We start from the raw sequence: 60,691 nt of genomic DNA on the forward strand, positions 1-60,691 counted from the left end.
AATTTTTTCTCTTAGTGTTTAATCTATAGTTCTATTTAGTGAGTGAATATGATATGTTAATGTTTTATCAGCTACCTTTCTCTCCCTTCAATAGTTGTATTTGGCTGTTTTCTCTTTGATGCTTCTTTTGTCAGTTCATTCCTTGAATTATAATCAAAACAATATTATCAAGTTAGTTGTTAGTCATTATTACCGTACCACGATCAGGGATGTCATGGTGTTGTGAAATGAGTACCTGTGTCTCTCTTGTTGTATTTTCACATGGTGTAGCTCTGTACTCTTATCACTGGGGACATTCTGAAGAAAGGTACAGGGTTAAGTTATTTTGCATAGCATTGTGGTAATTGAGAAAAAAGAATGAAAGTGTTGCATGGTTACCTTTTTCCTTGACGTATCAGGTATTGCATTCATGGTTGTTGATATTTCAATAAATGACCTACAATATTTTGTACATAAAGATGAAGTATGACTGCATAATAGTAGTGTAATAAACAAAGCACGTTAGTACCTTTCGTTGCTTTTCTCTGGATCGTTTTGTTGTATATGAACATCATTGGAATCTAGCTTCAGATACTTGTTACTTCTCTTTCGATCCATAATGAGTTTCCTTTTCATTCGAGGATTTTGAGGCCCATGGTCATGTAGATCATCTTTGTAATTCCTGAAATGTATTTTGATTGATCAGTTTTATGTCAGAAAAATGGTGTAGATGATTCCTCTGTTTAGAACATTAGACCTGACAATGTCTTCATTATTTTTTTTCCTGAAAAATCAAGTAATAATTTTGTAAATATTCAAGAGATATATTGCTAGTCGAGTCAGTCATTAAAAATGATGGTGGAGGTATTGTATCCAAATTACTACCTTGGTTTTTTTGTGTTGTAGTATTTTTCTCCTCTTTGATCTTTTGTCTGTAGCACTTTCTGTTTGTTCCATCTTTGCCTGAGAAATAATGTATCGTGAGAAAAATTATACGGAAACATATGGGAAAAAACATATTGAATCTCAATGGTTTACCTTTCCTAATCAACCTTGTTGTATAAATCCTTTTTTCTTCCGAACTTGAGATGATGAAACAGATCTAAATCTGGAAGCTATATTAGTTTGCACTAAACTAATGGGATAAGTCTTTTATTTCCCTTTGATTTTTAGTTCTGGTTAGAGATGAAAACGTGTTTACCTGGGTTGATTGGGTAGGCCTGCAGCAGGTTGAAGTGGCTACGTGATTTGGTTTTGAGTCCTATAAAATGTGGAGTTGTTTAGTTAGTTTGTAGATAAAATATCTACATGATTTGGTTTTGAGTCCTATAAAATGTGGAGTTGTTTAGTTAGTTTGTAGATAAAATATCTTGGGACGTGTGCTAACAGCTTGGATTTGGTTCTGATCCTTTTTAAAATATATAGTTGTTAGGATATTCTCGTTAGTTTATCTGTCTTAACTGAAACAATAAATTGAATTTTTTGTAAGATGAAATTGTTATTTTATTTTTTGGTTCATGTAAGAATTTTTAATCATCATCTGAACTATCTATGTGTATAGCAGCCATCTTTTATATTGATTAAAGTGCACGTCCTGTGGTTGTGTCATATAGGTGTACCAACTATGAAATTATATTTTTGGGAAACTAATCGATTTAAGTGGTGCATAGTCTATTCAATATGGGCTTAGCATCGATCTAGCATGCCGACTCGATTCCTTCTTTATCTCTCTTTTTCTAATAATTGCTCCTTCTCTTTCTCTCCTCTTCCTCACGCCAGCAACAACTGCCCAGCTCCAATTTTCCTCCATGAGCCAACTACAGAAGGACATCTCTATCTCGTGCACCTCGTCCAACCAATCCACAGGGAACAAAGCAGCAGCAACATCTTCTCAAAGTTCGTTACTCCCTGTTCTGCAAGCAGCTACAACACCACCAGTCCCTCGCTTCTCCAAAAACCCAAACATCCGCACTCCCTCAATCCAATCCGCAACAGTACCATCAGCTAATCCATCAAATCTAACTTTGATTCCTCGCTTGAACAGCTCACCTCTCTCCTTTTTTTCTCAACTGAGTACAGCAACACAGCAGTTTGAGATCCCTATTCTTTGACACAAAATCGTCAAACACGATTACCTTATAGTGGGCATGCCGTGCCAGTCAAATGTTCACATGGCAGCCTCTGCGCTATTTAGTTTTGTCCACTCTGCGAACGAATTTTTCCCAGTGCACATGTGGTAAACACAAACTGGGTTGTTTTCTCTTTTAAATTACTGATCCCTAATAGTATATATTTTTGCTATTACAAAACTCTCCTATGATCAAATAGTACCTTTATTAATAGACTACAAATAATATTGTTAACTAATCCTATCTATTCTATTTTCTACTTCTTCCAAGGTGCTTGGGTGCTTTAGTAGCTTTTGAAACTTCGTTCGGACATCTTCGATCAAACATCTGATTGCAAATAGATTTAAGTAATATTATGAGGTTAGTTAACTTGTTTGAATTTAAAGATGAAAATTGTAATTGTATTATACATAAATAATTCTATACCTATTGTTTGTATTTTGCAGGTATTCTCCTAATCCTTGTTGACCTGTATGGAGATGTTTGCTTATTGTTCTTGTTGTCTTCGCTTACTTCTTTTACACCAGTTTCATGCTTGCTCTGCAAATTTTCAAATTATCGTTATTAATGCTAAAGATTAGTAAAGGTCAGACCACAGATGCGAATTGAATTACCTCTTCATCTGATACTTTCATCTTCATCTCCTTTGAGTCGCCTTCTTGATTTCTCCTTTTAAATTTCTGGATACTTTGTGTCTTACTGTCTCCATCAAACTCATTTGGTTCCTTCTCCTGCAAAAACTTTAAAAATAGTATTATATATCCGGTAACACTATGAACTATGATCTGATTTCTTCTTAGAGTATTTGTTCATCAACAGATGCGAATTGAATTACCTCTTCATCTGATATTTTCATCTTCATCTCCTTTGAATTGCCTTCTTGTTTTCTCCTTTTAAATTTCTGGGTTCTTTGTGTGTTACTGTCTCCATCAAACTCATTTGGTTCCTGCTCCTACAAAAATTTTAAAATAGTATTATATATCAGGTAACACTATGTAGTATAATCCGATTTCTTCTTAGAGTTTCTGTTCATTTGTGCAGTAAAATTCCTATTATCATAATGTCATCATGTTTTTGCATAATTTGCAAATATTGTTACACATACAGAAAAGGTTTTTTTTGAGGTAAACGTATAATAAATTTTTATGTCCATACCTCCTCATGGTTATGCCGTTCATTTTCTTCATCTGAATCTTCTATTTTACATATTCTCTTCCTTGCATTCGGTCTCTTAGCTTCCATGCATTCTTCATCTGAGTCTAGTACTGTAATTACATTTCTTTTTTTGTATTTCTTCCTTTGGAGGGTCTTCTTGTACTCACTGGCAGTAAAATTATCTTCGTTGTGACCCTTTAGCTCCCAGTCATTGGTGTGTCCTTCCTACCAAAATAAAAACCTTATCCAGTATTGAAGACCTAATTAACAAAATAGGAAAGATGAACCAATACCTGTGTAGTTGGAATTTTTTTCTTCATAACTTTTTTGCCTTTTCTTCCTTCTCGGTTAACTTTCTTTGGATTTGTTTTTATTCCTTTGCTTGAACCTTGGATATCACTAATAACCATCTTTGAGTTGTTGCCATCTTCTTCCTAAGATTGCATAAATTATTTAAGTGCTAAGGAAGTATTTACCCAAATACAAAAATGACATTTCTGTTTGTTGAAATACCGTTGTAGTAGAAGTGTTTGTCTGCATTACAACTTTTTTGCTTTTCCTTTTCAGCCGAACACCTTTCTTCAGATGTTTTTTTGACCTTTTGGATGAACTAAGGTTTTCATCTCCAATGACATCTGAATTGCTGATATATTCATCCTAAAAAAGAACTTGTCAAGTGTTAAAAAAATATTTAATAAAAATATAAGAGAATACTTTTGTTTATGAAGTACCTTTTTTTCTAAGTTTTGTACGGATATTTTTCTATGCTTGCGTTTTTTCTTGTCACTTCTTCTGGCATCTTCTTTTTCCTAAAAATTGTGAATTATCACATAGAAGAGTATATTAATATAGCCTAAGAATTGAACATATATCATTTTTTAATTTAATTGCAGTAGAGCACTTTCTAATGCATACTGATCAGATTAGATATTGCACTATCCGCTATTCCTTTAAAGCTTAGTCAGCCTGCAATTTTGCATGAATAATATTTTTTTGCATGTACTGTAAATAGAATGAACAATGAGAGGGAAGTGAGTATACTTTTCTAGCCAATCTTTCTCCAGTCCTTATGGCTTTTTGTACGAATGTTACTTTCTTGGTAAAAGAGTCATCAGTGTCTACCTCTTCATTCTCGGTAGTTATGGTGTAGCATTTGTCTGAGTTGTCTTCTACTTCCTACAAATAATCAAAAAGAAAATAAATGTAGGTTAGAATTTGTTTCATTGATATAGTAAAATTATTAAATATTAAGGATTCTAAAGAAAAAAGTGCAATAAAAACTTAATAATAAAGTGTTACCTTTTTTACACTTTCCATTCCAATTCTTGAACTACTCTTTTCTTTTAGAAAAAATATCTTTGAAACAGTATAATCTGGTCTAAAACTTGTCAAGTTGTACTCGGTCAATCTGAATTGAAAAATTAATGTTTGACCACATATTTTTTGAATTGATTCTGGTACCTCCTTACTATCATGATCAGCTGAGCTGATCATCGAATCTGCTGATTCATTAATTATCATTTCTGCTTCCTTGTCAAAAAGTACACAAGATGCACTTGTAGTCGGATCACTTATTTGAAGCTTAATTTTGAATCTGCAAACATTATTCTCCTATGAGAAATAAAAGTATTATAATGAGATTGTAAACTACTAAATAATTTACCGTGCTTTAGGTTCGGCTCTCTTGTCACATTTATTGCAATAATAGTGATCAAACTTCTTTTCAAGTTGCTTCTTACAATCGCCTCTACTACATGAGATGTAGTACCAACCATATGTTGCATTAATTTCATTTATTGTTGCTTCAACAGTAAATACCTTATCCTGAAAGTAGGAACAATACCATCATTATGTATGTAAGTCTTTAAATAGTATAGTGTGTAATGAACATACTAATCCATACGTGATTTGATGCTTCAAATAATATCAAATTTAATTCTTCTAAAGTTCTTCTGTTGTACTGCATTTGGTCTTGCAATGTCCCTTTTAGATGGTCCTCAATATGAATCTCTTTGACAATATTATCAATTGAACTAACATTTTTTATCATACAAAAGAATGTATCATGTTAGAGTGCATGCAACATAGATTAAAATAGAAAAATAATAACTAATTTTTCTCACCTGTCATGTGCATCCTTAGTTTCAGGAATAGGTAGATCTACATAAACTTTTGTTGCATTGGTTGACGATAGAGAATACCCTGAGAAAATATCAATTATTTATTTTCCTAGGAGGTTAGTTTGTTGAATAATTAATATTGGATAACTCATATTGAATAAAGACTTACTTCCAAATTTCCTCACAGTTGTAGATGTTATTGCGATGACATGGGATTTTGTCTCATCATCAACTTCCTCAACTTTGTCTCCCCAAAATCTAACTTTAACTTCATGATCACTACAAATTTAAAAGTGCATAATAATAAATATTTTAAATATCTAATCATGAAATTAATTATTTGTAGGGCACTATAGAAGATATTTTCTAGTTCAACAGAAGTTCTATAACATGCATGTAAACGTTGAAAGTTTCGTAGTTGTTTACTACAAAAGAAAAGAGAATTACTCCATCAGAAGCACAATATCACGGATTTTGGTAAATCCAAAGTTTGTCCTTGTTTCTTCTATCGGTCCAATGTGTGCTGCGACACCTATAACATCTATGAAACATAAATATGAATTATTATTAGATGGCTGTCGAATGAGTGGAAGTGTAAAAATTGAAAAGCCAGTAATGGTTTACCTGATAGGTACATGTCCACATTTATTCTTGCTGAAAGCATATCCGTGCTCATAAAATTGAAACTATACTTTGGAATGTCTTCAGTATCTTTGACCGTTTTTAGTGTAGTTGTGGGCAAGAAGTTGACTATTCTGTCATTTACCACTGGCCGATACTTCTGGGCTGCTGGTGTGATTCTGACATTTGCAATTGTGTACACATTGCCTTCTTCAATCAATGGTTTGAACTTATCCATATAGGCCTTATTGATAACACCGTGCATCATGGTTCCCTAATTTTGCATCATCAATAATAATTTGTAAACAAAAAAATATACCAAAAATTGCAATCAAAGTGAACATCTATCATACCTCTTGATCAATAAGGATCATGTCAAGACTTAATTGTTCGCCACTACTGAGTAAGGTTGCATTCCACAATCTGGTTACCCTTGCCTTGATGTTCCACAATTCCTTTCCCGGTCTAATTTCAGATAAAGTTTTGCTCACCATTGCAACTTGTTGAACTGCATAAGCAAAAGATGGTGATGGATTCAATTAGACTATTTTTCTATATAAAAGACATTATCTACAAACATGGAATTCAGTTACCTGCTGTACTACTACAACTGGATCTATGTATTGTTGGTTATTACCGAGTGCCAGATACTAACAGCTTAATTTGCGGGTTGGTGGCAAACTGCAATCTCTGGAATGTCGTTGTAAATATCTGCATGTGTTCGACAGTAGCAACTCAAGATTGTTATTATTCCATAAAAAATATAAATGATTGTCGTGATTGGCCATACTTAAATCTATTATTTTAATTTCGATACAAAGATGCGATAGGAATAACAGTTTGAGAACAATGGTGAGAAGCAAGTCATCTATACCACGTATGCAGGAGGCCATACAATAACAAATTATTTAATAGTACTAATATATTCCATGAAAAGTTAATCTAATTATAGAAGGGGAACCAAACAATCTGCAAGCTTGCATGCGACCGTGCGCAATGTTACTCCTCAATGAAAATAAACTCATATCTGCCTTTGAGAACAACTGTGAGAAGCAAGTCATCTATACCACGCGTGCAACAGGCCAGACAATAAACAAATGATTTAATAGTAGTAATATATGCTATGAAAAATTAATCTAATTGAAGAAGGGAAATCAAACAATCTGCAAGCTTGCATGCGACCGCGCGCACGATGAAAACAAACCCATCTCGCCTATAACTCTATTCTCATTATATTGATTATTTTCCTCTCCTATGACCACGGAGAAAGACATACAGAGAGATAAAGAGATTACAGTACTGGTAGATTGGTTAGGGCATTCATCTATGGAGATTATTCTATAGTAGGATGATTTAGAGAGATATTGGTACCTTTGGTTGATGGTCGTCTTCCTATGAGAAAAGACAAAAGACAAACTGAACCCCGTTGGAGCTCAGCGTTCTCGCAAGCTTGGTGCCTGTTGGATGGATCGGGAGAGAGAATCGCCTGCTTCTGAGCGCCGGACTCTGAATTTCCTGTATATATAATGGCCATGCAAACTAAGCTCCGGACTCTGAATCACCATTAAGGTCTAAAAATATTCTGACATTCACGTGGACATTTTAATCATGTGCGGCTAAGAGATAGATTCATTGATGTACGTAAAAGATATATTCTTGCTAACAGCTAGATTCATTGATGTATATCTCACGTTCACCTCATATTTCACGTCCGACAATTAAGTCAAATTACATGGAGATAAAGATTAGGGGGTTGCTTTAGTTTATTTTATATAATGGCATAGGTGGGTAATTTATATATAGATTTAGAGGGTTACTTTAGGTTGTTTTCATAATGGCATTGGTGGGTAATTTTTTTGAAAACATAATAGATCCAATGGCTATGGTGATTTAAATCTATATATCGATGGTCGGATGTTTTGCTTTTTTGTGAGAATTTCTAGGATTTCTCTTTTTTTTTAGAGTGTCCACCTAGGAATCCTAGGTGGCTTCACCTGGAGGCTTCAAAAGGAGCCTCCAATTAGTAATAGTAAGATTGCTTCAGCTGATGATCACAGTAAAGATTCCAAACTGTATCTTTACTTCCTCTGTTTTTTTTAAATTGTAAGTTATTCTAATTTTTTTCAAAGTTAAAGCATTTTAAGTTTGACTAAATTTATACGATTAAATACTAACATTTATGGTAACAGATAACAAATAAGTACTATTAAATTTTTCATTAATTATATTTTCATAGTATATCTATTCGGTGCAATAAATCTTTGTAATCCTCTCTATGATCAAATATAAAATGATTTCACTAAAAAAAAATTGAAATGATCTACGATCATTAGTCAAGTGCTCGTACAAACAATTGGCGGCAAAGCGTATCACTCCTTAGTCCTGACTTTTCTCTCGCAGCAGCCTGCTTTAATTGCTTGCACAGCAAGGCGCACGTCGTCCGCTGCAGCTGCTGGGCTGCTGCCGCGCGTGTAGCTTCACGACCAAGGCCATGCGACGGAGGTCAAACCCTGCGAATTGACACGACGGAGGATTATTCTGATCTCTCCTGATCGTCGTACTGATGCATGCAATGATGCGATGTCTAGAAGGTCAAACGTAGCTACGGGTGATTGGGAATTTGGAATTGAATAGTGCCGTGGCTCCTAGAAGGTCCGCGCAAGGACGTACGTAGGAGTACGCGCGGCCTGAAGGCGACGCCGTACTGCGGGGCGGCTGACCTGAATTTATTTTTGATATAATCTGGCCGGTTATTAGTTTGTACCAGCTGACCCTGACCAAAATTTTTAATCCCAAAACACTCGGTCTCTCGTCGTTAGCGGCTTAGCGCTAGTTGTGGCACAATGCGTCAGCGAGTCAAGCCAAAGCCACTGGGCTCTCCTTTTTTCCCCCCTCTCTTATGGAAGACCTTCTGGATTGGCACAGATTTGATGTCATTGCTTTCGTCATCATCTCCTGCCGGACAGTTCAGTACAGCGCTCTGCGCCGCAACTTCGATTACTCGTCGTTGCCACCCTTGCCACACGCACGAAGTCCTTAATAATCAGCAAAGGAGAGAATGGCTACCAATCTACCAATAAAGTCCTTATGTGAAGATTGGCGCAACGCAGCCAGCGATCAGTGCCCGCTCATTCAGAAACCAGAACCCGAACGGCTACTTGTCCGCAAGCCCCTGGTCCACGCATGACCTGTCGATTTCATCACGAGAAAACCAGGCAAGATCACAAGAGGGCTGGCCGCATGGTATATGCCAAAGCTGGCCATGGACATCGATCTCCGCATCTCACTCTGCTACTGGCCTAGTGGCCTGCTCGGCTGCTCCTGCGAAATGCACTCGATCTCGGATTTTAGACGGATTTGGGTTGCGCATGTAATGCCTGCTGACTGCTGTGTCAGTGGAGGCTGAGCTAGCTAGCACGCTCTTGCCTGTTCCTTCCCTGAACCCCTTCTCATCAGTCACTGGTCAGTCTGGTTCTTCGTCGCGCGCCTTTAATTTGCTGACCAGTGACTGATGCCTAAGATACGGCCACGCTAATCCTAATCACGCCACATTTCCTTGAGAGATGTTTGGTTTACTGCCAGTTACCACACCTTCTTAATTAGCTTCCGACTCCATGTGCATCAGATATGTTTTCATGACCTACTTCTTCACACTAGTGAATTGTGACGCTCATTATGTAGTATTTTTTTTAATGTTGGGACGCCACAACCTTACTAAAAATATGACGATGTTAGACATCAGCTAGATTGGCCTAGCTTTTAGCTTACACTCTTACTTTAGAATGATGTCATAGATAAGTAGCGGCATTACAAAGATTCATCGTCATCGATCGACTTTACTTCCTGTATGCATCAGGTTAACTGGGATCATTTGATTATTCATGGGAGCGTGTAAACTTCACACCACAGACTTTGTAACGGAAAGAGATAGACGATCTTTGGACTTTGGATTAGGATGGTAGGTGAAGAAGGTGAGGGACCATAGTGTCGGCTTTCGTCTAACTTTAGGCAATGGGAGGTCTTTTGGGTCTTGAAAACTTGGTTCGATGTGACTCCGATGACGAAGACCCACTTTGACAAGAAGGGCAAAGTTAAAGGTAGCTCGGATCGCCGTCGCGGCCCTGTTTACGTGATCAAATCTTTCCTCCAAGATTTAAAGAGCAAAGTCTCCAGCATGCCTTTTGATCGACACTCGCGTTGTCGCATCGGCATCGACAGTTTGCGAGCCACAGCACTCATGATGTCGTCCACTTAGGATTTAGGAAAGTAACAACTAAGGTGTTTTGGCTTCGTTCCAACACTCGCAAAATTAACAGCAGAGGTTAATAAGACGCATGCATTTCACCCTCCTCTGAGCTAAGTAAGGTGAGGAGTCTTGGGCATCGTGTCTCTCGCACATTGCGTGTGTAGTAGCTAGGAGTCTAGCAGTGTCAATTGTCATCAAAGTCTTGAAAAAGAACCTAGCTGCCAGCGAAAGCGCGCAATAGAAAATGTTCCAAGCTTTGCACCAAAAGGGGTCATGAACCGGCCACACGTTCCACGGCCTTCACGCTACACACGCAGCCTAGCTCTCGCGCTCCGGCATCGGTAGGCGGTAGCTGGTGTTGACGTCTTTGCAGGCTTTCAGCTGCTATGTTCTTGAGCCTCGATTGCCCCTAGAGATCGCGTTGCGCCCTGAAATTCTCAAGCGTTACTGACGAGAACTACGCAGAAGCAAAAGAACTAATTAGTACAGAAGAATAGAAGCTGATATGAAAATTGAACATCCCTATTACAGTATCCAGTACGAATACCTTAGAAGGTGCCGTCGACGCCGAGATAAAAAAAAAATTCAGAGTTCGAATGGCTTTGTCTGCCCCGGACCTGGAACGGAAGAAAGCACACTGCGCAAAGGTTGCACACTGGCCTGGCCTCCACATTTGGCTTTGAACTTGCCTCCAGGACAGGTCCTGGGGAAGGGACAAACAGAAGTAGATGGGACACGCGAAACGTAATGCGCGCTGCTCTGCCGGAGCACTCGCGCCTGAATGAGTCATGCTTGCAGCCTGGAATATTCACGGTGGTGCGCCCATGCCCGTATCAGTGCTGGCAAGCTTTGGTGCGGTGATGCACTTTGGAGTTTGGATCAAGTATGTAATCCCGGCTTTGCTTATTGGTGCTCGCACATTTCCGTCGCATTTTCGTTTGGATTTGTTCGTTTTCGTAATCATCACATGCTTTTTTCTGTTCGGGAAATAAAAAGTTCATTTCTAAGGGCTGCCAAAATCTAGTGCTAGCTGGGCCCAAAACACTCCAGTGGGCCGTGGATGATGATGATGCATTGATGATCTCGTACGACCGAGCCAACGGGCCACAAATGGCCATGAATTTGCCTCTGATAATCTCCAGGAAATGCGAATCCGATCGTATTCGTCTCTTCCTCACTCTAATTAAGAGTCTAATCTACTGATCCATGGGCCCATCTCTCCAGACTCCACAGGAGTGGATCTGTCACCGACCACAGGGCTCTGGTGAGCTGGGCATTGATCGAGCTAGTGGCAGCGGATGGTGAAGTGCATGATCGGAAAATAAAAAGCAAGGAGTATTAGCACAGACAACTTGGCGGCCAAGACGCCAGGTACATTTGTGGTACGTACAAGAAGCTGACTTCCGTCGTTCGTTCCTTTGCAAACCACGTCGCACGCTCCCATGCGTGTTGCTTGGCAGCCAAGGCTGCGTCTGCGTGGAGGCCAAACCGTGTGATTCTAATTAGTTTTTGTTTCGTGATTGTCATACCTGATTGAATGTTAATTGTGATACTGCTACTGCGGCATCGTATCTGGAAGCAAGATCCGGCATGATGCTCGCTAACCATTTTTTAATCTAGTCAGATAGGGAATAGTTGACTCTCTAATTATGTGCTGGTGTGATAAAACATTTTTAAATTTGTGCCTCTTTACTTGACCAAGGAAGCCCACGGACCACGGCCGGCCTTGAATTTGATCTCGATCTCGAGGCAACGCGCGATCCCCCGTCGATTATTTAGCTGCAGGCTCCGCCGCCCGCTCGCCAAAGCCGAAAACAAGCACGAGCCTCGCCGTCGCCCGTCGCGTCGACCACATCGATCCACCCGTCCATGGAGACGGAAGCCGTGGCGCTACCGGAGGACGCCCTCGCCGGCGTCTTCCGCCGCTTGCCGCCGCTCCTCCCGCACCAGCTCCCGCGCTCGGTCCGCGGCATCTTCATCAACTACATCGACCACGGCCGCCCGCACCTCTTCGCCCGCCCTTCCAGTTCCACGGCGTCGCCTCCGGCGACGAGCCCGGAGATCGACGGCCTGCTCAGCTTCATGCCGAACGACCCCGGGACGGACTGGTGGTCGGTCATGGACCACTGCGACGGCCTCCTCCTCTGCAGCGTGGAGCGGGAGCGCCGGCTCTGCGTCTGCAACCCGGCGACGCAGCGTTGGGCGCTGCTTCCTCCGCCACGCGCGGAGGCTATCACTATCAGCCGCTACGCCGGCGCGTGCCTCGCGTTTGATCCGGCGGTCTCGCCTCACCACGAGGTGGTCTTGCTCCCCGACGTGCCGAGGAAGCCGATGCGTCCGGATAGCTGGAAGGTGCAGAAGAAGCGGCCGCGGCGCCGACAGCAAGAGATACACGAGCCGTTCTGCCTGGACTCGTTGTTCGCGTCGCTGGATGGCACGACGTTAGTTGCTGAGGATACGACGCATGGAGAGGAATTTCAAAGGGGATCTCCGCCGCCGCAAGTGTCACCTGATCTATCCATGGATGAGGAGGACAGGGAGCCTGATGACCCATGTCGGTTGATGGAATGGCCGCCGTCGCCATTCCGGCTGGATGTGTTCTCATCAAGAACAGGGCAGTGGGAGGACAGGTCCTTTGTCCGGGAAGGCGAGTCGGTTGGGACGGTCGAGGACATGCGGTTGGATGTATCGAAACGGATGGGGTCGACAACACGCCGGCGTTGTGCTGTGTTCCGGCAGAGAGTGCTCTACGTGCATTACCATCGTGCTTTCATTATGAGGTACGTCTATGCAGAATCCAACGCCACACAAGTACCTTACTCTGTTACTTATACTACCTCCTAATTTTGATTCCTCTGTTACTTATACTACCTCCTAATTTTGATTCTTTTTCATGTGCAAGTAAACTAATTATAGCTTATACATTCGAAATGTGTTTTTTACAGATTAGCATTGTCAGATGGTAAGTACCGACTAATAAAAACACCAACAGATGCTGACAATGTGAAGCCATATCTAGGGAGATTAGCAAAGGAGGTGTGCTTCGGAATTGTTCGTGAGGGTCACTTGCGGGTTTGGGTCCTCATCGAATCAGGTGAGAAGGCAGAGTGGGTCTTGAGGTATCAAGATGATCTTCGCCACTGTGCCCACCATTCAAGATCACTCTATAGAAGTGGCACACTGATGGCTGGACCTTGGACAGTCATAGAAGAAAATAATGTCAATGTGCGCGGCAGTGATGACAAGGCTGAAACTCTGACAAAAGAAAATTTGGAGTGGGACTCTGACAACGATGATATCTTGTCAGTTGACGTCAGAAGTGAGGAATCCTACTGGGGCATCTCCTTTGACATTCTTGGATTCCATCCGTACAAGAAAGTTGTCTATTTGACTGAGCCCTTCGGAGTATTGGCCTATCATTTGAATACATCAAACGTTCAATACCTGGGCAACTCACGTCCAAAATGCTATTACCGCAATTATTCGAATGGTATTTATGAATCATTTGTGTACACTCCATGTGTGATCAGGGAGCTTCAAGAAGACAATATATCCTGGTAGTTCAGTTGTCAGTACCGGGGGTCACTACAACGAAGGCAGTTGAACTCTACCGTACCGTGTGATGGTGTCTGTCGTCATTTTCATGTACCCCACCGTTACGTGATTAATTTTCGATTGATCACGAAAATAAAGCATTTGTTTGCCCATTCTAATCCCTGCCTCAGAATTTTCTTTAAAAAATTTGTCTCCTATAGCTATGACAGTATCCAATTATTTAGTGGAAAATTAATCTTTTTAGGGGGGCCTGACCTAGTTTATCCTGGTCAATTAGTTTGATCGAGCCCACGCAACAGGCGGCAGGTGGCCACGAGTTTGCACTCTGATCCTGGGAATGCGCATCTGATCGATCACTCAGGTTGTGTTTGGTTGCCTGGCTAAGTCCCTGACCAGGCTAATCTAATGTAGCTTGTGATTGTTTGGTTGCCTGTCCAGAGTACATAGCCAGGCCAGCGCAATGCAAAAAAGCATCTAAACCAGGCTACACTAGTACGCCCGAATAGCTGAGCCAGGCTAGATCTTAATCAGACTAGATCTAAGCCATGTAACCAAAACACGTACTCATTCACTCGTACGCGCACCCGCACGCGCCGCCGCCCGCTTGTCAAAACCTAAGCTAATAAAGCGCTTGCCTCGCCGCCGCATTGCTAGCTTCCATTCCATCCATGGAGACGGAACTGATGGCGATACCGGACGACGCACTCGCCGACGCCCTCCGCCGCCTGCCGGCGGAGAGCCTCGCCGCGGCACGGTGCGTGTGCAAGGCGTGGCGCGGCGCTGTCGACGACCGCGGGCTGCTGCTCCCGCATCTCCTCCCGCACTCGGTCCGCGGCATCTTCATCAACTACATCGAGCACAAGCGCCCGCACCTCTTCGCCCACCCCTCCCCGACGTCACCACCGGCGAGGCCCAAAATCGACGCCATGCTCAGCTTCCTTCCCAACGACACCAAGGACGCGTGGTCGGTGATGGACCACTGCGACGGTCTCCTCCTCTGCGACATCAATCGGGGGCGCCAGCTCTGCGTCTGCAACCCCGCGACGCAGCGGTGGACGCTGCTTCCCCCGCGCGGCGCGGAGGGCCTTCTCGGCTGCGCCGGCGAGCACCTCGTGTTTGATGCGGCCGTGTCGCCGCACTACGAGGTGGTCTTGATCCCCGCCCTGCCGCAGGAGCCGGTGCGCAAGAAGCAACGGCGTGAGCTGCCGTGGCACCAAGAGGTACGCGTGCCAGCGTCATTCGAGGTGGAATGGACAGTGCCGCCGCTGCCGCCGCGGCCACCTTCTGTGCGGACACCGGATGAGGACAAGGAGGCCGACGACGACCCGTATCGCTTGATGGAGTGGCCACCGACGCCATGGCAGGTGAGCGTGTTCTCGTCGAGGACGGGGCAGTGGGAGGATAGATCCTTTGTCCGGGAAGGCGAGCCGGCTGGAACGGTAAAAGACACGCGGTAGGAACTACGGAGGTGTGGTCGATGCGGCGGCGCTGCGCGGTGTACCGGCAGGGAGCACTTTATGTGCACTGTCAAGGTTCCTTCATTATGAGGTAAGAATGACTTCTATGAAGACCATGATGTTTTTTTTTTGGCGAGTAAAGTCCATGATCTTAAACACCTCCAATTTGATCCTTTTGTTTTCTTTTACACACATGGCAGCTTAGCTAGTTTACTGTCAGCAAAATACATGATGGTTTTATTATGTTATATGCTTCGTGCATCACCTTTACTAGTCTAATTTTGATGTTTCAGAATAATATTTTATTGTACATATTATTTTTGGTAAAGTGTTCGGAGTTCGATGTGGTACTGAATAAAAATTATGCAGATGAACATGCAATTGATATGGATGGTATACATAAAAAATAACGTGCTAATTCCTTATTCGTTTTACATAAATTAAGGCCTTGTCTCTTGTTATGTTTCAGTCACCATGCACCATCCACTCAAGTGCTAGAGTTTTAGTGATTGTTTTGTGTTCATGTTTCATGATCAAATTTAGATTGTTTAAATTATTTAAGTACTGCCATTGGTGAATGGACATATTAATAGTTCTTCAAAAATAAATGCTCACTTGCAGCAACAACAAACATTGCGAATGTAAAACCATGCCTAGGGAGATCAGGTAAGGATGTGTGCTTCGGAATAGTTGACGGCGCCCAACTACGTGTTTGGATTCTCCGAGAATCATGTGAAAAGATGGTGTGGAACTTGAGGTATCAAGGTAATCTTAGCTTCTATATCCACTATTTAGGATCACTCTATGACAATAATAATAGCCCTATTCGCGGACCTTGGATCGTAGAAGAAGATAATGTTAGTGTCCATGGCAATTATGGGGACAAATGACAAACCTATACAAATTGAGGGTTTTGAATGGGACTCAGACGACGACGATGTTGTTTCGGTTGATAGTATTGGAGAGGAAGAGGAAGTCTTTTGGGGAGACTTTTCACACATTCTTGGCTTCCATCCATACAAGGAAGTTGCCTTCTTGGCTGAACCATTGGGAGCAGTGGCCTATCATATGAACACATCAAAAGCTCAGTATCTAGGAAACTCACGCCCAGATTGTTACTTCCACAACAGTTCAAATGGTATATATGAGTCATTTGTGTATACTCCTTGTACAATTGGGGAGCTTCAAGAAGGCAACGTTGTCAGAAGCTCTCCCAGAAGATTGTTATCGGGTATCTATGGAGAAGGCAGTTGAACAATAGCAAATTATGATGATGTGCTCATGTTTGAGCTTGGCTCGTTCTCTAGTTATTTTTCAAGCATTTGTCACTTCGTTTTGTTATGAGTCATATGCCCGTACTTTAAAACAATATAATTTTCCTTTTATTCGTGCGTTTGGGCTATCCTTGTAATTGTAATAAAAACAAAATTAGTGCACAATTTAATTTACTTTTAGAACTGGGTCTGCCCGTAGCATGACTTGTCATAATTTTTTTCCCTGGATCCAGAACGATTATCTAGTCATCAAAAAGCAATGACTTTTACCCTGAATGAGACCACCGTGTTAGCATCGCTTAACCTCTTACTAGTTAATAAGTTGAAGCTGATTTTACTGATAGGCAGGAGTTCAACACCTTCGCTTCGTGTGGATGCACGCAGCACCAAGTGGGAAAGAGCTGTCACCAAGTGTGCAAGCTTCGAGTTTGACTGATGGAGCCTACTTTGCTGCTGGCATCAGCGGAAGCACCGCCATGACTTGAGGTGGTATTCCGAGCAGAATGGCCGTCCCCGGAGCGGCTGCTCGCCCGCCTCCGCGAGGACGCCGCGCTTTGGCGACTGGCACTACCGGCCCGATCCGTCAAGCCGATGCCGCCGTAACCACGTCTTGGTGCTCTGTTCTCTGCCTCTCTCCAACATGTAATCAAACCAGCGAAGAACTGCATGAACCAACAGCACACCAACCTTCATGACAGAGCTTTGGGCCCCGTCAATCTAATGGTTTCTGGGGATCTCTGGGCATCTGTGCCTCCGGCAAACTGGGGTTATCAGATATGGTCATCTAGGATGCTTATGTAGTTATGTTCAGAGAGCTGGTTACTTTCCTCTTCAGAACAAGTCTGAAAAGATTGTCAGGTGACAGTGTGTGCCAGCAAATACTTTGTGAATGACACGGTGGTATTGCACTGGGATGCAAAGGGAATAGTTCAAAGAAATTCAAAACTTGGAGCAGCTACACAACAGATACATTGATGAATCGAAATGATTTCTGGTATGTAGTTACTATATTTCTTCAATGGCCTAGAGTGGAATAACTAGTTGCTTGAGCCATGAGAATATGGTATGATTACACTCGGAATAATACAGGTCCTGCATCATGCTTTGTTCATTTTATTAGCACGATTTCCCCATCATCCATTGAAAGCCAAATCATGGCCACGAGCTTTCGCAATGGAGCTGTTAGTTAAGGCTCCCAATGAACGGATTTGGAGGATCAAAACTGGTAAAGTTGGCAAGGAACTAACTGTGCAGTAGCAAAGGCAAGTAGAATTTACTATACAGACCAGGAGAAATTTCTACGTCTATGAACAAACCATAGTCACATAAATTGCCAATGAGCAGTCCAGACACACTGATGCCACTGAAGGCCTTTATAAATTTGTGCAACAGGAATACAGGATTAACACTCAACAGCCTGCAATTCAATAGTAGTTTCAAAGCCTATCGGTTCAGTCTTCACTTAAATTAGCTTGCAGTATGCAAATTTTGAACACCTGAGATATGAATTCCATGTGTCATTTGGTACCAGCAGTCCAGCAGTTCCGACAAGACTACCAGCAGTGGGGTCAATCTTCACATAGGAGAATAGAACCAAGGAAGAAAACTAAAGGTCCCTGCAATTTAAATCCATAACATATATGCCATACATCTGCCATGTGTGCGGTGATCAAGAGCGCGGGAAGAAGCAGCCAAGCAGGAGGTAATGCAGTTCAGCTAGCAAGCTTGAAGGCATCGATAAATAGGCCATATGTGAAACCCATCTTGAAATTGTTGAGGAGTGCAATGGGAAAAGTAACTTTAGGCCGGCTGTAATAGAACTTAGTCACATACTCCGCCAGCAGGACGCAAACAACTGCGGCTATAACATCATTCACACCCAATGCACCAAAAGACAGAGAGATTGTCTGTGCGACATAAAAGCCACCCAGCAGAGAGATGCCACCAAAAAGGGTTCTTCTTGATCGGCTTCTGAAATAGTTCCTTGACAGTTCTGGGATGATTCGGATGATGTCAACAAGCCTTCGACGCCCATCATTTCCTTGCACAGCACGGATTCTGAGATATTTATAAGAGGATCTCCGTGGGAAGTTCCTATAGCTCTGCGATAAAAACCTTGGCTCTGCATATAGCCCATAGCTAGGAAGACCAATGGAAATAGAATTTGAAACACCTGTCATTGAGATGTTTGCACTGCATAGACACAAAGTTTTTTCATCAAATAAACAGCCAAAATAGATGATGCTATGCATATATAGCAACGCTTTCCAGAACACAGATACAAGTGGGAAAGGAAATCATTCAGGCTAAAAAAAGATGGCATGCACAAGTAATATAGATGGATCAGAATGACTGGCTGATTACAGGTGCTATTTTTGGTTGTGCATTGCTCCAATGATATAGATATACAGTGTGCTTAATGATACTACTACCACATACCACTCTATCAAGCTATTTCCAATAGCTGATAATGCTAGCCCTGACGAGGTGCATTATAGAAATTCTTAAATCCTAGTTTACAGTCATTACACACATCAAGAATAATGGGAGTAACCACTCAAAAAAAGAATAATGGGAGTAACAGATTATTAGTCAACAGAAGAATGTAGTAGTTCACATCACATAATTATACTCACAATGTAAACTAGCTCTTAGGTTCCACGTGTATTGCTTCCACAATAAACTAAACCTAAACTGCAATCTGGACTGTGAACAGCATACAATATTCTGAGGAGAAAAAACAAGGCACTATCTTTCCATACGGATACGGTGAGTTAGCATGCAAGATCAACTCCAACAGCGACCGTCACAATTCACGAATATGGAAGAAAAAAACAGTAATACACTAACAAATTCACCAGTAAAGTGTCTAAGGTAAAATACAGAGCAAGCTTAAAAAATTAACAAAAACTGAATCCTGAAGGTCACATCTCCAGCATCTGACCATATCACTAAGAAATAACAAAATAGAAAATACGGCAACATTTTTATTTGAATAACACAGACTTTGGCTCCTATGTACCACGAAATTCTCCACTTCCATCTCAAACAATAGCATTTCTGTCGCTTTGGGACTAACACTCTAACAGGTTAAAGTTGGACAAAACTCCCTCATCAAATACCCATATTGTCTTCAAATAATTAAGTGCTTCAGAGTATTATTACATAAGGAAAGCATATTACTTTCGAGAAGCCTCTTAGTTTCATCCACATAAATAAAATGATTCTCAGAAAGGAAGAACCAGTGGCAGACTTCAATTGGGCCCTAGGGGTCAGATCTGGAAAAATGTCCACGGGTTGCACACTCCATGGCTGGCGCCAGGAAAAATTTTCTGGCACAACGCAATCACTGTACCAATTGTAACAGATCATATGTTTCACAAGTTGGAAATTAGGCTAATTGGCTTTGTTCAAACCAAAACATCAAGACCTAACATGGTAAGATTACATAATTCTTAAAGAAATTTACAGCGAAACAAGACATTCTCATACTTTCGAAGTGCTTGATTACGCTTCCACATACAAATACTTCATCTTTCTGTAGTCCAATACTCTAATTCGAAAAAATCTGCTAGCGGAATCGAGGGGAAACAATGCTAATCAGCTAATCACCAGATTTAAATACACGCCAAGGAGAGGAAGAGGGGAGGACAAAACCTCGCCGCCGTCTATTGCAGATTTTTGTTCTCGCTCTCCCGCCCTCCCCTCGCTGCCCTTCGCCGGCTCTGGCCGCTGGGCGCTGCCCGGCTGCGGCGTCTCCTCGGCTCCCGGCTGGGGATAAGCGGCAGTGCACGGACGGGAGTCCCAGGCGTCGAGCACTAGCGATAGCGAGCCACACTAGCATACTCACGCTGCATCGTGTGATGTGTACCACTGGGCCACAGCCCACGGGGGAATAGAAGGGGGGCTGGTTCGTGTATATGGGCAGCGCACGGTGGGGACGGCCGGCAGCGCTCCCACGGCTCCGAATGGCAGCAGCACCGGTGGAGACGCTGAGCGCGGATGCGAAGGGCAGCAGCGAAGATGCAGCGTGGTGAGGGCGGAGCGGGGTGTCTGCAGGGCACTAGCAGCAGCAGCAGAGTAGCGGCGTGGAGCAGCAGCAGGGGCGCAGCAGTTGCAGTTGCTGCGGATGCGGCGCAGCTACGGGAGAGGTGGGCGGCGAGGGAGCAGCGCGGTGGTGTTGGAGCCACAGAGAGGCGGAGGAGGGAGCAGTCAGCGTCTCAGCGATATTGTGCGGCGGAGGAAGAGATGAGGATTGGATTCGGTAGATAAAGGAGAGGAAAAATGATAGAAAATAAAAGGAGGGAGAAAATAGAAAAAAAAGGCGGAGGAAGGAGCAGTCAGCGATATTGTGAGGCGGAGGAAGAGATGAGGATTGGATTCGGTAGATAAAGGAGAGGAAAAATGATAGAAAATAAAAGGAGGGAGAAAATAGAAAAAAAGTGGAGAGAGAAAAATGGAAAAAATAAAATAAAAAAAAGAATGAAAGGGGACAAATTTAATTATTGCTTAATCTATAATTATTTTAACCATTTTTTTTATTTTGCATGAAATCACACTGTAAATGGATGAAATTGCACTATAAGCACATCAGATAGTTACGAGTATAATGGACATTTTACATCTTTCACCCATTCAATTAAAAGCAGAAGAATCCGTCTTACCCACCGCTTTTCCGAACAGCTTTAGTTGTACCAAAGAAACTACTTCTGAGAAGCCACATCCTAAGTTGTTTTCGGCATCTCCAGTGCTGCTTCTGAGGGCCAGTTTGGCAGGGCTCCAGCTCCAGTTTCTCCTGCGGCTCCAGCTGAAATCCTACCAAATATTTTGATAAAAAACGACTCCACTCCTAAAACACTAGAGGAGCCGAAACCATTTTATATGAAAAAACCGGAATTAAAAAAGTATCTCCTCCTGTCCAAGAGGAGCTGAACCCTGCCAAACTGATCATAAGAAGCTGCTTCTGTGCCGCATGGACGCACACGCAGTGCACGAGGTCGTATTCTCGTGTGCTGGTGGCATCGTGCGCGGCATGCACACTCGGCAACCATGAATTGTTTTCGGTGGAAAAGCAGCCCTACCAAATATGCCTTCTTTTACTCCTCGCCGCATGCCCACAGCCCGGCGATGGCGGCAGCGCACAACCACACAAGCAGAGGCGAGCGAGGGCGTAACCAAACCGTGCCTCACGTAGGCGAGCGCTGGGCGTCGAAACGTTATCAAAACAAAAACGTGCGCGTCGGTATCCGGCGTCAGCTGTCTCCGAAGCGAGGTGAAAAGGGCACGGTCATAAGACATTTAAGACCGATAACGAAACCTGTTGTACGTACGTGGGAAGAGTACTCTTCTAACTTTGATTCGTGTACAAGTTGGTCTCTTGGTACACACATGCATGTATCAGCTACTGCACATGTAAATAATCGATCAGAGGAAATAACCGCATAAACGGGAGAAAACTTCAGAGGCCAAATGCTTCTTTATTTCAGCATTATAGTAACTGTTTTGAGCTTATAACAGCATCTAATAGGAAGGCTACTCAGTTACATAATACACGCTTGTATGGTAGGAGATCCACACCTCTCGTACAGTATTTAAGGATGACCGTTGATCTCTGCATTTATTTTTGACGCTGGATCGTCAGCAGGCTCACACGAAATTCACGTACAGTGAAGTCATGACGTCCTTGAGGATGTGTGGGAGGGTGTAAGCATCTTCGCGCTTGTATACGAAATCCATTGTGCGTGCAATATTGACCACCTTTTCCAAAACTGCCGTGGGATGTTTCTGCTCGAGGCATTCTTGGACCATGTCCATCCATGCTTCTTCGACTATTTCTCTGATCTTCTTGTTTGCCTGAGACACCGTGAACCCATACTCTTTCATGCAGGTTTGAACCGTGGATGCCACGTGATCCGAAGCTTGCTCTCGCTTCAATGGGGAAAAAGGGGGTAATGAGAAAGGTACTTTCGTGAAACTATGACGATTCTTATTTTTCCTTTTAATAGTAACAAAAAAGCACACTTCCGTTGTTTTACCTGTATTAATTTTCAAAAAGTGGAAAAATTGCCAGACGTTTTGAAGTACATGAAGATATAGTATGCACTAAATATTTATATATGATTATTGAAATAAAATGTCTATAATATTAAAGTGTATATGTTGAGTGAATTCGTACCTCATGTGACACGATGTCATTCATAACGCGCCCGATGATACAGAGACCTCTAACAATTTTTGGATAAGTTCTTGTCCACCTAATTGCCTCACTCGTAGCCACATCACCCATTGAAATGAGTGCAAAAGATGCTATTTGCATACATCCACTGCTAGGCACAGAAAGCTGTAGGTGCTCTTCGACCTTGGTTGGCACATAGTGTTCGTCCCTCCATTTCACCTCGGCACGGTAGTTTTTGGCAAGGTCAATTACCTAAGTATGCAGATGGTACACAATGTTAAAACCTAATATGTGTTGAAGATTGGATATTTGGCGGCATGCACCTGTACCATTCTTGTATACGTTTTTTACCAGTTCTTTGACCAATTCAGCGTGCTTGTTGTTCTGAAATTTTAAGTCTTCCTCGATTCCATTTGTACTGCTAAGTGTATTGAGGTAGAACTCCCTCAGGTGTTCTGGGAGCTGGTCAGTGGCCTGTTCATCCCACCTGTCAATAAATTCATGCACATATTGTAAATTTCGTATGAGAGCGTACGCACGTAAATCCCAATTTATTTTCTCAAGATGATGTGAGCTAGGCCAACCTTTCCAGTGCTGCAGTGAAGACGTTGCTTTCCTCCGTGGTGCTGTAATTGTCATAGAAGTCGTCAAACAAGGACGCTAGCATAACCAGCTTCGTCAGCATTATCCTGGAGTACGAGTAATAAGGCTCGTAAAAAACTCCCGTCATCCAAAAATGCACCTCTGCCAGTCTGTCCCGGGCGAACCCTAAATCTGTCACCGACTGGAAGTTCTTCCACCACCTACGGCGCAAATCATGTATCATCAATAAGTAAATGCAATTAGCACATTAATTGCACGACATAAGTATCATCAAGTTGTTTTAACTTTTAACGTAGTTACATTGTAAGAGCCTTCAGCTCCTCGCAGTAGATAGTCTGCAAGATGTTGTAGTCCAGCTTGGCAAACTCCAGCATGGTCTCATCTCGCGCAGCCTTCTTCTCGTAAACCGAGATGAAACGCCGTGCCTCGACCCTCTCGACCCTCCTGAAACTCGGCGTCTCCAGCGTGTACCTCACCTCTTCCGCCACCTCCGGCTCCAAGCTCTTCATCAGAGACTCCAGCCTGCTCCTGGCGAAAGCGATGGCGCTGTCAAGCACCTCCTCGCGGCGGACCCTGAGGTGCGCCGCGTCGAACAGCATCAGCAAGCACTTGACGTCGTCGCCGGCTGCGAAGTTGCCTTCCTCGTCTCTAAACTTGGCAAACACATCTGCATTACATTTTTAGCGATCACTAGTTTGTTTAACATCCATAATTAATAATGTTTGTCAATCAGCATATGTGCATTTTCCTGACATTCATTCTTACCTGAGGTGACATTGAACCCGTTCTTCCTGAGCAAGTAGAACCGCAGCGAGGTGAGGTAGAGGTCGCCGCCGTCGTCGTCCTCGTCGGCATCGTGGACGACGGCGCGCAGCAGGCCGTTGATCTCCTCCCCGAAGCGGTAGTCCACCCCGATCCGCTGCAGTGCGTCGACGAGCTCCAACTTGGCGGCCAGGTCGACGGAGGCGGCGGCGGCCAGCACGGCCCGCCTCAGCTCCTCCTCCTTGGTCCGCGCCTCCTCCTTCATGGCCAGGAGCTCCGCCGGCGTGCACGGCTGGTGGCCGAGGAAGAAGTCGCCCCAGGGGCTCGGGTGGTAGGGCCGGGGCTTGTGGCGCTGCTCCTCCTGCATCGCGGTGCCCAAGCTGGAGGCGGCGGCGGCCATGGCAACACCGTACCTACGGCTTGATCGGGCAGGGGCTTGGGCTGATGGGACGACGCACGGGGAAGAAGAGAGCTTGTTGCTAGAGCTGGTGTGTGTAGCTTAGCTACTAGCAAGCAGTGGCGCTCAGCTGTCTGCTGTGTGATGGAGGCTTGGAGACATGGAGAGTGCCTGGCTTTATATAGGGCCAGCTAGCTATAGGCTACAGCTCACCGTACGACGCCCGGCCGGGGGCTGGGTGGCCGGCGGGCCGCACACATGCAAAAGATGCACGGGTCCGAAACTCCGAACGCACATGTCTGACACGAGGCCTGTTAGACCGGCTACTCGTCAACGTCGCTTTGCGCCCTGCCGCCCTCGAATTAGGCAGGAAGATGACGCTACGTATACTGAGGAAACTGAAGAGTAACAAACCAAAACGATTGGTTTCATCAGTTTTAAAAAAATCGGTTATACAAAAATACGTACTGATCGGTTCTACAAAAGTCGAGATTAACGAAATTCGGTCTCGATTAGTTTGTCCGGTCATAATCGATATAACTGAGCCTAGCAGAGAACGTGCAAGGAACCTCATAAATTATATCGACTAAAACGGATTATCATCTGTTGAAAGAACCGACTATCGAAATAATCTCGGTAGTCCACCATATGCATCTCGATCATCGTTCAGGAACAAACCGCATACTATTTTTACATCATGGCATAAGGTTACATATGAGAGCAAATTTTACACCTCGTTTACAAGTCTTAATCATCGTACTAAAATTCAGAAATTATAATTACGACATATAACAACTAGAACATGAGAGTTTTCACCGGAGGTTCTTAACCAACTTAGATGTAGCCTAAGTCTAGGTGGCTATCCTATCATGTTTTTCTTAGATTAAGAGTTACAACGCAGTGGGAAGATAAAGAGTATTAAAGGGGCAACATGATGTCCTTGCCCACAAGACACCACCTGCCTAAGCTTGGAACGACTTCCACTATCCATCCACATTGTAGGCTTTGGCGGGATGAAGGCGGCTATCACTCATAAGAAGGAAAACCGGCAAAACAACGAGAGTACCGTAAGTACATTGTGTACTTGCAGGACTTATCCTAATACTATGAATTTGGTGGATACATGAGGCTAGTCAAATTTTAACATTTAACTATAAAAGTGCGTGCATAGTTTATCAAGTGGATAAGCAAAAGACATAGCATCTACATTTCTATATCAAGCATCAATACAATTGCATAAGTAAAGTGATCATGCAATCATGAGCTCAATATTCCATAAGCTCTTCACGGAACTCTACGTTAAAGTCCAAGTATAGGAGCGTGCTCTTTGGCCAGAAGCGCGGCTATTGCAATAGATTAAAACCCTGTAGGGGTGTACAGGTTTTCCCACACGAGACACAAAAAGACCAACGACCATACTCTCGGCTTAGGATAAGTGTTGATTCATACCCCCGACCGTTCACATACCCACACCCGACGATGAACGAACGGTCAGAAATGTATAGATACACCAGGCACGGCCGATCACACCTCATCCCACTCTGGCTGAATCCAATCAAGGCAAGGTGCGATTTATTCTACTTAGCTTGCCATTCCCACATTAAGCATGCTCACAGGTTGCACACTTCGACGGTACACAAGTTTTTCTGGTATAACGCAAGCGCTGTTCCAATTGTAAAAGTTCATAGGTTTCACAGGCTTGAAATTAGACTAATTGGCTTGTTGAAACCAAAATCTGAAGATATAACATAGTAAGATTACTTACTTTTTAAAGAAATTTACAGCGACACACGACATACTCATACTTTGGAAGTGCTTGGCATTGCTTTTTTCATACAGATAGTTCATCTTTCTTTAATCCAATAATCTAGTTCGAGTCTTCGAAAAAAATAATCTAGTTCGAAAATCTGCTAATCGGCGGATTCGAGGGGGGGAAATGCTAATGAGCTAATGCTAATCCCCAGACTTCAATACACGCAAAGGAGACTAGGAGAGGAAGAAGGAAGGACAAAACCTCGCCGCCGTCTATTTTGCCAAATTTTGTCCTCGCCACCCCGCCGTCCCTCACTGCCCGTCGCGGGCTCTGGCCGCTGGGAACTGGGCGGCTGCGGCGCCTCCTCGCCTGGGGATAGCGGCCGTGGGGGTTCCCTCCGGTCCAGGCGTCGAGCGAGGTCGGGACTCGGGAGCATCCATCATCGTCCGGAGCCTGACCGGCGATGGCCGCACGAGCACAGAGGCGAGGTTATTGTAGATGAGACGGCGCCATGGGCGCAACCAAACCGTGCCGCTCACGTCGGCCAGCGTGGGCGTCAAAAGGAAAACGTTGCGCGCGCGTCAGGTCCGGCGTCTCGAAAGTGAGGTGAAAAGTACACGGTCATAAGTCACTGTACCCTAATTTTCTACCCATACCCTCCCCGTTGGAGGTGGGTGTGAATTTGGGTATGAATTATGGATACCCAGCAACAGGCCTAACCTAGACAAATATATATATATATATATATATATATATATATATATATAGAAAATTATATACCTATTAAAAATGGGGAATGGAGAGGGTACAACTTATCAATTGGATATACATAGTATCTAGTACAAAATTAATTATCCATTGAATATGGGTGAGAATAGGGATGGTGATGATTGGATAATATATATTTGAATTTAGGTATGAATAAGAGTAGCTTTGTCCATACCTGGTAGGCCTAGTTTAGGTACATAAATGATGTATCTAGAAAAGTTAAAATTAATAGTAATTTAGGACGGAGGGAGCAATACGTAGGGAGTACTCTCTAACTTCGATTCGTATACAAGTTGGTCTGCGGTCTCTTGGTGGTTGATAATACACACATGTATCAGCTACTACACATGTAGATCAGGAGCATCGATAATCGCGCTCGCGCAGACGAGAGGAATCTTCGGAGGGCAAATGCTTCTTTATTTGAAACATTGCAGTAACTTTTTTTTACTTAACAACATCTAATAGGTAACAGGATTCACTTTACCAATGCATAAATAAATGCCAACAGAAACAAATGGGGAGGCTATATTAGGAATATTATATCTCAGTTACATAATGCATGCTTGTATGTCGATCACGAGACACCCCGTGTAGTAGTCAAGAATGGCAATTGATCTCTGCATTTATTTTTGACGCTGGATCATCGGCAGGCTCACACGAAATTCACATACAGTGAAGTCATGATATCCTTGAGACTATATGAGAGGGTGTAAGCATCTTCACGCTTGTATATGAAATCCATTGTCCGTGCAAGATTGACCGCCTTCTCCAAAACTGCCATGGGATGTTTCTGGTCAAGGCATTCCTGGACAATATCCATCCATGCTTCTTCGACTGTTTCTCCAAGCTTCTTGTTTGCTTGAGCCACTGTGAACCCGTACTCTTTCATGCAAGTTTGAACCGTGGATACCACATGATCCGAAGTTTGTTCCCGCTTCAAGGAAAAAAGGGTAATTAGAAAGATGTTTTCCTGAAACTATATACCTATGATTCTCATTTTTTTCCTTTTAGTAGTAACAAAAAAATAGAAATTTGCCAAACATTTCGAAGTACATGAAGATATAATATAGATGCACTAATTATATATATGAGACTGGAAGAAAATGACTATGATATTAAAGTTTATATTGGAGCAAGTTGGTACCTCATGTGACACGATGTCATTCATAACGCGCCCGATGATACAGACACCTCTAACAATTTTTGGATAAGTTCTAGTCCACTCAATTGCCTCGCTCGTAGCCACCTCTCCCATTGAAATGAGTGCAAAGGCTGTTATTTGCATACAACCACTGCTAGGCACAGAAAGTTGTAGGTGCTCTTCTACCTTGGTAGGCACATAGCGTTCATCCCTCCATTTCACCTCAGCATTGTAGTTTTTCGCTAGGTCGATTGCCTAAATACACACACACACACACACAATGTTAAAACCCTAATACATGTAGAAGATAGAAGATAGCATGGATATTTGGTGGCATGCACCTGCTTTCTTCTTATACTTTGAAGGCAGGTGCATGTCCGATTCTTTGACCAATTCTTTAATTAGAGCATAAAGTTATTTGGTGGTATACGATCTTTAGTAGAGCATAAAGTTACCAGTTCTTTGACCAATTCAGCGTGCTTGTTGTTCTGAAATTTTAAGTCTTCCTCGATTCCATTTGTACTGCTAAGTGTATTGAGGTAGAACTCCCTCAAGTATGCTGGGAGCTGCTCAGTGGCCTGTTCATCCCACCTGTCGTCGTCAAATTCATGCATATATTGTAAATTTTGTATGATAGTGTAGTACGTAAATCCTGTTAGTCTCAAATTATGTTTTTTTCAAGATGACGAGAGCTAGGCCAACCTTTCCAGGGCTGCAGTGAAGACGTTGCTTTCTTCCGTTGTGCTGTAGTTGTCATAGAAGTCATCAAACAAGGACGCGAGCGTAATCAGCTTCGTCAGCATTATCCGTGAGTACGAGTAATAGGGCTCGTAGCAAACTCCCATCATCCAAAAATGCATCTCCAGCATCCTGTCCCGCGCAAACCCTAGATCTGTCACCGACTGGAAGTTCTTCCACCACCTGCATGCATATATATAAATCATGTATGTCAACTAGTGAATGTGATTAGCACACATTAATTGTGCACAAAATACATAACTACATAAGCATCACTGAGCTATTTTTAATATGGTTACATTGTAAGAGCTTTCAGCTCCTCGCAGTAGATGGTCTGCAAGATGTTGTAGTCCAGCTTGGCGAACTCCAGCAGGGTCTCGTCCCGGGTGGCCTTCTTCTCGTAAACCGAGATGAAACGCCGTGCCTCGACCCTCTCGACCCTCCTGAAACTCGGCGTCTCCAGCGTGTACCTCACCTCTTCCGCCACCTCCGGCTCCAAGCTCTTCATCAGAGACTCGAGCCTGCTCCTGGCGAAAGCGATGGCGCCGTCAAGCACCTCCTCGCCGCGGACCCTGAGGTGCGCCGCATCGAACAGCATCAGCAAGCAGTTCACGTCGTCGTCGCCTGTTGCAAAGTTCCCTTCCTCATCTCTAAACTTAGCAAACACATCTGCATCATATTTGGAATGATCATTAGGTTTTTTAACATCCATAATCAATAATGTTTCATGTTTGTCATTTGTCAATATCAGCATATGTGCGTTTGCTGACATTATATTCGTGTACCTGAGGTGACATTGAACCCGTGCTTCCTGAGCAAGTAGAACCGCAGCGAGGTGAGGTAGAGGTCGCCGCCGCCGTCGTCCTCGTCGGCATCGTGGACGACGGCGCCCAGCAGGCCGTTGATCTCCTCCCCGAAGCGGTAGTCCACCCCGATCCGCTGCAGCGCGTCGACGAGCTCCAGCTTGACGGCCAGGTCGGGGGAGGCGGCGGCGGCCAGCACGGCCCGCCTCAGCTCCTCCTCCTTGGTCCGCGCCTCCTCCATCATGGCCAGGAGCTCCGCCGGCGTGCACGGCTGGTGGCCGAGGAAGAAGTCGCCCCAGGGGCTCGGGTGGTAGGGCCGGGGCTTGTGGCGCTGCTCCGCCTGCACCGCGGTGCCCAAGCTGGCGGCGGCGGGGGCCATGGCAACACCTACGGCTGTCGGCTGGGGCTGATCGGACGCCGCCACACGATATGAGAGCTTGTAGCTTGTTGCTAGAGTTGCTGTCGATGTGCAGCTGATCTTAGCTCGGAAGCAGTGGTGGCTCAGCTCGATCGGTTTCCTGTGTGATGGGAGGCTTGGAGAGTGCCTGGCTTTATATAGGGCGAGCTAGCTATAGATCGCCGCGCCGTACGAGGCCCGGCAGGGGGCTTGCTGGGTGGCCGGCGGGCGCCGCTGCAAAAGATGCGTGGGTCGAAAATCGGGGGAGGAGCCATGCGCGCGTGTACATCGGTGTACTCGTCAACGTCGCTTTGCGCCCTCCCGCCCTCGAAGTAGGCAGGAAGATGACGCTGCGCGCGAGTCGTTGGTCGTTAAGTTCGTCGTCAGTTGCAAGAGCTCTTTTGACGACGCTTTTATCAAAATTGTCGTGAGCATGCTTTGACGCTTTTCATGTGACCGCTGAACATGTTAATTATACAGCGAGATTGTTAGGCCAGTCGTCGATCGAGTATGGTGAGAGACTATACCGGCTTCCGATTCATTTGTTTCGCGAAAATCTTGTAACGTGACATTATTTAAATATTTAAGGTAAAAATGAACTAGAAGCGGAGTGAATTTAGAATTTTTTCTCTTCATCAATTTTGACTTCATTAGTGAAGCTGTTTAGGAGAAGCCTCTAAATTTGGCAGCCACTTACACTGAAGGCAGAGAATTAATTACGAGCTGCCTTCATGAATAAATAATTTCACGTGAATTAAACGTATCTCAATCGGTAAGGTTTCTTATAGTGGAACTTGCTCACGTGTCTTCAAGTCTTCGATTAGGTACGATTGTTCTTTTTTCTAAGATCTATTTTACAAATTAAATGGTGCTATTCTTTTTAGTGATAGGCGATATATTAGTTGACAGCGAGAAATCTATGATGGCTTCATCAATCTTAAAATTTGTCAGTTAAGTCTCAGATATGTTTATAGGGGTAGGGTTACATGCGTGCATTTACTCGGGTAAGTGTGCGTGCATGTATATGTGAGTGTTTGTGTTTATATCGTGTTTTCGAGAAAATTCTCATGATCCGGCCGGGCGTTCACCCTTATTTCCATTCCTCAATTAAAAAGGAAGAAGATGCTTGGTTGTCAGATGTTTCACTCGATTTGATCAGGCTTGGACGTGATGCAAAGAAATTTACTGTGACAGAAGTGAGGATGAAGGCGGGAAATGAGATGTTAGAATGACCCGCCTCCGGGTCAGCAGAGATAAGCTATTACATTAATTTAAATGAGACAGATAAAAAGAAACATGTATTGCAGGTTTATACTTTCATAATTCTTAAGTTTACATAAAAATGTATGTTAATTACATTTGCATAGAGAAAATCTCTAATTAAGAATTTCAAAATAAATGGAAATTGTAGCATGTGATTAACTACTAAAAATGTAAAAGAAAAGTCTTCGATTGCGACGGCAACACCTACGGCTGGCGCTGGTTGGATGACGCACGAGAGCTTGTTGCTAGAGTTTCTTTCGATCTGCAGCTGATCTTGCTCGTAAACAGTGGACGAGAGCTTGTTTTTCTAGAGTTGCGTGCTGTCGATCTGCAGACTGAAAATGATCTTGCTGGCAAGCAGTGGTGGACTGGTGGATTAGCTCGATCGGTTTGCTGTGTGTCCTGTGTGGCTGGTGGCTCAGCTCGGTTTGCTGTGTGATGGGAGACATGCAAAAGATGCACGGGTACGTTGATGTGACTCGATGGCTCGAGCGGTGGGGGGAGAAGCCATGTTCGTTGAGTTTGCGTGCATCGGTGTGTACTCGTCAAAACGGAAGGGTGCTGCGAGTTGTTGTCGATCGATTACCACGGTGTTTGTTCGTGGAATGGAATGAATCGGTCGTACGAAGAATGGGGTCATTCCATCAAATTTGAGGAATGGACTCACAATGCACCACCTTATCTGCTCCTACCGTTTTAAATTATAGATTGTTTTGATTTTTCTATGTTCATAAATGTTTATATGCATCTAGATATATACTACATTTAGGTGTATATAAATATCTATAAATTTAGTTAAGCCAAAACGATTTACAATTTTGAACGGAGAGAATAGAATAGAGTGATTCTTCGAACCAAACACCCTTTAAGCTTGTCATCATCAGTCGCATGACGTTTTTGGACGACGCTTTATCAATATTGTCTTGTGGCATGTACAATACTTTGACGCTTTTACGTGACCGCTGAACATATTAGTCGTGCAGAGCGATTGTTCAGCCGAGCGTCGATCAGAGTATAGCAAGGGATTATACCGTCTCCAGATTTCTTTGTTTTACGGAAATTGAGAATAAACTTAAGGCCAAGTAAAACAAGCATTTTTGGCTTCGCCCAGCTTTGGTTTTCCCTAGTAAAGATGTTTTCGGGAGAACCCTTCCCTAAATTTGGCAACCACTTTTGCTGAATATAAAGAATTAATTACGAGCCGCCTTCATAAATAAATAATCTCATATGAACTTAGCATAGTTAAATTGGTAAGATTTCTCGTAATAGAACCTATCCGTCCGGTTCGAGTTTTTGATTAGGCACATGTGCTTGTATATTTTTATATTTATTTTATGATTTAACCGGTATTATCTTTTTAGTGGTGGGCGATATACTTATCTATATATAACGAGACATCACAACTTAGTCTTGGTTGTGCTAATATGGATACGGCTAATATGATGCACGTGAGCGTCCATTTTGTATTGTGTTTGGAAAAAAATTCTCGTGACCTGGCCGGTCGGTCACCATTTTTTCCAGTCCTCAATTCAAAGGAAGAAGTGCACGGTAGTCAGATGTTTCCCAGTCGATTTGATCAGACTTGGATCCATTGCGAGGAAATTTCCAGAGACGGAACTGCGAATGGAGTCGGATTTTATGCGGCGGTTAGTCCTAGCTGCGTGCGTTGAGAGTTAACACGACTGGACGTTGTGGTAATCACACGTGTGCCAAAGTCGACCTCTTGCATCAATCACATGTGAAGTGGACTTGGCCATTGTTTTCTTCATCATGTGATCACGAAAACGTAGAATTTCCAAACAAAGAGCGCGCACATGGACAGCTTTGTATGTAAATGTCACACGAGACGAGAGTTGGATCAACATTCGAACTTTCGAAGTAGCTGCGTTATTGAAGATCTTGGTTGAACATATAGTACGTTACGCCTGCCTGCCAAGATTCAAAACCACCGGTTCTTTTCCTTCTTGCCAAGACCTTGTTTCAAATAAGGAATTACACATTATCAAACATTAGTGAAAAACTGAATATTGATCCTAATTCTTAATACGGTTGGTTTTTAATCCGGTACTAATGTGAGCATTAGTACCACGTCTAACGGCTAGTCTCCTATGACCCCCTTTAGTACCGGTTGGGAGCTTCACCTGGTACTAATGTGCCCTAAAGTCACCCATTAGTACCGGGTGGAGCTTCCACCCGGTACTAAAGGTTCTCAGGCACATTAGTACCGGGTGGAGACTTCACCCGGTACTAATGGGAGACCTTTAGTACCGGTTGGAACTACCAACGGTACTAAAGGAGCTCCTGTCACCCATCTGCCTTATAATCCATCTCCCCTGTACCCACTCCCGTATCTTCCTCTCTACCCTCTCTCCTCCCTATCTTTCTCTTTGTCCTCTCTCTTTTTCTCAGCACCGCGGCAAGGAGGAGCGACGGGGCCAAGGGCAAGGAGGAGCGGCGGGGCCGGGCAAGGAGCGAAGGTGGGAGGGGGCCGGGTGGTGGGGCTGGGCAAAGGAGGGAGGGCGGTGATTCAAAATTCGGATGGAATCCTTTTCGATTTAGGAACTTTGGTTCTAATTTTCTTTCAAACCATATATGCGTTTTAGAGTCCGTTTGAATCATAATGTTATTTATAATTTATGCAACAAAATAACAAATATGTTTCGAATCTTTTTAGAAATCAACATTTTGAATATATATGTTCAAAATTTTAAATATATGTGTTCAACTTTTCCATACAAAATGTTGAAGTAGTTTATTAGAATTGTTGAACTTAGTTTTATTAAGTGCTAACTCTAGTAATTTAAATTGGTGACTCTATTAGTTTAATATGTTGTAATAAATATTTAGCAAAAACAATAAATCAACCCGTATTAGAAAAAAGGCAAAAAGAAAGAAGCGTACCTGGCACTGGCCTGTCCTTCTGCACGCACGCTGCCGTTGCTATATAGCTTTGGCTCCTGCCACTGCTCACTGCCGTGCTCTGCCTGGTTGTCTAATCGTGATTAGGCGGTGGTGGGCTTTATAGTTAAGTTCTTTATAAAGCTTCCGGAACTCATATAGACACCCTAAAATTTGTGCTTGCGAAAGTCCTGTGATGTTGTGGGGCCGAGTTTTCGGACCGATCTTAGGCTTCCATTTTTTTTAGTTGAAAATAATGAAATTAATTGTGGCCGGTCCAATTTTTTTCAGGCTTAATTTTGGCTGACCACGCCTAGCCCGACAAATAGCGTGGGCGGGCCAGAAGTCACCGGACTCGGGCTGGGCCGGACTAAAAATGCTCATATCTACTTTAGTTTATATTAATGCGATCAACGTAAAGTAGAGAAAAAGGGATAATTCAAACAAACAATGGGCATGACTACAAGCAATAAAATACCAAGAATGAGAACAAATAAGATCCTAATAATTTCAAATATAGCACCAACTGTTAGATTAAGAATATTTGGTACTGGTTTCATATTACATAATTTAAAAAGAATTAGATAAGACTTTTTTATGTTATTTGGTTTATATGGGTACGGATTTTATCATTTTCAAAAACAGCAAACCACCTTTAATTTAAAACCAGCTGAAGGACCAAATTTATCCGGTTTCTACAATTGAATGGTACTTGGTATCAAGTTGGATATTTTTCAATGAAATTTTAAGTACAAGGCATCAATGCCGCTCTTCTAGTAGCCTCATATTTTCGTATCTCCTAGTGGTGGTGAAAAATCAAGGGAGCGAAGCCATCTCGAAATTGCGCCATGGTGCTACCGTGAGAGTCTCACAACTTAGCTAAAACAACTCTATGCTTGAATTATATGTGTCGTGATCTGGAATTCGGAATTCGTATTCGACTAGCATTTCTCATGTACTTTTTAAGTAGCAAAAATATTTCTTTTGATTCTTGCGGAAGCAACTCTTGGCGCCGTATGCGGCTCTTCTTGCTAAGGCTCAAACCATACAAGAATAATTCATTTACCTGTTGCTTCCGAAAAATAGACATACTCACGTGTATATGTATCTGTGTTAGACATTGTGGTTTGTTATCAGTATATACCTGAAAAATAAAAATAACAGAGCTCCCACCACTTGTTTTAAAGTGTTGATGGCTAAAGCCCTAAAGCTTTAAATTAAAAGATAATGAAACTTTTCTAAACAAAATGCTGGAAGTGCTACCTCCTCATTGTTCTCCTGAGTAAAAAAAATACTCATTATTTTCTAATTATTTCCTTTTCCCTTTCCCGTGTCTCTAGTTACAGGGATCCCCTTCGCATTTTTAGGATATCAACGAGTGCCTCAATGGATCTACTTTCTAGTTCTATCTACCTGACATGCAATGGATCCCTGACATGCAATGGATCTACTTTCTATCTATCCCGATATATGCGGCTCACCTATTAGTGGACTAATCAATATTTATCCTTTTCCCTTCTTTTCATTTCCTCTCTCTTCTCTCGGTCCGATAGTGGACGACATGTTATCAAGTGAGACGTGAGATCTTAGCACGGTCCGATAGCGTGGATGGTGGACGTGAGATCTTAGCACGGTCCGATAGTGCACGGCATGTATCCATGCCAGCGCCACGGCTAGTTCCGTTGGGCACCGGACAGCAGGCTACGCGACGCAACTACACGCGCACGACGACATGAGCACAGAGGTAGCTACAGTGAGTCAGGATGACAAGATAGAGACATTCTAACGGTGGGACAAGAGTGGCACAACAGCAATGCGTCATCACCCAACTTCATGGCTACCTCCCGTGGGGCTTGCTGGGATGCCTCTAGGTGCCACGGATCTTACTGAGCTGGGCTATTGAGAAGCGACAGTATGAGAGCGTGCGGGATATCGCAAGGAAGATGTAAAAGACGCGTGAAAGGAGGGATGAAAGGAAGAGAGGGGATTTAGAAAAAAATGATTTGAAGAAAAATAGAAAGTAGTGTTTTTTTCAAAAAAAACCCTGTAACCACCCAAGGATTAAGCGTGCGGGTGGACCCGGCCCTACAACTGGCCTCGCAATGCCATGTCGGCCCCACCTGCAGGACTGTTTCACCAAACTGTCTTACCAAAATACCCTCCCCTTCCCTAGGGTTTATCCCCCTTCTCCGGCACCCAAAACCTCCATGGCCGGAGCTCCAAATTCCGCCGCCACCGCTGCCTCCCCGTTCCCCTCCCCACCCCTACTGCGGACCCTTTCCATACACACCCCGAACGCCGCCGCCGCCGCCTCATGATCCGCCGCCACGCGGCGGCGGCGACAGCCCTTCGCGCCCACCTGCGCCGCGCCTGCTCGTCCCACGCCGCCGACCCCGACGATCAGCTGCTTGGCCTCGTCGAGGCCCCCAAGACGCACCCCAGATCCCGCCTCTCAGCCAAAGACCTCGCCTTTCTTAAGGAGCCCACGCCACCCCTCCCCGCCGCCGCCCTCCCGCCCCCGGAGGCCGTCCTCATCTCCAAGGCGATCAGAGCCTACGCCACCGACTTCGACGGCAGTGCGGAGCGGTTCCTGCGGCGGTACCGGGAATACCTGACCGATGCCGTGGTGGTCGCCGTGCTGCGGTTGGTGCGCGCCCCGGAGATTTGTGTCAGGTTCTTCCTTTGGGCTGAGCGGCAGGTGGGGTACAGCCACACCAGTGCCTGCTACGACGAGCTCGCGGAGGCACTGAGTTTTGAGGACCGTGCTAGGACCGCTGAGAGGCTGCTGAGGGAGATTGGGGAGGATGACCGTGAGGTGCTCGGCAGATTGCTCAATGTGCTTGTGCGGAAATGCTGCCGTCATGGAGCATGGACCGAGGCATTGGAGGAGCTTGGGAGGCTGAAGGATTTTGGGTATAGGCCATTGGGTGCGACCTACAACGCTCTGGTGCAGGTGCTTGCAACAGCAGGGCAGGTGGATATGGGGTTCAGGGTGCAGAAGGAGATGTCTGAATCGGGATTCTGCATGGATAAGTTCACAGTTGGGTGCTTTGCTCAGGCTCTATGCAAAGAGGGGCGATATTCAGATGCTCTTGACATGATAGAGAGGGAGGATTTCAAACTTGACACAGTGTTGTGCACCCAGATGATCAGTGGACTGATGGAAGCCTCCCTTTTTGATGAGGCGATTTCATTCCTCCACAGGATGCGGTGCAACTCATGCATTCCCAATGTCGTCACATACAGGACATTGCTCTCTGGATTTTTGAAAAAGAAGCAGCTTGGCTGGTGCAAAAGGGTAATCAACATGATGATGAAGGAGGGTTGTAATCCAAACCCTTCATTGTTTAATTCACTCGTGCATAGTTATTGCAATGCCGGGGATTACCTATATGCTTATAAACTTTTAAAGAGGATGGCTGCTTGTAGTTGCCCTCCTGGCTATGTCGTATACAATATTTTTATTGGAAGCATCTGTGGTGGGGAGGAATTGCCGAACCCTGAATTGTTGGCTTTGGCAGAGAAAGTTTATGAGGAGATGCTGGCTTCCAGTTGCGTTCTTAATAAGGTTAACACTGCCAATTTTGCTCGATGCCTTTGTGGTGTGGGGAAGTTTGATAAGGCGTTTCAGATCATTAAAGTGATGATGAAAAAAGGTTTTGTACCTGATACAAGCACATACTCTAAGGTGATTGCTTTTTTGTGTCAGGCTATGAAGGTAGAAAAAGCTTTCCTTTTGTTCCAAGAGATGAAGAATGTCGGTGTCAACCCTGATGTTTATACATATACAATTTTGATTGATAGCTTTTGTAAGGCTGGTCTCATTGAACAAGCACAAAGCTGGTATGATGAGATGATGAGTGTGGGCTGCTCCCCAAATGTAGTAACATACACTGCACTGCTTCATGCTTACCTGAAAGCAAAGCAGCTATCTCAAGCTAGTGACTTCTTTCACAGAATGGTTGATGCTGGCTGTCCTCCCAATGCGATCACCTACAGCGCTCTAATTGATGGCCTCTGTAAGGCAGGTGAAATAAAAAAGGCTTGTGAAGTCTATGCCAAATTGATAGGAACTTCTGGCAGTGTAGAATCTGAATTTTACTTTGAAGGCAAGCACACAGATGCCGTTGCTCCAAATGTTGTTACATATGGTGCACTAATAGATGGTTTGTGTAAGGCGCACAAAGTGGTCGATGCTCATGAATTGCTAGATGCTATGTCATTGACTGGGTGCGAGCCAAATCACATTATATATGATGCTTTGATTGATGGATTTTGCAAAGTTGGAAAGATTGATAATGCTCAGGAGGTATTTCTGAGGATGACTAAGTGTGGTTACTTGCCTACCGTGCATACATACACCTCCTTAATTGATGCAATGTTTAAGGGCAAAAGGCTTGATCTAGCCATGAAAGTTCTCTCTCAGATGTTGGAGGGTTCTTGCACTCCTAATGTTGTCACTTACACAGCTATGATCGATGGACTTTGTAGAATAGGTGAAAGTGAAAAGGCCTTAAAGCTGCTGTCAATGATGGAAAAGAAGGGATGCAGCCCAAATGTTGTAACTTACACTGCACTAATAGATGGATTAGGAAAATCTGGTAAAGTTGAAATAGGCCTTCAGCTTTTTACACAAATGAGCACAAAAGGGTGTGCTCCTAACTATGTTACCTACAGAGTACTGATAAACCATTGCTGTGGTGCTGGTCTTTTGGACAAGGCCCATTCACTGCTCACTGAAATGAAGCAAACTTACTGGCCAAAATATTTGCAAGGATACAGCTATGCGGTTCAAGGTTTTAGCAAGAAGTTCATTGCTTCTCTTGGATTGTTGGAGGAGATGGAGTCACATGGCACGGTGCCAATAGCTCCAGTTTATGGGTTGCTCATTGATAATTTCTCTAAGGCTGGCAGACTGGAGAAAGCCTTGGAGTTGCATAAAGAGATGATAGAAGTCTCACCATCACTAAACATAACCAGCAAGGTTGCGTATGCTTCATTAATCCGGGCACTTTGTTTGGCATCTCATCTTGAAGAAGCATTTGAATTATATAGTGAAATGGCGAGAAAAGGTGTTGTGCCAGAGCTAAGTGTCTTTGTTTGCCTTATAAAGGGTCTAGTCAAAGTGAATAAGTGGAATGAAGCCTTGCAGTTGTGTTACAGCATATGTCATGAGGTCAGCCCACTTCGTCAAACCGCTCCAACAAAATAAATCTCTTCATTCTTAGGCAAAAGTTCACATTAACCCCCTGAAAATATCATCTTGTCTAATTAAGGCGTAAAGTTCTATTATATTGATTTGAGCCCCCAGACTGTTTGGGTTTGTCTAATCACACCTTCCCAATTAGTTTGCCTCATGACAAGTTAAGATGGCAGAAAACTTTTGCCATCTGGGATGCCAAACAAGAGACTCATTCAATATGCCTGTATCATATTCGACAATCAATTATTGATAAGCTTATGTTTCAAACCTCACTTCACATGAAAGTGACTCACATTAGCAAATCGAACTGGATTCACTTATAAATAATAATGGCCTGCTTAAATAGCTTTCTGTAGGTGTAGAGGTAGCTCCTGATGATGCAGCATATGGGCATAACTGTCCTAGTTGTAGTCCTCATATTTTCCTCACTGTGGCTCCAAATAAAATTGTATAAATAATAGTGTAACTTTAAGCAGCTTCTGTTGTTTGGCATTAATTGCATCATCACATTTCTAGCCGCACTAATTTGTGACCTACTTTTGCCTTTTAATTTTCATGCTGTGTGTCATATTCTCTTTCTGGATGTTACTAATATTGGCTATTGGATCAGGGTGTAAACTGGCAGGACAACAACTCTTTTGATGGAGGATAGAGCTGTGTTGCCTTACTTGTCTTACTCCAAGTGACAGCATTGTTCCTAAGAGCTTATTTTCAATGGGGCATTTTGGTCCCATGATTTAGTTCTCTTTCAACAGTATTCTAAATAAATACCTGAACGCTAAACATTCCCCCATGGAGCCATCAATTCTGATCATTGGAAGATCGCAGTTGGATGTGGTGACCTAGGAGAAAAAGAGCCGAGGATGAAAATGTGCAAAGAGAACAGAGGACTCAGAAGCAGTACATGATGACTGAATTGATTCTTAAAACTGTTTGTGGGCATATATGGCCTTTCTGGATGCTGAAGGATAAGGTGAAGACCTTCAAAACATTGTACATAGTGAAGCTGCACTCATGTAAGAATAACTTTACTCCGTAACTGAAGTGAATCTACAAAGCTGTTTGCTGCTTATCATCATATTTGTGCTCTCATACAATGCAAATTATCAAATTCCTTGTCATTTCAGTACTGCACGTCATTTACATTTCCTTTTTGATCCTTTAGGTTTCTCTTTTTTATATGGTATAGGCCTAGCTGGTTCATCTTCACCTCGACAGAGGATCATCTCAATGGTTACCAAGATGATGGTTACATAAAATCTGCAATGTGCAGTGAAGGCAACTTCTGAAGTTCATACTTCACAATTCTCTATCCACCAATTCGAAATACATCCTTCTGCTTCCTTCGAATGCTGCTCTCATGATAGAGCAATAAAGATATTATGTAACTACAAAGGCATACTCAAATACATTGATGTTTCACTGTACAAATGTAAGAATTATTTCAAATTAAACTTTATTTATTTTAATTGTTAATATGTGATAATATCCTATCATAGCAAAACATTTAAACTGTTTTTGTCAGATCATAAAAATCTTTCGCCTCTTTTTATGTTTCCAGTTTATATACTTATTGATTCCCAGCATGTTCCAGACTTCTAGCTTGTTTTTGTATTTCTTTATTCAATAATGTGAAGATAATGCCCTTACAGTAGTTGTATTTAGCCCTTCAACTTTGCAAACAGAGTTTCTTTTCAGGTTACTCTTTTGACTAAGCATATTCTGAATTGGATTGCTGTGGCGGTGCCTCAACATTACCTTTTGTAGAGGTTCTTGTTAGCATGTGCATATTATGGCCGGCCCTTTGGGCCTTCCTGGTCGTGCGCCTCCCTCTCCAGGGACATATAGATGGATGGTTTAGATTAAGCAAGGATCCCCTCTGATTGGTGCTGATTCTATAAACCAAACACTAGGACCTCCTTGCCTATATATGTACTCGAGCTTTGCCTCTCCAATCAATCCAGGAAGCATCTGATGAGTAGTTGTGGCCTATGCCAGGAAGCATCACTTTAAATACCCAGAGCATACCAAGCCACATTCTTTCCTGATTACCTTGACTTCCTTGCATTTATTTGCTCATATATATTGTATGTGCTACTGTTTGCATTTGAATGCACCACCTTTTCTAGATGCTGCCACAATGCCTAACCCAATAATAGATCAGTTCATTGGTTTATGTTGCACTGATATTTGAAACTTTGAAAATGTTCCAGACTTCTTTTAAATTCTAAGGCAAGTGAGTATTGTATTCGGTATTTCTTTTTTGGCTCGATTCTGCATCAATTATTTTGCGCACTAGATGAAAACATAGGAAAATGTTGCACAAGGCTTTTCCAGAAAGAAATTTTGTTTCCCTACAGAACCTTTTAACCTTTTTGCTATGAATTTGCAGCAGTGACTGAAGAAATGAAGAGATTCTAAGGAATGCAGGGCTCTTCATACCATTGATTAGCCAGGGCGCTGCCTTTTGAATTGGTAAAGTAGTGATTGGTAGTCGCATCATATCTGAATGCTTCTGGCATTCTGTTACATGTGCTTTCTTACATGTAATTTCCAATAAACATTGTATCTTTAGTAGATGCTCTAAATGGCATAAGTTTCTGACCGACGTCATGCCACTGCCCACTGGATGGTTTGAATCCTTTGCTGCCAGGATTGCTGGTGTGCTGTTTCATGCCTACTGGATGCATTTTGGTGAACTGTTTATATTTTATGAAAAGGGAAGATTAATTATTAGTCGAGTGTTGCCACTTCTTTCATTGGTTTGTGAAGGCTGTGAAGCAGATTTGTGGGGCTCATACGGTTATCATGGAGAGTTGCAGAGCATAGAAAGAAAGTTGATCATGGTGCAGATGTGATGATTTGTTCTTTTTGAATAAATCCGAGGTCTCATGGACGATTTACTTTTGGACACGTCACGAGTTTGTGTTATTTCTGGGTGCTATTTTTGTTCTCTTTTGACTCATGATCCTTATAATTGATGACGACGTTGAAATTTCAGACTAGCGACTAGTCTTTACTGGCCCCAATGCTGAGTATCAGACTGTTTGTTAGTGTCTTAGTGACGAATCACGGACACATTGCCGGGAACTTTGTTCAGCGCATCTATGCTGTTCGTGTTTGTATATTTGGATATGAGGTGCTAAACTTTAACAGTGTTATATTGGATGTTCGGATGCTAATTAGAAGGACTAAATATGAGATAGTTATAAAACTAATTGCAGAACCCTCTACTAATTCGCGAGATGAATCTATTAAGTCTAATTAATCCATCATTAGCAAATGGTTACTGTAGCACCACATTATCAAATCATGGACTAATTAGGTTTAATAGATTCGTCTCACGAATTACACTCCATCTGTGCAATTAGTTTTGTAATTAGCCTATGTTTAATACTCCTAATTAGCATCTAAACATCAAACATCCGATGTGACGGGTGTTAAACTTTTAACACCCTGGAGCCAAACAGGCCCTTAATTTTGAGCATGAAGCCCACATATTACGTGTACGGGACAATGCATAATTTTTTTTTCAGCAAAACAAAAATCTTACGTCCTTTTAACAAGAATGCATGATTGTTGAGAAATTTCACTTCTGTCCTTGTGCTGTTAATTCTGAACTTTGCCAGTAAATTATGCATGGTACTATGAAACAAACAATATGCATGGAGGGATTGCATGTTCCATCCTGAAATTGGTAATAAGATGGTGAAGGATGGCAAGTCTAAAAAAATGCTGTTATTGTTGGATTGTTCCCCAGCAATATGGGAGTAAATGAGACAGTGGCGTCATGGTGATGTATCACCGGATGAGCTCAAGTGATTGCACCCAGTACAGCTTCTGTACTGTTTTGCACGCCGTTCCAAGTCCTGTCCACCGATGGGTGTAGATTCCGATAGAGCAGTAGCCTCTGTTCCACGCAACGTATATGTACTGACCTCACACGCTACAGTGACCACTGTCCGAAGTACCGATCAAGCGGTCTCTTCAGATCGCACGGCAAATCAGCTTCTCCCCATTTTAGGATCCAGTCCGCTCTCGAGTCTGAAATCAGTCTCAGATAAACAAACTTGCCATCGCTGATTCCACATTCCAAGGTCGCCATCTAATCTCAGTGGCCTGAAGCAGCCTATCTCCACGAACAACTAGTGGATAAAAGTTGGGTTTACCAGCCAATCCCGTTTGTGCAATGGAGAAAAGGCACCGCCGGCTTTATCTCTTGCCAATGTGCCAATAATTCCGGCGACAGGGTACATCAGATCCGCTCCCATTTCCCTCACCAACTGGATGGATGAAAGCACACCAGATCGTCTGGATCATTCCACCGCTGGCGGAACCTTTCCCATTCCATGACACCGCCTGTCCGCCTCCTGGGATTTGGTTTGGGGAGGGTGCCGAGACTTCACTTGCCTCAAAAGAGCCTCCCGTCCGTCTCCGGCGACGGCGACCCGTCAGGACCACGGCTCCTGCAAGTCCTCATCCGTCAAGCGACGAATGGGATGCTCCCACGTGAACGGGCATGGCGCCTGGCTCACCTGTTCTCCGGTCAAGATTGTCACGCCAGCGACAGTTCGGCACCCGTCGATTCCCTCAACCTGACGATTCACTTCGTCCACGTAACCGGCCTCCGTGCCTTTCCTGCTCCGGATCTTTCTCGGAAGCCCCGTGCCTATCAACCGGTCGGAGAACACGCACTGCCTCCAGAGAAGAAGAGCGCCCTGGATAGTGGATAGTGAATCGCCTTCGTTTGATCAGATGAGATCTTTCAGCCAGACACAGATGGAGAGCCTTCTTCAGCTGAAGGCCAGGCCTAGGCCTGTATTCTGCAAGTGGGAACACGACATCAGAAGGGGGGCGGTTGCCATGGAACATATGGTGTAAATCACAGGAATAAGATGAGATTCCAGGGACCCTCCCTATTATGCAAGAACAAATGTAGTAAAACCTTATCTATTTCCCCACTTTCCGCCCCCTCTTTATCTCAAGCCCATCAAATCCGCAGACATATTCTTGTTATGATAGAAAGATTAGGACATTGTGTTTTGCAAATCATATTCTATCAGAAAGCTGGAAGGACAGCATGGAGTCTCGACAGATAGGCCAAAGAGCCAATGTGCCTCTGTGAGAGCTGTTCAGAAGCTACACTAAGAGCTGACCGTCAAGAGATCATATTCCATCAGAAAAACTAGGAGGGATGTACGGAGTAAGATTGAATTTGCGTAGAAATTTTACTAGCAACATATGCTGCAATAACTTCTACGTTACAATCCGCACTACCTCTCAGGAAGTGCCATAGGAGCATCAGAGATGCTCCAAGTGAATCTTCCAGGGTGCTATGGTGGTTTCAGTCAGGACTGTTACCCTAGTGAAGTAAAAGTGCAGTAGTGATACTATGAGAGTAAAACGTCTATTGTCCATGTTACTCAGGTGACTATAAATCATAATTTCCGCAGACGAGGGAATTAATCAGCATAATTGATAAGCAAAATACATTTAGTTTCATTTTTTCTGGCAACTAAAAAACAGAACTTACATGTTTAAATAACATTACTAGATTTCTCTGGGCTGAAATAAAAGGACAGAAACAACCATGGAGAGATAGGTTTAGATAGAAAGATTTGACATATAAGAATAGATATACCAGAATAATACACCTTGTCATCATTATCTGAAAAGCACTATTTTACAATCTTTGGAGGATGAACAAGACTTGATTCTGAGTTCTAGATGTCGGCATGCACTGAAATAAACCGCACAGCTGTACCACTAATTTGCTTCCCAAGCATCTTAGTAGAAGCCCATTACCAATGAAGAAAGAAATTATTATGTTGGGGGCAGACAACGAACAAGTGTCAAGAAACTCCCTTGTTGCTTTTCATGGTTGAAGCCTAATATTCCCAGCAAACAATGTTTCAGTCAGGGAACTTCATCCACCACCATTTGTACTGAGAAGGTGATATTCGCTACAATAATGTTAGATTGAATCTTTAAAATGTATACTCCAGTAAAAAAGGTCAGGCATTCCTGCATTCACTGAAGGTGGAAGTGAGCACCTGAGCTGAGGTAAAACAGGCCTCCCCACCAGGTCAGTAGCCTCTTCGGCTCTTCCCGAGAATGTATGCTCCAGCCTGTACAAAGCAAAGAAATAGAAGATTATCAATTACTAAGGGACTTGATGCTTGTCTGCCCCATTCGCCAAAACTTTTATTAATGAAAGAGTGAAAGAATGTTCATGCCGCAAACAAAGAAGATGAGGTGTCAATCTGATAGACAAGTCAAAAGGCAATCCACTTTTCACGAGGAACGTATCATTTCTAGGGAATAAGTGAGCGTGATCATCAGATTTTATTCATAGATATGGAATTGCAATGGACACTCCTATTTTTGTAAGCTCAGATAGTGGACAGGCCTACATATTTCCAGTGATGACGACCAATATCATTGTATACCTCTTAAAGTTGAGATTCTAGGGAATCTGGAGCACAACTCCTGATATCATGAATGCCTTCAGCACTTCAGGTTGCAAATATAAATAGGGCATGAACCTGCGCCCATCAGTTCACCCAAGTTCACATTTGAGGCCAAGCCAGCTTCTTTGCACCTTAAGAGCGCAAAGCCTATAAGTAGAGCCCAACCAGTTTTTTTTTACCTACAACCTCAAAATTATCATTCCTCACTAACCATGTCAAGGGACCCACTAGTAGTAGGACATGTTGTTGGCGACATTTTAGATCCTTTTATCAAATCAGCCTCACTTAAGGTTCTGTACAACAATAAGGAACTGACCAATGGATCTGAGCTCAAGCCGTCACAAGTAGCAAATGAACCAAGGGTCGAAATAGCTGGGCGCGACATGAGGAACCTCTACACTCTGGTAAGTCCATAACCAGTTCATTAATACATTGAGCAGTATTAAGTTTAGGAAAAAGTAAACCTTAAGTTCAACAAGGTGTATTTAGGGGCAATGAAAAAACATATATGTGCAATTACACAGGATCTCTTATTTGTGACATCTGCTTTTGGAGTTCATTCCCTTTAGTTGTTTTCAGTGCCTAAAGAGCACTGAAAGCAAGAATCTCAACTTTCTGTAAGTTGTAGGCTCTTCTTTATGGATTGAAAAAGACCTCTGCACTTCCATTTTGTTTCTGTTGTCCTTATGTTTGATAGCGTTGGCACATGTACCTGCATCTTGTACATGGCGCTGACTAGAATAAAAACTATGCCGTCAAGAAGTACAGGAATCTTGAATAACTATGATAAGATGCGGAAATACATGTCACACGCCACACGGTACGAAAGTTTTCACATTTTAGTAGCATAATGAAGATGCCATCATAGTAAACTACTACAAGAAGTCTGAAACAGACAAATTTAACAGCATTACTGAGATTTGTTTATCCTAAAAGGCTAAAACGCATCAAAGTTAGTAGATAACTTGAATGTCCAGATTGCAGGTTAAAAGAACAATGTCTTTGTAATCCTCAGAATAAAAGATAAGTAACTGTGGTACAAATTTCAAGTAAACTGTTTCATTAAGCTAAGAAAAATATTTCCTCAAAATAACAAGCTAACTTGCTACTAGGTGATGGTGGATCCAGACTCTCCAAGTCCAAGCAACCCAACAAAAAGAGAATACCTTCATTGGTAAGAACTGGAACATTTCACAATTATTAGAAATTACTAACTCTACAGTTTCACTAGTATAATGTGACAATTCCAAAATAAAAATTAATGCTTATCCTATGTGCATGTCACAGGTTGGTGACAGACATCCCAGAATCAACAAATGCTAGCTATGGTGGGTTCTTTCATTTCTGTCCTTTTCACACTTTTAGATGTTTCATGAATTCAAGAGTTATCTAAGATTCTAAAATAAATGTATATGATGTTAGTCAAGATGACATTCATATGTACCTCCTTTTTATATAACAAAAAATTAGCATGCGACCTGTAGCTTACGGGGGAAAAATTTAAAATGACAATTATAGCTGCAAATTTCGGAAGGATAAACACTATCAAAAGTAGGGCATACCTGAATAGTAAGCAGCTGGCTGTCATGTCCATGATGATGATTCTTTGGATTGTGATTGTAGTAAAAATTGTGCAATCCAACTCCGCTGAAAGTGGATTTGATTTCTTCAGCTGAAATTTATTTAGCTCAACATGAGAAGTTCTGTAATTTCCATATTTTATAAATTAAACTGTGCCATAATGATTGCTTATCTCAAAATATTTCCACAGATGAGAACATCATATTAACTCACTTTGACATGTTTGCACAAATGTTATTACAGGAAATGAAATTGTCAGTTATGAAAATCCAAAGCCAACTGCTGGAATACATCGCTTTGTCTTTGTACTTTTCCGCCAATCTGTCCAGCAAACTGTTTATGCTCCAGGATGGAGACCGAATTTCAACACTAGAGACTTTTCAGCACTTTATAATCTTGGACCTCCTGTGGCTGCTGTGTTCTTCAATTGTCAAAGGGAGAATGGGTGTGGAGGCAGACGGTATATTAGATAAGTACCAGATCACTGAAAGTGCTATGCAAGGAGTATTCATTAAACGTGAAAAGATGCACAAGCTCAGGCACGTCGCAAAATGATAGTAAATGCTGGGCCTTGAAAAGTAGCTTCAATTGGAAGTTACTTTGACCTGTCTGCCACTGCAAAACACGGCACTTAGAGAATGAATTTATCTTACAATTTCGCCATCGTTGACAACAATCTATGTCTTCAGAGAGGGAAACTTGATGTTGATGCATATAAAAATTGTAGTTCCAGTCATGTTCACAAAAGCAGATACCCTTCATCAAACTAACAAGTTGTCTGCAGGGTATAAGAACAAAACAATGCTTGCCTCAGGCCCTATAGCTCTTTACAGAGCAACTGCATTCCAGGGTTGTTTGTTTGAGGAGGTTTATATAACACAGTGCTAAGCTGTGCAGCACATGCGCGTCTGCGTGACAGAACTCTACCAATCTCAATAGTGTCAGTGTCTCAGTGCCCAATGCCCGAACCTTTTCACCACCTGCTATAAAAATATCACAACGCAATTCTCTCTGGACTCAAATAATATCCTGCAAGAGTCAGATCTCTTTTGTCCATCAACCAATCATAATGATGGAATCACCGTTAATCTTGTCCAAGCACTGCAGAGTCAACAAATGTTACAAAAGTAAGACAAAAGTCATTTATACGCCAATTGGTCATTCATCTTTAATACCAGAATAAGTAATGCATTTGCATAGGAGTGAGAAACTACCTTAAATATGTAGCCGCCACCAAGGTTAGTGTTAGTCTTGATCATCATAGTAATTCATGCGGTCTTGGTAGCACAATAACCAATCAATCTTGCGTCCAATCCTTTAGACCAATTGACTAAGTAGATGTTCAATGGATCTTCAGAGAAACCAATAATCTGCCAGAAGAACTACAGGGCCCTCAAAATGAAGTTGCTTCATTAGTATGGAAAGAACAGCCCATATCTCATGAATATGCGAACAATTCTTCTGCACAACTAAGAATTCACTGATTTTCCTATTCACTTCAACTGCACTGGATCCTGGATCCTTGTGCATTTCTTTCTTAGACATCAATCCTTTAACCTTCATCACATCTGTCCATCTATCATTTACAGTATATACCTTGGAGAGGACATAAACTCCACTATCAGAGGACTCCAATTCCTGAACATGCATAAGAATCTGATGAGAGAAATCCATTTGGCCATAAGCTTGGCATGTACTCAGGAGAGCTTCCCATGTGAAACAGCAGGTACCATTGGCATAGCACTAATTACTTCGTATGCCTCCTGGACTAGGCGACCTCTGCCAAGAAGAACCATCATGCAACCATAGTGCTCTTCCAATGGAGAGGGCTTGAGGGCTTGTATGATACTGTCATCAACTCAAAAAACCGATGACCATCTGGCACCAAACCGGAGTGGCAACATTTGGACACTTGCACTGCACCAATCCGCTGATCATAACCGTCCAATAGACAATGTCCTTCACAGGAATCCTGTCAAAACCCCGTCTGGCTACATCTCGCATTTCACATACATATCCAACACTGCATTCCCAACAGTGATGCTCAGCTCCCTCTCCCTGTCGACATACTGACTGTGCACCGTTCTCTCAGCCCGCACCACCCCCAGCCTCCCGCACGCGACACGACATGCCGGTCGGCCATTTCGTCGAACGCCCTCCTCGCGTCCCCGCATGCGCCGTAGACCGTGACCAGCGCGTTCCATACCGGCGGCAGGCGCCCCAGGAACCCAGCCTTTCCCGCGACCGCGTGCACCTACCGGCCCTCGCCGATCCCCACGAGCCGCGCGCACGCGGAGGGGAGCGTGTAACCGTCGGGCCGCACGAGCGCAGAGCCGCAGAGTCCCCCGTGGCGAGGCGCGAAAAGCCGCGGACGGGTCGCCAGCGAGGATGAAGCTGGAGATGAGGGCGCTGAAGGGGTGCGCGCAGATGGGGCGGAGGTGGACGAGGGCTCCGAAGGCGTCGGCGTGCGCCGGGCGGTCGCGCGGAGGTGGAGGCGAGGTGCATTGCAAAATGCGCGCGAGTGTGCCCGCGGCGAAGCCGGAGGTAGGGCGGGGGGCATGGTTTTTTTTAATAACCAGCTGTGTTTATGACAAATGTCGGATCGCGATCGGGTCTTTATGCAAAACATCGGTCCGGTATTTACACAAAACTCGATCGCGATTACGGATCGCGATCCAAATTAGGGATCTTAATGAAAACTGCTGATCGGGTTATTTTCATAAAATCCCCTTAGCCAGGGAGACGGCAGCCGGCGAGGTGCTGTCTGCTTCCAGCGGCGTCGCGATGCACCTCAAGCGCATCCATCGTCGACGGGCACACCCACCTACGTTGCTGCGGCTCCGGCGCGGTTGCCGTCGGCTACACGCGCGCTGCTACCTCCTGCACCAAGCCGCCGCCGCCTTCAACTGGCGGAGCCGCGGAGGCCGCTAGCCTCGCCACCGCCGCCATGGCCAAGAACGCGAGTGGCGCTCGCGACGAGGCAGGAGGTAAGGAGGAGGGCGTGGCGGCGTGGCCGCGTGGGCTCCCAAGGCATTCCCAATCCAGTGATTAGGATAGTTTTTATAATATTAAATAACATGCTATATAAGCTAAGCTAAAGAGTGATGTGGTATGAGAGTTAATGAAGATAGAGAAGGAAAAAATTTCTCATGCAAGAAATCATGTCTACACACAATTCAAGAATTGGGAAGAAGAGAGGATTGGAGAGGAAAGGAGAGAGAAGAGAGAAGATTGGTTGATACCTTATTTTGAAGAAACCATTTATTATCAACATAATTTTATATTTAATATCTATATGACATGACATGTATAGAAACTACACGGTGGTGTCTTATGTTGCGACTGGCCTCGGGAGACTGGCTGCCGGGGAGCGGAGCGGGGTATCAGGGGCGAGCGAGTAGCGCGTGGAGGAAGGTGACCGTCAACCGATATGGCTACGGCGTCAAGCGTCAACGGCCCAATTCAATAATAAAGCTCCAAGGTTTAATACTTGAGCAAGTTATGTAGACTGTATTTTGACTCAAATGTTTAATCGTATTTCGTATACATGGCTTGTTGGACTAGAGATTTTGTGGAAGAGAATCGACTATAAATTTTCCTAAAAAGAGGACTAGTGTACACAATATCAAATGGTTGATTTGCCTCGGACTCGAGCAGGTTCATCCCCAAGCGATAACAGACGATCTCTCAACATCCATTATGCTATCACTTGCAGGATCAAAAACAACCTTCAGAGATCAGTGTTAAGCATCCAGATTCAGTTCAGATCTTGATCTTTCATGCCTATTCACATTTGTATGGAGAACTTTGGACCAGTTAATGGAACATCCGCTCTTGGCATTTATGTACAAACATTATGTTCTCCGTGGATTCGTAGCACGGAGTAAGGAATTCAGATTTAATGAACCTTTTTGGTTGGCCTCTACTTTTGGCTATTTTTTTAATAATACGTACTACCTAGCTGCACAAAATATTTTGGATTCAGAGTCAAATTCTAATATTCCAAAAATTTGTAATATTAAGGCCCTGTTTGGGAAGGGCGTGTTAAAATTTAACAGGGTGTTAAACTTTAACACCCTCAAATAAAGGTGTTAAACTTTAGTATCTTGAGGTGTTTGGATGATCTGTTAAAATTTAACACCTTAGGTTGTAATTGACAACTTTACCCCTCATTACTCCTCTCAATGGCAGCCAAATACCCCTTCTTCCTTCTTCTCCTTCCTCCTCCTTCCTTCTTCCTCCTTTCCTGCGCCTGCCGCCTCCGGCCCCACCCCTGCTCGGTCCACGCCGTGCCCGGCGCCAACGTCGGCGTCGGCGCTGCCGGCCGCCCCGTCGGCCCCTCCCCTGCGCATGCCGCCTCCGGCCCCGCCCCGCCGCCGGCGTCCCCTACCGCGGCGCTAGCGGCCGCGCCCGCCCGAGCCCCCAACGCCACCACCGCGCCCGCCCGAGCCCCCACCGCCACCACCTGCGCCGCCCGCCGGTCCCCACACCACCGGATCGGCCTCGCCCGCGCCCGCACCCGCCGGCCGCGCCAGCCGCCGCCCACGCGAGGCCGCCCGCGCTGGCCGCCGCCTGCCGCCCGCGCGAGCCCGCCGCGTGCTGCCCAGCGTGGCATCCCGACGCAGGAGCGGCGCGGACCGGCGGTGGCGCGCGATGGGCGGACCAGCGGCGGCGCGACGGGCGGACTGGCGGCGGTGCGCGACGTGCGGATCGGGGAAGGAAGATGGGGGCAGTGGAGGAGAGAGAAGAGGAGAGAGAGGGGGGCAACCAGGGAATAAGTGGGGAGGGGGACCACTTTTAACACCTTTAGCACATTTTAACACCCCCTCCATGTGTTTATGAAAAGAGGGGTGTTAAATTTTAACACTTCATCTTTAACACTTGTGTTTGGCAACCAAAAGTGTTAAAATCTGTTAAAAAGGGGGTGTTAAACTTTAACACCCCCTTCCCAAACAGGCCCTAACTTGAGTGAAATTTCCAAAAAATTATATCTTTTTGTTTGAATTGTGTGCTTGTTTAAAAATGAAGGTCAAATTCTCTTCTCATCCAAATTCCATTTAAAAACTTGTGATGGTGTTATTTGGATCTTTTTGGTTTTATTCGTGGGTTGTATTTGGATCTTAAGTTTGTGTGTGTTTGAATTTTGAATCCAATTCAAAATTCAAACTAAATATAGATCTAAACCGCCATGCTTCGTGATGAAGTGTGGAACACTCTAGAAGCATGATATTTTAGCATGGTAGAAATATCAAGAAATTAGATAAGGATGAGGAGAATTTTAGAGTTAGATATTTTGTATAGGAAGAGTTGCTATTTAGCGAATTTGATAACAGACAGAATAAATTGTAAAGAAACTTGCCATCAGGAAGTTAATAGCTTTTATTGCCCATTTAGGGAATTTGATAGCAGACATAGGATAAATTTAGAATGATGACATAGCAATTAGGTTCTTAGATTTGTCAATAAACTTCAACCTCTGCATCCGTTAAACATTTGTAATGGATTTGCGTTAGTTATGGTGTCATTCTCTAACATTAGCGGCAGCGATGACAACATGTCATACCTACTAAATAGCAAGTTTTTAGGAGATATAGTTTTAAAATGACAATCTACATTCATAATTTCTACTGTAAAAATGAAGGAAGTAGATAGTCTCGCTCCTATCAAAACAACTTGAGCTTATCTGCACCAGCATTACTGCTTCGGAGTCTCTACCTACAACATATTGAATCACATACAAATTACAAACTAAATTAATCTAAGACATAAGCTGGTTAATAAGTAGAACCTTGAAATTGTCGCTTACTAAGGGAAGACTACAACAAACGGGTGAGCGATGAATATCTATTTAACAAGACAAAAGGAGATGAGTTGTTTACTAAGTTCAAATTTTCCTAAAGTAGATAAAAATAAATAGATCTTTGATATAAGAATAGAATTACATCCCGTATCCCTCACAGAGGACCCACCTGACAGGCTAGGAGGGTGACGAAAAGGTGTGACGAAGGGTGGGAGGATGAAAAAACTAGATGATAGAAAATGATTCTGCCAAAAACCTCTACTTTTTCTCACTTTTCTTTTCTCCTTACCCGCCCGCACGTACCCTCCCGTGCGCCAATCACGTTCCTGATTTTTTGGCCGAGGTCTCCTTCCTTTTCCACGCTCTGTCGTTCCGTGACTCCATGATTTTCTCTATAGTTTCCTTCCTTTTACATGCTCTTGATTGATTGGTAGCCTTCCTATTGAGAGCCTTCCTTTTAAGAGCCTTTAATTTAATTTCGTTCCTAATTTTTCTCCGTGGTCTCCTTCCTTTTCCATGCTATGCTGTCCCATGACTCCATGATTTTCTTCGCGGTTTCCTTCCTTTTACATGCTCTTGATTGATTGGTAGCCTTCATATTGGGAGCCTTCCTTTTGAGAGCATTTACTTTAATTCCATTCCTAATTTTTCTCCATGGTCTCCTTCCTTTTCCATGCTCTGTCGTCCCATGACTCCAAGAATTTCTCTGTGGTTTCCTTTCTTTTTACACGCTCTTGATTGGTAGACTTCCTATTGAGAGCCTTCCTTTTGAGAGCCTTTAATTTATAGGCACGGCGATGGCAAGTTCTCTCCTACGTCCAGGTCTCCTTCTTGCTTCACATCCTCCTTCCACCAAGGGGCTATCACCGGACCTCCATACCTTCACGCCGGAACTCAATTGAGATCAAAGGGCTACTGCTCCTTCCACTAAGGACTATTGCCGGACTTCCATGTCCTAGTGGTGGAACTACACACTGGAACTCAATTGGCTGTCGGCCGCTTTTGATCAATTTTGCAACCCTCCGGTGAAGGAAGGCCACTGTTGCAAGATCACCACGGCAATTAGGTAAGGCCTTAAATCTTCATCTTCATCCTACTATATAATGTAGTACTGCATGTTTGTAATTTCGTGACGTGATGATTCCATATGTTCTCCGCTCTAGATCGCAATGAAACATTGTCAAATTGATAATCCATTATGTTTGTGTACAACTCCAAAATGTCTAGATATCCAAGAGTGATAATCCATGATGTTTTGAGTTCATGACATTGTCTACATTATACATGAATCCATCAATGCCTTATATCTTGTGTTTCTGCTGCAGACTTTTTGCCGTTACGTATTATTCCATTATCATTGTATCATGTTACATGTGTTGCTCTACAAACAATGATAAATTCTTTTTTTACTCACCAACAGTATATACATCTATTGGATCTTTCATTACATGATATCTGATGAAGATGGGTCGTCGAGCCATGCTTGGAGATGTGACGAACACGCACATAAGCAGAGCATCGATCCGTGAGGTTAAGAGACCTAGAGAAGGTATCTAACCTTTGGTTGAATCCCAATGTTCTGGTTGAACATAACATATTAAGGAGACTTATCCATGAATCCTTTTGAGCGCAGGTAAAAATGTTGATGATGCAGAATGTAAGCAGCAGAAAGCAACGGAATGATATGCAAATATGCCATTGGAGAAGAGCGGAATGCAAAGATAAGGGAAGATTATCAGCGTAACAAGGCGGAGAGACAATCAAACAATGGCATGCTGGAACCTCTTGGACAATCAGGCAGTGTCATGCATGAACCTCTGGGAGAACCATCTTGTGATGAACCACCTCTGGGACAATCAGGCAATATCTTATACATTCGTTAAAAATTGTGAGTCAGTATAGTAGGATCCTTAAGTTATGATATAGTTTTTTTTACTTTCACAGGTATATCTCATGATATTGGATCGGGTGATGTTGGTGGGGATTGGCTTAGTAGGAACCCCAGCTATACAAGACCCCCGAGAACTTATCATATACTACCAGTTAACATCTCTGTATCAAGTGTGATAGTAGTACCTTGACATGATGTTCAATAGTTTTTTTTAATCGATGTCTTTAAGCATTTACAACTTACATCCCAGATCTTGATGAGGTGCCTCTGGATGTTCTGGGATTGGATGGAGTCAAGGAAACAGATGACGAGAGAAGGCAAATATTGAATTGTCAGGGAGAAGCAAGCAACGTAGGTGTACAAATGTCTGACTCCGCATTTACTGGTATGGCTTATGTGAAACCCATGTAGCCCTAACGTATGATCATACATGCAGGATATCGCCTCTAACAATAGGAAGGTATATTTTGATATTTGAAGATGTACCAGTGATCAGCACTGTCCCTAAAGATCCGAGAGTGGAGGAAAGCATGGAAAAGGAGGGGCATACATTTGCAATGTCAGCTGATAAAAGCGAGAGGAATGCCAAAAGAAGAGCAAATTACCATCGCTCGAAGTGCCAGGAAGAGGCAATCTGCCTCAACGTAGAAACACCTAATCTCGCCTTCACTGGTATGCACGTTAATTTTTGCTTATCAATTTGATGAATTTAATTTGATGGAGTTCTGGCGACTTGCAATTATGCTAATTTTGCATTACAAGCAGGAGAAATTGGAACTAGATAATCTGTGGTAACGGCAAATGTTGCAACTCCAAATGCAGGTTTGAAATTGTAATATCTATGTTTAAAATTTTATTTAAGCACATGGATGTGTATATAAGTTTTTTTAATAAGGTGACCAACATATTGGAGTAGAGGTGTGTCCGGAGGAACTGAAGAGGTTAAGAGAACTATATGAGTTTGAAAGACAACAGAAGATATTAAAAAATAATAATGGATGATACAATAAAATTTCTAAACAAGGTACTATATTTGAGCAATTTTCTCAAACTCCATTAATTATTTTATACTATATATAATTATATTGTTCCATTTTTGGGTGAATGTTTCATATATAGGGTTACAGACCCCTATTGGAACATTGCAGTATGTGGTAACCAAGTTGGGGTCTGGTCCAATAACAAGGGGTTCTATTAATAATGAAAATGCCGAACCAAACCAATCTAGTTTATGCGAACAATTCACTGCACGGAATAGAAGGTAACTTTAAATCACTTGGTCTTGTCTATGATTTTTATTGTATATTGACAGTATCCCAATTAACATATTGTATTCTGTTCTGCAATGAAACGGAGAAGGATTTAGATGAGATGGATCCTGACTAAGAAGGAGATGACAAGTTAGATGATGATGAAGCGAGGGTATTTTACCAACGAGGTACGTTATATATTATTGAAATGAATGTAACTATCCTCTCCCAACAAGATGGTTTATAATTAATTATTGGTTTGTGGTAGATATCCATAACGAATATTATAGAGATCCGGATATGGCTTCTAAGGGTCTTGACCCATTTGATGGAGTGTACATGAACCTTCCTAAGAAGCATCATGTGTTGAAGAATGCTAAAAACTATGAGTTCTGCAATGCAAAGAAGTTCCTTGGTGAAGGACCTACTTTCTGTTGCAGGAAAGGGAAGGTCTACATATATATCCTAGAAGTACCGTCAGAGCTTCAACGGTTATTTACGAGTCAAACGGACAAGGATGCAAGGTATTTTAGAAAGCACATACGGTACTTCAACTCACATTTCTCTTTCACTAGCTTTGGGGTTTCCATTGATCGACGTCTCGCGTCTGCAAGAGGTAGTGGTGTGTATAACTTTAAGGCACATGGCCAGATTTACCATAAGCTCGATCCACTTGTGTTGGATTGGAAAGGGCCACGCCATATGCAGCTCTACATTTATGAGACGAATGATAATAATGCTCATCGTGTTAAGAGGTCCCCTAATCTTGATGAGAACCTGATCTGCTTGATCCGTGGTATTTTTACGGGACAATCTGTACGTCCAAGTGTTCACGAGCCTAGGTACTCTTACAATTATTCAAGAGTACATGATTGAGCTGAATACCAAGATTTCTGTTGATCAGAGGAGATATATATAATGCACCCAAAATGGAGCAGATTGCAGCTATTTGGGTCAATGGCAATGACTCTCAACATAGGTTCTCCCGGAGCATTGTGATATATGGAAAATCAGATGATCCACACTATATTAGGGTGTACCATGGTTGTTACGACATATTAGCATATCCTTTATTTTTCCTTGGTGGTGAGACTGGCTGGGAGGACAAGACAATAGAGTTTCGAGATCCACCACTATCAGCGCCCAGGGAACGGGGGTCCCCCCGAGAAAGCACTTACAAGTGGAGCCCATCTGCAGAAAGAGGTTGCCACCACGCAGAGCCCAATTAAGCAGATGGGCCCTACGAATCCGAAGCTTAGGAAGAGCCTGGGAAATACCGCCTCCATATTATGGGACCCACTGAAGGCTCACGCAAAGGGAGAGGGATGTAGCCGAGGAGGCCTCCCGGGAAGCCGCCCGGGAAAGTTTGCTTCCAAGCTAAGCAAGCAATGGCACATCCTGACAAAAGAAAGGCACGACAGTCGAGGTAGGCCATCAGCAGGCACTCCATCCCCGTAAAAACACCATCATTACAGTTGATGGGACACGCCTGGATGCCTCGGGGACTGATGGCCTTACCCGTCCCATCCAACAGATGGCGGATGCCGCCCTCATGTTGAGGGCACCCACCTGGCTCCCAGCTGCCCTCTGCCAGAAGGATGGGCCCACTACACAGACCTGGGAGGCTGCAAAAGCCTCCCGGGAACTCTGCTACGAGGTGGGGCCACCTCACAAACCTGGGAAGAGGTGAAAGCCTCCCGGGAAGGATCTCGGGAGCTAGGTTCATCGCCCCCTGTCCCGGACTGAGAGAAGCAAGAATTAAGAAAGTAAGATGGTAAATGTGGTGATTGCCATACATAGGACTTGGACGGGGTGCTCCGGCGTCGTGCGTACCAAGGCAAGAAGGCGTCAGGGCAAGTGGATGGCACGTCAGAAGAACTATAGCAAGGAGGACAGCCATTAGGCCGCCGCATTCACATGTGCAATGTAAAGGGATGTATTGGGATGCAAGGCTCGGCCCAACCAGTCCCCCCTAGGCCTGGCCTATAAAAGGTCGGCTCTTGTACAAACAAGATAGACAACTCTAGCAACACAACATACAGGACGTAAGGTATTGCGCTTCCGAGCGGCCTGAACCTGTCTAAAAACTCTCTTAGCAAAATTATATACTAACTCCCGTAAACGCCTCTTGAATCCCTACGCACGAACTAACCCCCAGGCCGGATCTCTAAAAGGGGGTCCCTCCGGATCCCCACTCTCGGTGCTTGACCACCGTCAACCACCATCAAAGCCAAAGCAGAAGTATACTAAGCGTAAGAGGAAAGGTACGCGTATTACACCTTTGTTTCGTACTTCGTCCATAGATTCATCTCACTCACCGTATGAAATCTAATAATTTATTCTATAACATAGATGGAACTGAAGCCGATGTGGATGACCATACAAACAATGACCATTGTGTCATGCAAGGACATACAAAAAGACCCTCTCGTGGTATGTACTATTTTTTCATGTGCTTTCGTACACACTTCACCTTGTTGTATTTGTAAACTATTTATTTACTTTTACCTCATAGATCCGCATATTGATGAAGCAGATGACACAGCATATGGTGACACCTCACTGATTCTACTTTGCTCAGGTCATACATATGGCAAAATGTTCAGTGCATCCGACTGACCCAGAACATTAGGGCACAATCCGACACGTGATTTGCAGATTATCTGCTAAGGATCGGTAACAGCACTGAGGAAACATTTGGTGATGAATATGTGCAGTTTCTGATGACATTCTGATTGATAACCCTTCAAAAGACATATGTATTGATACGCTCATTGACCACGTATTCCCGAACCTTCATGTTAATTGTACATCTGAACCCTACATGCATGAGCGTGCTATCCTTTCCACTAGGAATGAGCATGTGGATGCAGTGAATGCACTAATGATTAATAGGTTCCCCGGTAGTAAACAGGTGTACTACAGCTTTGACTCAGTAGAGGATGACCCACGGAATAATTATCCTCTGGGTTTTCTCAATTCAATCACACCAAATGGGTTGCCTCCACATGAGCTGACAATAAAGAAGAACTGCCCTATTATCCTACTCCGTAATCTTGATCCTCACAATGGCCTCTGTAATGGCATCCGATTGATAGTGAGAGGATTTTAGAAAAGTTCTATCGATGCTGAAATTGTTAATGGCCAACATGCAGGGGAAAGAGTATTCATACCCAGGATACTAATGTCACCTTCTGAAGATCTATCTCTTCCCTTCAAGTTCAAGTGCAAGTAGTTTCCATTCACTTAAGCTTCGCTATGACTGTTAACAAAGCGTAGGGTCAGACAATACCAAATATAGGTATCTACCTCCCCGAGCCTATTTTTTCACATAGGCAGTTATACATGGCTCTATTTAGAGGTGTTTCTCGTGAGACAACATAGGTTCTTGCTAGAAAAAACAAGGATATGGATCCCACTGGAAAAGGCATAAAGAACATTGTCTATAGAGATGTCTTGGAGTCATGAGGTATGCCAATTTTATTTTCATGGTTTATAATTTATTATGATGTACATGTATAGATATCTATGTTCTCATGTTCTTTGGAATAACTCTATATATTGTTCATGTAGTTTATACATGCTTCAGGATTGTGACAGCTTATGGTAAAAAGTCTAGAAAATGCATGAGACAATTTAGTGTACATACATCTCTATAAAACGGTTTCTAGGAGTGTCAGGGGATAGGTTATATTTGAGAGGAAATATTTGTGTTGTATTTCCTAGCTGAGCTACAAACGAGCCTCTTAATCATTATTGCTCAGCGACAAGCTTCTGGTTACGCCGATCCTCCCATGGGAACATTGCTCTTGTTTAGGTAGGGATTGCATGACATTTCCCACTGGGCGCAAATCATATCCAGCTATTAAAAATAAATTAATTGAATGGTTGCCATGCTAATTGTGCATAGCCGGTGAATGAAATCAAGCCACGAATTGACAACATGGACATGGAAATAAACGTTGATTCCTGCACAGAATCTGGTGTTAATATGGCGTAGCATCCCCTTTTTCTAATCTGATCTGATTGATTGAATCCTAATCCTAAGGTCAAAAATTATCACGTGCCAAATTGAAGTTCACCTTCTAATATATATTGGACCCATGCAATTAGGAAACTTAATGGCCGGCCATTCTGCTATCCTTATGAGACACATCGATGTAGGCAGATGTATTGTCACGTTCACCTTCTAATAGTGCGCTATTCAATTAGGAAACATATTAGCCGGCCATTTAGCTATCCTTATGAGACCCACGGATGTC

General features: G+C 43.4%; 6 protein-coding genes and 1 long non-coding RNA gene across 13 annotated transcripts; 3 read left to right on the plus strand and 4 right to left on the minus strand.

Moving 5' to 3' along the window:
* Nucleotides 1-12,071: 12,071 nt before the first annotated feature.
* LOC101754822 lies at nt 12,072-13,963 on the plus strand. The gene is made up of 2 exons (XM_004978037.2): nt 12,072-13,030; nt 13,196-13,963. Exons 1-2 carry the CDS (start codon nt 12,120-12,122, stop codon nt 13,809-13,811), a joined length of 1,527 nt encoding a protein of 508 aa, XP_004978094.1. The 5' UTR covers nt 12,072-12,119; the 3' UTR covers nt 13,812-13,963.
* A 3,804-nt stretch (nt 13,964-17,767) lies between these two features.
* On the minus strand, nt 17,768-20,795 carry LOC101776685 (uncharacterized protein ycf20). Of its 2 annotated transcripts, XM_004975967.4 has the most exons (3): nt 20,194-20,795; nt 20,029-20,104; nt 17,768-18,729 (listed from the first exon to the last, which is right to left on the minus strand). In XM_004975967.4, the coding sequence occupies exons 2-3, from the start codon at nt 20,055-20,057 to the stop codon at nt 18,249-18,251; spliced, it is 510 nt and encodes a 169-aa protein (XP_004976024.1). In that variant the 5' UTR covers nt 20,058-20,104; nt 20,194-20,795; the 3' UTR covers nt 17,768-18,248. The 2 variants fall into 2 exon arrangements, with proteins under 2 accessions (XP_004976024.1, XP_004976025.1); XM_004975968.4 differs by lacking the exon at nt 20,029-20,104 and having other exon boundaries at nt 20,194-20,791.
* Nucleotides 20,796-21,993: 1,198 nt separating this feature from the next.
* On the minus strand, nt 21,994-24,603 carry LOC101755633 (beta-sesquiphellandrene synthase). The gene is made up of 6 exons (XM_004978038.3): nt 24,080-24,603; nt 23,615-23,981; nt 23,296-23,514; nt 23,063-23,198; nt 22,712-22,963; nt 21,994-22,464 (listed from the first exon to the last, which is right to left on the minus strand). Exons 1-6 carry the CDS (start codon nt 24,474-24,476, stop codon nt 22,183-22,185), a joined length of 1,653 nt encoding a protein of 550 aa, XP_004978095.1. The 5' UTR covers nt 24,477-24,603; the 3' UTR covers nt 21,994-22,182.
* A 2,898-nt stretch (nt 24,604-27,501) lies between these two features.
* Nucleotides 27,502-30,186, minus strand: LOC101777640 (beta-sesquiphellandrene synthase). Its single transcript, XM_004975969.3, has 6 exons — nt 29,659-30,186; nt 29,173-29,542; nt 28,838-29,056; nt 28,591-28,726; nt 28,139-28,390; nt 27,502-27,928 (listed from the first exon to the last, which is right to left on the minus strand). The coding sequence occupies exons 1-6, from the start codon at nt 30,053-30,055 to the stop codon at nt 27,647-27,649; spliced, it is 1,656 nt and encodes a 551-aa protein (XP_004976026.1). The 5' UTR covers nt 30,056-30,186; the 3' UTR covers nt 27,502-27,646.
* A 6,196-nt stretch (nt 30,187-36,382) lies between these two features.
* On the plus strand, nt 36,383-42,350 carry LOC101756034 (pentatricopeptide repeat-containing protein At1g06710, mitochondrial). Of its 4 annotated transcripts, none has more exons than XM_012847292.3 (4): nt 36,383-39,410; nt 40,048-40,453; nt 40,603-40,869; nt 41,830-42,350. In XM_012847292.3, the coding sequence occupies exons 1-2, from the start codon at nt 36,549-36,551 to the stop codon at nt 40,087-40,089; spliced, it is 2,904 nt and encodes a 967-aa protein (XP_012702746.1). In that variant the 5' UTR covers nt 36,383-36,548; the 3' UTR covers nt 40,090-40,453; nt 40,603-40,869; nt 41,830-42,350. The 4 variants fall into 4 exon arrangements, with proteins under 4 accessions (XP_012702746.1, XP_004978096.1, XP_012702747.1 ...); XM_004978039.4 differs by having other exon boundaries at nt 40,627-40,869; XM_012847293.3 differs by having other exon boundaries at nt 40,627-40,869; nt 41,833-42,350.
* A 766-nt stretch (nt 42,351-43,116) lies between these two features.
* Nucleotides 43,117-50,053, minus strand: LOC105914704. Of its 3 annotated transcripts, XR_002678378.1 has the most exons (6): nt 48,703-50,053; nt 47,702-48,589; nt 47,470-47,579; nt 45,491-45,565; nt 45,079-45,382; nt 43,117-44,260 (listed from the first exon to the last, which is right to left on the minus strand). It is a non-coding gene; the product is annotated as an uncharacterized LOC105914704 (long non-coding RNA). The 3 variants fall into 3 exon arrangements; XR_002678377.1 differs by having other exon boundaries at nt 43,117-45,382; XR_001164478.2 differs by having other exon boundaries at nt 43,117-45,400.
* On the plus strand, nt 45,582-47,961 carry LOC101778066 (protein FLOWERING LOCUS T). The gene is made up of 4 exons (XM_004975970.3): nt 45,582-46,311; nt 47,020-47,081; nt 47,195-47,235; nt 47,732-47,961. The coding sequence occupies exons 1-4, from the start codon at nt 46,120-46,122 to the stop codon at nt 47,959-47,961; spliced, it is 525 nt and encodes a 174-aa protein (XP_004976027.1). The 5' UTR covers nt 45,582-46,119.
* Nucleotides 50,054-60,691: the final 10,638 nt, after the last annotated feature.

The sequence above is a fragment of the Setaria italica genome, chromosome VII (genome assembly GCF_000263155.2).
Source record: "Setaria italica strain Yugu1 chromosome VII, Setaria_italica_v2.0, whole genome shotgun sequence".
Taxonomy (NCBI): domain Eukaryota; kingdom Viridiplantae; phylum Streptophyta; class Magnoliopsida; order Poales; family Poaceae; genus Setaria; species Setaria italica.

Excerpts from the sequence above, each read along its gene's own strand:
- LOC101776685 (XM_004975967.4), bottom strand. The coding sequence starts at position 20,057 with ATGTGGAAGCGTAATCAAGCACTTCGAAA. Across the intron at positions 18,730-20,028 it reads CGTAATCAAGCACTTCGAAA|TGCAAACATCTCAATGACAG; the intron begins GTATGAGAATGT and ends GTGTCTATGCAG.
- LOC101777640 (XM_004975969.3), bottom strand. The coding sequence starts at position 30,055 with ATGGCCCCCGCCGCCGCCAGCTTGGGCACCGCGGTGCAGGCGGAGCAG. Across the intron at positions 29,057-29,172 it reads GAGCTGAAAGCTCTTACAAT|GTGGTGGAAGAACTTCCAGT; the intron begins GTAACCATATTA and ends ATATGCATGCAG. Across the intron at positions 28,727-28,837 it reads TTCACTGCAGCCCTGGAAAG|GTGGGATGAACAGGCCACTG; the intron begins GTTGGCCTAGCT and ends TGACGACGACAG.
- LOC101756034 (XM_012847292.3), top strand. The coding sequence starts at position 36,549 with ATGATCCGCCGCCACGCGGCGGCGGCGACAGCCCTTCGCGCCCACCTG. Across the intron at positions 39,411-40,047 it reads GTTACAGCATATGTCATGAG|GGTGTAAACTGGCAGGACAA; the intron begins GTCAGCCCACTT and ends CTATTGGATCAG.
- LOC101778066 (XM_004975970.3), top strand. The coding sequence starts at position 46,120 with ATGTCAAGGGACCCACTAGTAGTAGGACATGTTGTTGGCGACATTTTA. Across the intron at positions 46,312-47,019 it reads TGAGGAACCTCTACACTCTG|GTGATGGTGGATCCAGACTC; the intron begins GTAAGTCCATAA and ends ACTTGCTACTAG. Across the intron at positions 47,236-47,731 it reads ATCAACAAATGCTAGCTATG|GAAATGAAATTGTCAGTTAT; the intron begins GTGGGTTCTTTC and ends ATGTTATTACAG.
- LOC101755633 (XM_004978038.3), bottom strand. The coding sequence starts at position 24,476 with ATGGCCGCCGCCGCCTCCAGCTTGGGCACCGCGATGCAGGAGGAGCAG. Across the intron at positions 23,199-23,295 it reads TTCACTGCAGCACTGGAAAG|GTGGGATGAACAGGCCACTG; the intron begins GTTGGCCTAGCT and ends ATTTATTGACAG. Across the intron at positions 22,964-23,062 it reads CTGAATTGGTCAAAGAACTG|GTAATTGACCTTGCCAAAAA; the intron begins GTAAAAAACGTA and ends CTGCATACTTAG.
- LOC101754822 (XM_004978037.2), top strand. The coding sequence starts at position 12,120 with ATGGAGACGGAAGCCGTGGCGCTACCGGAGGACGCCCTCGCCGGCGTC. Across the intron at positions 13,031-13,195 it reads CATCGTGCTTTCATTATGAG|ATTAGCATTGTCAGATGGTA; the intron begins GTACGTCTATGC and ends TGTTTTTTACAG.